Genomic DNA, 72,089 nt, shown 5'->3' with positions numbered 1-72,089 from the left:
TTTTGGAACATCAATTGGGCCGCCAGCTGGTCCGAATATTGGTTCACCAATAGGGCCGCCAGATGGACCGAATTTTGGAACATCAATTGGGCCGCCTGCAGGGTCATTGTTTGGTACATCAGTAGGGCCGCCATCCGGACAGAATTTTGAAAGACCAATTGGGCCGCAAGTTGGACCGAATATTGGTACATCAAATTGGACGCCTGTTGGACAAACTTTCGGTACAAGTGTTTGGCCGCCAAGTGGACCGAATTTTTCTACATCAGAGGAAACGCCTTTTGGGTTTTACTTCGGTACATCAGTAAGGCCGCCCAATGCCGTAGCGCCATGTTTTTCAGAAATAAATTACATGGAGCAAACTCATAGTACAAACTTAAGTAGTCATAATCTAACCACAAATGGTGAAAGTTTGGGTTCGAATTGGATACAAGACACATGGTTCAATGAAAGTGCATTTTCAGCTATCACGTTTTTAGAAACAATTTGTCCCGGTTCTTTGTTGTGTAATACGTCTGTCTCTCGGACTCTAGAAGGAGAAAATACTTGCTGCTCGGCATGCAGTTGCTCCATCGATTGTATCGAATCTGGAAATTGCTGTATGGATTTTGAAGGACCTTATGTAAACCGTTTAACTACTGGTTCATGTGTAAGCCCGGTGCTTCCTGAGCAAAGCTACTTGAATCTTGAACCCGCTGATCGAAAATCATATTTAATGATCGATGAGTGCCCAGCTGGTGTGAATTATCCTAATAAATCCAATGTACCTGTATTCAGCACTGCTACGAACAGAACGTATAAAGGCAAGGGAAACGCGTTGTGCAACGGCGAAAATATTTCTTCTCTTATTGACTGGACACAAAAAGTAACATGTCCTATAGCAATTTTCCAATTCGAAGTAGAAGATCTTTCGACATTTATTGAACGTGTTCACAATATACCTTACTGTTACATCACTTGGTTACCTCTTACTCTCCCAGTCAAGGAATGCCAAAATGATATCACCATGGAAACCGGTTGTGACAGATGCTCTGTATATGGACCTTGGTTGAACGATCTTTGTGAGTCTGGGCTGACAGCCCCCTACGGATTCAGGGACGGGTGGATGTTCAAAAACGTGTTTTGTTTTGGCTGTAGCTATCTCAGCAAATTTCTTACAATGGACACATGTGAAGTGGAGACAGAGGAGCGTATCCGCAGCAGGCAAGGGATGGCAGTCTTTTCTGGGACATTTGATCCCGCTGTTTTGGACGCCTATTTCAAGTACACGAGCAGTGACAAAAGGAATTTTGACTGTACCACTGGCTTTGAGCTAATTCCTGGTTTGGTTAGTACATTAGCAACTCTACATTTTGTTTTTAAAGCTACGACATTTATATTTATTGACATTTATAATATGTTAAATGGCATTTTATTGAGGCTACCATAGCACGAAAACATGAACTAAAAGTACCCCGCTTAAGAATATAAGTACAATCCACTCCTCTCGATAACAATGTTATACATTTATTTTCTATTTTACAAATATAACTTTTTTGGACCCCAATGATAACAATTAATATGAGTAACATTGTACTTTGTTATCATTTAAAATGTTATCATAAATTTGCTACCAGTAAATAATGTTGTTTAACTATACACATATATCGTAGGCCAGTTGTATACGGGAGGTGTGTGCACTTACTCAAGTGCGTATGCAGGGGAAATGCACGAGTATGTTCCGTACGGTCAGCGGCATAGACGTCGAATACAGAGTGGACTACCGGGTACCAGAATCGCACATTAACCCTTACAACCTCTCGCTGATATACAAAACACTGGAGAATATAAGCAACTGGTTAATAAAAGATGACAATATCAATATGAATATCATTATTGCATCAAGGACGGAAATCAATTCGAACATAATGGAAGAAGGATATGTGTATTTAACTCAGTCGACCAGGCGTCGAGTGGGTTTTCAAGAAAATATACAAGAGTCTTTTTACCGTTTTAAAGAAAGGGTTTTATCTGCCAAACTTATGGACATATATTCCCCTAAACTTTCTCAAAGATCAAGATTGCAAACATCATCGCCGATTTTTTATTTACTTTACAATGAACCAAACGCTTTCAACCAAATAGCAATGACTGATTTGCAGTTCTGTGACACTATTCAGGTACCATTTAACCAACAAGGCGTCAAGGACGATTTAAACGGTATTCTTGTTGGCCGATTACTTTTTTATCATGGTGAATATTACATAGCCAGAGTTGTTCTCAGGAGTTACAATCGACTTCGTTCCAACATAGATATTGAATGTGCGCACATTTGCAAGGCGTTGTTTGAGGTGCGTTTGTCTCATTGTAGAGATTGTAATGTTCCCATTTTAACATCATCTGAAACAGGTATTGTTGACGCGCTCACGACAAGGTCGAGCATCCAGACAGAGGTAAGCCTTGCAAACGCCATGAGGGCGCCGGCGAGTATTATTTTCTACCTGAGGATAATAACCCTTTATCTGACTAGAATTATTTAACGTTGCACTCTTACCCCCAAATACAATTCACCAAAGTTAATACAAATGTTTTAACATACCAAAATAGTATGAATAAATGTTGAAAATAAGGTTCGTTGGAAGGATACCGAGTTCAATTTGACATAAAGGTGCAAGAAACACGGTATTTCTACCTTGTGAGACGATAAAAGACCACAGTAAATCTTTTAACATTCACAAATCATTTAATATTTTTGCGTGTTCAGATATTAATTACACGGTTACAATCGTGTGATCAGTAATCAATATTTTCCTAAAATACATTATTTAGTAAGTAGTTAATCACTCAAAGTTTATTTTTGTTATACAAGTGTATGTATTGATTTTGAATAAGAGTGTCACTTAAATGAGCATGAACATTTCCTAGATTGTACATTTGGAAATTTGTTAATATTCTGACAATTCATTGTACCATTCATATTGTACTAAATTGTCTTTTGTGTTTTTGTTATTGTTAATAATTAAGTTTAGTTTTGTAATTCTTAAATTTTGACGATTGATTGAGGTATCATTGGTTCGAAAAAGAATTGCAGTACGGGATGACATTTATAATCAGTACTAAATAGATTATGATTGGGTCTTTACTGACGCCTTAATTTGGGATAAATGGTATATGCTTTTTCGATAAATTTCGAAAGTTTTAAAGTTCCTTTATTTCTTAACAATTTGGCCGTACTAACAAACATTTTCAATTTTACATTTCGATCAGTGGATGAATTGGCAACCTCAGCTGAAGATGTTCAGCTTTATATTGCTTTAATATTTATGCGAAAAGCTACAGAAACAAGCTCAATAGCAAAAAGTTCAAACATAAATCCGGGCAAACGCCAAAGACATAGAACATTAAAACAAAACTTCGCAAACAAGAAACAGGTAAGAACAGCATAGTGCATACATATTATATATATAAAACACTAAGAATACTTATCAAGGATGTTAGGTACCGCCTTGGAACGGTCAGTAAAATGTATACTTCAGTAACTTTCAAAAGCATAACATCGAAATATATCGATATGTTTAAACAAAATAGCTATTAATCAGATTGTCAGGTCTGATTTTGCTCTGTTTAATACTTTATTGCTTAATAATTCGCTAAAAAACTAGCACGCGTAAAAAAGCGGATGTCCAAAAATAACATTGAATTCTAACCCGTTGAACCAAAAATACCACCGCTGTCAATTCTAATACAAGTGTCAATTTAAGTTTGAATTCGAAAAAGAGTTCTGAAAATGGACGTTATATCAGGTGCTTTACGGCAGTGTTTTCGTTTAAACTTCGTTTTGACCACTGTCACACTGTTACGACATTTCTCTCGACATTATTGAACTTCTATATGATATTTTGTACAAAACCTTAACGACTTTGCACGAGTTTCCTTGTACGAACTGCTTCGATAGTTTTCGACGAGCGAGAATGTAGGAATGTGTTCGATACGGTCAAAGTTAGAACTAAATGTCGTATGTACGAGTCCATAAGAGCTATGTACTATTGTAATACACGGTGTACGATATGAAATGGTAAATAACGACCAATATGGGCTTTGTATATCCATGGATAAAAACAACGAAAATTATACTCACAATATACTAAATAGTATACGCTTCGATCATTGCTCTCGTTGAAAAGTAATTGCGTACCTAACGTTCGTAAGGAACTGGTACGTTTACTTAAGCGGATAGGTCGCATAATCCTTCATTCATATGATCGTACGAATTGGCAGGAATAATTCGGGCTTAGTCATGACAATATGATGAAGCGGGCCTTTGTGTACAGCGATTGTTGGACATGTGTATGGAAATCTTACGTTTTAACCACTCTATCATTTACTACTACACTTCTAATCACTGCATTTACTACACTACTTGCCACTGTAAAGCTAAACAATAGACCTTTTTAAGCCTAGAACGCATTCGGTTGAATAACTTAAATATCGGGCGAAACTAGTATCGTCCCTTCCTCGATTTCTTAAGAATAATAACAGCTATCTCAAATATGCTGTCTGCATCATCAGCCACTGACTCGTTGTCACAAACCTTAAAGTCTGAATTTATTATTGTCTCGCTATTTGACGAGTACATCATACCGTCGTTGCTTTATCTGTAATAGTCACTACCTTCCTGTTCAGTATCCAAACCAGAAGATAACAGATATGACCATTCGCCACCATAAAACTCACCATTTTCTCGTCTCAACCGACTTTTTGTTTACTATAATTCTCTTTGATAATTTTAACACCGGTACGCCATCTTCAGTAGAAGAGCCTGATATATCTTGTTTTCTTAACCTGGTGACAGTTTGTTATATTGACACGCTCGGTATTTTGCGACATGCCGCAAACCGTCATGAATATTTTCACACCTACGTCTCGATCTACAGTTCGACATAAAGAACATAGGAAATGTGTGAAATTTGACCACTGGGACTGAAAAACGAGGTCGACATAGCGAAAAGGTCGAGATAAAAAAGTCGACACAAACAGATTTATTTTATATAGAATAAGAAGGAATAAATTCGGGACCGGAAAAAATGCCGACATAACCGAAAAGTCGTCTTATCCGACGTCGACATAGCGAGGTTCAACTGTACACTCAATTCTGTATTGTTCATAAACTATTACACTATTTCGATAGAATTAGCTTTGTGTTGAATCCCCAAAGAGACAACGAATCGGATAATGGTGAAAAGAAGATTATTCAGATTAAATTGGCGATTTAGAATTGTGTTACTTTTATGTTCATTAAAATTTAACAGAAATACACTAGATAATTGATAAATATTTATATTTCCCTGATACCTGTAATAATGTCGGCCAGTGTTTAGTCAATATAGGTAGCACTAGTAAAGTACCCTCAGCTTAAAGTGGTACATGTATAAGCAAATATCATTGAGTTGCATTTATAAAGTACGCCCCCACTCACACACCCACACATAACGCAACAACAAACAATTAAAACATACGTTCTTATTTTCAAACATGCGTATATCTCATAGCATTTGACACAAACTCATCTTTAAAATTTAAGCATACTTTTCGCCATACGAATTGTGGCATACATTTAATTCAATCATGGCCTTAATGCATTTACACAATGGAAAATACAGGGATAAGCCCATTGGTCAAACATTTAACGGTATTCCTGTATAGAGGAAAAGGGTTTATGGCTTAATGGATTGTTAGTGTTTGTGTTCATTCTCTGCATGCTTGGTTCCAGTGCGTTGGAGTAAGATAATTCCTGTGCCCGCTTGTCTGTTGATACGCTGCTGAAGTAGAGGGGTGCTGTTCTTCTCTGTGACTCTTCCTATTTTCTCGATCCTACGGATCGGTCGATGGTTCCCTCACATGTTATACCCTCATACCAAATATTTCACAAAGGGACATTTGTGTTAACATTTTTAGTAGTAAAACGGTTGTCTCCTGCCGTCGAAACTAACTGAAATCAGGGAAGTAATTTTCATAGTTTCTCAGCTGTAATAACCAACATATATTTAGCAAACACGTTCCATAAAGAGGTATTGACAATACGACTGCCAATTTATCACTGATGAAAACAAGTAACAAGTAAAAGAAAAAAGCGATAGAACAAACAATGAATTACCAATGTGCAAATTACTGTAACAATATATTTTGAGACATTACCAAGTGGTATGCATATAGAGCGACAGGTGTCAATTGATAAACAATCCGATTTTGATTTTTAAAAGACATACAGAAATATTAAGCAAGGAGACTTAATATCAGAACAAAGGTAATGGAAATCAAATGATGACAAATATGGACCGACAAAATTATTTAAAAATGTCATGAAGTATTAAAGTTGTAATCGTCATCGGTAATACTGTGGCGACCTCGCTTTCTCACTGTCCAGAGTTTTCAGAAAAAAAAATGCGCTGATAGGTCAACCTCTAGTCATTTCCATCACTTCAGCTTCATCCCCTTTTCCAACTATCTTACCACCTTCTACAGTGTTGGGTCAAGGGCTTATATGTAGTTCTTGGACTGGCGCATACGTTCCTACACCTGTTTTATTGTCAATTTCCTGGGAGGCAAACTGATTATTTACGTTGATCCATCCCCGGTCCAAAATTTATTTTATGTCAACCTTGTAATCGTTTGCGTTTCGTAATTCTAAGTAATAGGTATCAAAATGTAGCAATCATGTTCAAAAATCAATGACTTGTATAACATTATAACTTTATAAATTGCCATAGCTTTCTGTGAAGTTTCCGCGGGCTACTTCATATGTTTGTGTAAATGGTGTCAATGATGGATGGTGTGAGTTTGGGGTTTGCTGTATGGCATCTTGATTTTGCAAAAGGTATAACAACGTAAAATACAAACGGTTATAAAATTGTGAAATGTAGAAAAGGAACATAAATCATCATTTTTATTCCAGTTATATTTTATATTTAGCGTAAGAGTAATGGGTATAAAAACTCACGTGGCACTCCAATCATATTATTTGAAATCACACGTCATGTAGAGCAACGAGTAAAAGTTCATTTGAAAATGAATTGCAAAATGGTTATCTAACACGACATGTATCACAACTATCCAATACACCTAAATCAAATATCTATTATGTCTATGGCATTTTAAAATATATATTCTTAATCAGCGACCAAACAAAAACGGCAACCAAACTTTTAAATTCTAACAACTGTTATAATTATAGGACTAACAGGGCATCGGGGTTGAACGTTATGGTCAATGGAACTAGAAAAGGCGAATAAACGTTTCAATAGTTCACAAAAAAGTAGATAGCACTGATTTCTTTTAAAAATGAAAAAGAGCAAAATTGGTAAAATCTATTATCAATCAAACTGACATTGTTTTTGTTTTGTTTTTTCATTTGGGGTGATTAGCATACTCCGTCAAAATCATAATTGCTTTGAATGAAGTTTGCGGTTTGTCATTGGATAATTGTATTGTTCTAAAGAATGGCAGTTTTTATTTGCTCACAAGATGACTCTGTTTTGTATAGACAAAGTTCATTCATACCACTACGAAACGATGAAAACTAACACTCGAGAGGAATTTCTTACAAACAACGATATGGTCGTCCGTACCTTTTGATAGGCTCATCAATAGTTCTGTATTTTATTATAATAATAATAATAATAATAATAATAATAATAATAATAATAATGCTGATAATAATAATAATAATAATAATAATAATAATAATAATAATAATAATAATAATAATAATAATAATAATAATGAATTTGATGGAAGAAAATTACATCAGGGAACAATGCACCTTTTTATTTTAACTTGATCAAAATAAAAGTGTACCTTTTTAATAAAACGCGATTGAACCTGTTGTGTTTTCAAGAAATATGATTACCAGATGAAGTAATGTTAAACGCAATGTTGTCTTTTAAGAAAACTTAACATTATCTAAAATAACCATGCGAAAATAAGCAACGTCGTGTGTGCTATTTCGTACAAAGTGAAAAACAAATGCGTACTCTGAGTAAATGTTTACACAAATGAAATATAAATCATGTCCGGTTAAAATATTTCAACCCTCGGGAACGCTGCGTTACATCAGGTCCTCTCATCCAATGGCCATAACTAAACTCTCCTAAACAATGGCTTAAACTGCACTCTCCCATCAATTGTCTAACACTGCACTCCCATACAATGGCTTAAACAGCACGCTCCCATCTATTGTCTTACACTACACTCTCAAATTCATTGTCTAAAACTGCACTCTTCCATCCATTGTCTAACACTGCACTCTCCCAAACAATGGCTTAAACTGCGCTCTCCCATCCATTGTCTAACACTGCACTCTCCCAAACAATGGCTTAAACTGCACTCTCACATCCATTATCTTACACTACACTCTCCAATTCATTGTCTTACACTGCACGCTCTCATCCATTGTCTTACACTGCACTCTCCCAATCATTGTCTTACACTGAACTCTTCCGTCCACTGTCTTACACTGCACTCTCCCGTCCATTGTCTTACACTGCACTCTCCCAATCATTGTCTTACACTGCACTCTCTCATCCATTGTCTAACACTGCACTCTCCCAATCATTGTCTTACACTGCACTCTCCCGTCCATTGTCTTACACTGCACTCTCCCATCCATTGTCTTACACTGCACTCTCCCAATCATTGTCTTACACTGCACTCTCTCGTCCATTATCTAACACTGCACCCTCCCATCTATTGTCTTGAACTGCACTCTCCAATCTATTGGCTTACACTGCACTCTCCAAATCATTGTCTTACACTGCACTCTCCAAATCATTGTCTTACACTGCACTCTCTCATCCATTGTCTAACACTGCACTCTCCCAGCAATTGTCTTACACTGCACTCTCCCGTCCATTGTCTTACACTGAACTCTCCCGTCCATTGTCTTACACTGCACTCTCCCGTCCATTGTCTAACACTGCTCTCTCCCATCCATTGTCTTACACTGCACTCTCCCAATCATTGTCTTACAGTGCACTCTCCAAATCATTGTCTTACACTGCACTCTCCCGTCCATTGTCTTACACTGCACTCTCCCATCCATTGTCTTACACTGCACTCTCCAAATCATTGTCTTACACTGCACTCTCCCAGCAATTGTCTTACACTGCACTCTCCAATTCATTGTCTTACAATGCACACTCCCATCCATAGTCTTACACTGCACTCTCCCATCCATTGTCTTACACTACACGCTCTCATCCATTGTCTTACACTGCACACTCCCATCTATTGTCTTACAATGCACTCTCCCGTCCATTGTCTTACACTGCACACTCCCATCTATTGTCTTACACTGCACTCTCCCAGCAATTATCTTACACTGCACTCTCCAATTCATTCAAATTGGTAAAATCTATTATCAATCAAACTGACATTGTTTTTGTTTTGTTTTTTCATTTGGGGTGATTAGCATACTCCGTCAAAATCATAATTGCTTTGAATGAAGTTTGCGGTTTGGAGTAGAAGACGTATGAATTGTTGAATCTACTGAAATTATGATTTTCATAAAAACGGTATCAAAATACAATATTTTGGTGGAAGCTGGGATGAATAGCTTCATAAAAAATATGAAATAAAAATGTACAAGACATAAAGTAAAAGACATAAAACAACAAATATTATACATGAGTTTTCTTTTGCTGTCAAAATGTAACTTTCTAACAAAACCTATTTTTCTTTAAATCGCCCGTGTCCTATGTTTGATAACCAAATAATGTAAAATGATCATTGATTGATTGTTATATAAAATATACAAATGTTAGATTACTTGGTCAGATTTAGATACAGTGATGCTTTTACAATTTAAAGATATATTACAGATTAAACCTGATGATAACAATACAAAATTCATAAATTTATGTAAATTGTTGCAGTTTGTTGTTGGTGAATATAGTTTGAGAAATGTTACGTCATATACTTCATTTGAACTTAATTATCGGGAAAAATAAACATTTAAAATGAATATATTTGCTGTATGTTATCTTGCTCTTTTTGTCATGTATTTGTGACTTGAGTGTAATCATATAAACCTGAAACTTAAAAGTTTTGGAATTTGGTAAGATAATTTGTTTAGACATAATTGTCTCCCTTGAATAACATAATCAATATAAACTGTATTTTATATGCTCATTATGATTTCATTATGATCTCACATTACCGTCACTGTACTAAATGATAGTGTGTCAAATATTATTCCATCTTTGTATATACACTGATTAATTATGTGCTGCCGTAAGTTCTTATGGTAATCCTTTCTATGGTATAAACAATTTCAATATTCAATATTAAATATTTAGTACTGCAGATATATTGAAAAATCTACACTCTTTGTCATTAAAAACAGGTTTGTATTATCGAAATAACGGCCATGACAAAAATAACAATGAAATGATTTATTGTATATGTTAATATGTAAATTATTTTGACACGGCACTATTCTGTTAAGTAACAATGGGAATCATTAAACAACAAGTCATTGGATAATTGTATTGTTCTAAAGAATGGCAGTTTTTATTTGCTCACAAGATGACTCTGTTTTGTATAGACAAAGTTCATTCATACCACTACGAAACGATGAAAACTAACACTCGAGAGGAATTTCTTACAAACAACGATATGGTCGTCCGTACCTTTTGATAGGCTCATCAATAGTTCTGTATTTTATTATAATAATAATAATAATAATAATAATAATAATAATAATAATAATAATAATAATAATAATAATAATAATAATAATAATAATGCTGATAATAATAATAATAATAATAATAATAATAATAATAATAATAATAATAATAATGAATTTGATGGAAGAAAATTACATCAGGGAACAATGCACCTTTTTATTTTAACTTGATCAAAATAAAAGTGTACCTTTTTAATAAAACGCGATTGAACCTGTTGTGTTTTCAAGAAATATGATTACCAGATGAAGTAATGTTAAACGCAATGTTGTCTTTTAAGAAAACTTAACATTATCTAAAATAACCATGCGAAAATAAGCAACGTCGTGTGTGCTATTTCGTACAAAGTGAAAAACAAATGCGTACTCTGAGTAAATGTTTACACAAATGAAATATAAATCATGTCCGGTTAAAATATTTCAACCCTCGGGAACGCTGCGTTACATCAGGTCCTCTCATCCAATGGCCATAACTAAACTCTCCTAAACAATGGCTTAAACTGCACTCTCCCATCAATTGTCTAACACTGCACTCCCATACAATGGCTTAAACAGCACGCTCCCATCTATTGTCTTACACTACACTCTCAAATTCATTGTCTAAAACTGCACTCTTCCATCCATTGTCTAACACTGCACTCTCCCAAACAATGGCTTAAACTGCGCTCTCCCATCCATTGTCTAACACTGCACTCTCCCAAACAATGGCTTAAACTGCACTCTCACATCCATTATCTTACACTACACTCTCCAATTCATTGTCTTACACTGCACGCTCTCATCCATTGTCTTACACTGCACTCTCCCAATCATTGTCTTACACTGAACTCTTCCGTCCACTGTCTTACACTGCACTCTCCCGTCCATTGTCTTACACTGCACTCTCCCAATCATTGTCTTACACTGCACTCTCTCATCCATTGTCTAACACTGCACTCTCCCAATCATTGTCTTACACTGCACTCTCCCGTCCATTGTCTTACACTGCACTCTCCCATCCATTGTCTTACACTGCACTCTCCCAATCATTGTCTTACACTGCACTCTCTCGTCCATTATCTAACACTGCACCCTCCCATCTATTGTCTTGAACTGCACTCTCCAATCTATTGGCTTACACTGCACTCTCCAAATCATTGTCTTACACTGCACTCTCCAAATCATTGTCTTACACTGCACTCTCTCATCCATTGTCTAACACTGCACTCTCCCAGCAATTGTCTTACACTGCACTCTCCCGTCCATTGTCTTACACTGAACTCTCCCGTCCATTGTCTTACACTGCACTCTCCCGTCCATTGTCTAACACTGCTCTCTCCCATCCATTGTCTTACACTGCACTCTCCCAATCATTGTCTTACACTGCACTCTCCAAATCATTGTCTTACACTGCACTCTCCCGTCCATTGTCTTACACTGCACTCTCCCATCCATTGTCTTACACTGCACTCTCCAAATCATTGTCTTACACTGCACTCTCCCAGCAATTGTCTTACACTGCACTCTCCAATTCATTGTCTTACAATGCACACTCCCATCCATAGTCTTACACTGCACTCTCCCATCCATTGTCTTACACTACACGCTCTCATCCATTGTCTTACACTGCACACTCCCATCTATTGTCTTACAATGCACTCTCCCGTCCATTGTCTTACACTGCACACTCCCATCTATTGTCTTACACTGCACTCTCCCAGCAATTGTCTTACACTGCACTCTCCAATTCATTGTCTTACACTGCACTCTCCCAATCATTGTCTTACACTGCACTCTCCCAATCATTGTCTAACACTGCACTCTCCCAATCATTTACTTACACTGCACTCTCCCAATCATTGTCAAACACTACACTCTCCCATCCATTGTCTTACACTGTACTCTCCAATCTATTGTCTTACACTGCACTCTCCCAATCATTGTCTAACACTGCACTCTCCCATTCATTGTCTTACACTGCACACTCCAATCTATTGTCTTACACTGCACTCTCCCAATCATTGTCTAACACTGCACTCTCTCATGCATTATCTAACACTGCACTCTCTCGTCCATTGTCTTACACTGCACTCTCCCAGCAATTGTCTTACACTGCACTCTCCAATTTATTGTCTTACACTACACGCTCTCATCCATTGTCTGACACTGCACACTCCCATCTATTGTCTTACAATGCACTCTCCCATCCATTGTCTTACACTGCACACTCCCATCTATTGTCTTACACTGCAATCTCCCAATCATTGTCTTACACTGCATTCTCCCAATCATTGTCTAACATTGCACTCTCCCAATCATTTACTTACACTGCACTCTCCCAATCATTGTCTAACACTGCACTCTCCCATCCATTGTCTTGCACTGCACTCTCCAATCTATTGTCTTACACTGCACTCTCCCAATCATTGTCTAACACTGCACTCTCCCATTCATTGTCTTACACTGCACACTCCAATCTATTGTCTTACACTGCACTCTCCCAATCATTGTCTAACACTGCACTCTCTCATGCATTATCTAACACTGCACTCTCTCGTCAATTGTCTTACACTGCACACTCCCATCCATTGTCTTACACTGCACTCTCCCATCCATTGTCTTACACTACACGCTCTCATCCATTGTCTTACACTGCACACTCCCATCTATTGTCTTACAATGCACTCTCCCATCCATTGTCTTACACTGCACACTCCCATCTATTGTCTTACACTACACTCTCCCATCCATTGTCTAACACTGCACTCTCTCATGCATTATCTAACACTGCACTCTCTCGTCCATTGTCTAATACTGCTCTCTCTCTCATCCATTGTCTAACACTGCTCTCTCCCAATCATTGTCTAACACTGCACTCCTTCGTCCATTGTCTAACACTGCTCTCTCTCATCCATTGTCTAACACTGCACTCTCCCAATCATTGTCTTACACTGCACTCTCCCAATCATTGTCTAACACTGCACTCTCTCATGCATTATCTAACACTGCACTCTCTCGTCCATTGTCTAATAGTGCTCTCTCTCTCTCATCCATTGTCTAACACTGCTCTCTCCCAATCATTGTCTAACACTGCACTCTCTCGTCCATTGTCTAACACTGCTCTCTCTCACCCATTGTCTAACACTGCACTCTCCCAATCATTGTCTAACACTGCACTCTCTCGTCGATTGTCTAACACTACTCTCTCTCATCCATTGTCTAACACTGCACTCTCCCAATCATTGTCTAACACTGCTCTCTTTCATCCATTGTCTAACACTTCACTCTCCCATCCATTGTCTAACACTGCACTCTCTCATCCATTGTCTAACAATGCAATCTCCCATCCATTGTCTTACACTGCACGATAATATTTCATGGTCCGATTCGATTCGATTATCGATAGCAAATGGAGTCCGATTTTTAAACACTAGTAGACACCCAATAACCAAGCTGGTCAAGTGGGTAGTCATTCAGGTACTTTGATTTACTATACAGAATAAGACCAAACCAGTGTGTGTATACCACGTGATTAATTGTGTCATAAATGCTACGCCGGAAGGCAATTTCATTTGAATAAAGACTTTAAACAAAGATAACTTCATTTTTTTCACCATTTTAAATGAAACATAGCGCAGTCTACGCCGCTTACGGAGCACCACCTTCGGTCTTTTACCAGTTACGAGATTAGATTTTTAAAACACTTCGACAAACATTTTCACAATAAGGCCGTCTGACGGAGCACTGTCAAAACATTATTTTGGAAACAGATTTATCGAAGTGTTTGATGAAACTAATGACCTCATCAAGTTTCGGAATTAAAACAAATGCGGGGCATAGACTGCCATTTGTTTCATTTAAAATGGTGTTGTAAATGAAAAGTTATCTTTGATTTAAGTCTTCATTTTAAGTATTTTTTTGCCTTGCGACGTAGCTGTATGACGTAATTTATCACGTGGTATACACACACTGCAAACTATCGGCCGTATATTTCATGCCATTTTCCGTATATACAAATGTAGTTGTGCTTCGCAATCGATTGAATATTTATATGACAAACTTGAGAAACAAAACACAGAAGTCGAAAGTTTAAATATAATCCCCGTCTAATGGCACAGGGTCAACGCCCAAGACATACAACACAAAAACACACACTCATAAACCAGAAACATGGAATAAAGGCGCAAGATTCCACAAACATACAGTACGTATTTCCTATATAAAAAACTAGGGGTGTTTATCCAGTACTTTGTTAGGTACCGCCCTGGAACGGTCAGTAAAATGTAAGCCCTTTAAATCGGATATTTTTCAGATGTTTATGAAAGCTTTTCAGTGCTCATCCACTGCTAAAGAATCAATACCAAGCGCTTATTTGTGTTTAAAACTACCGTTAGTAATGCAACATAACATTTGCACATATTGCTGCACATGAAATTTAAATCTAGATATCGTATTTAAATTGTAGTTCCCGACTCGTGTGCAGATCTGACATCGGTTCGCTCCAACACCCCTGCCAAGACGACGTACGCCAAGCAATCGGTGTCACAGACACTTGGCAACAAGTACACCACCCAGCGAGGTCCTCTGAAGCCTTGGATATAGGCATAAACATGGCATTTATGAATATTTTGCTACTGAGCTTGTTTCTGTAGCTTTTCGCATAAATATTGTACTTTGACTTTGATATTGACCTCGTGTTAATCTCACTGTGTTGCTTTTTTCTCTTTAAAATTACCTTTGTTATAAAATGATGATTTCAAGAAGGCATTTCCCATGCATAACTGTGGCCAGGTTAGAAATGAAAATTCTGTAACTTCTTTTCAATATCCTTGCAATATATCCTGAATGGTTAAAGACAATACTTACTCTTCGTAAGATCCTGCGCCAGACAACAATACATGTACATTTCAAATAAATGACATCGAACATGCTTATCTATTGTTAATATGGAAAGTGAATCCTCATGATAATAGACATTCACTACTTGTGTTAACTAAACAATGTTTTCGATTGATTTGTATTAATGCTGCACTGAAATGCACAAGCCATAACCAGTTAACCTGTTAGTAATGTATAGCTAAAAAGGGTAAAAGATGGCAGTTCTGGGAACTTTCACGCGTGTTTTATGTCGTCTGATATTTATCTTACCAAAAGGGTATCGCGAATGTTAACTACGTAGCTAGAGTAGATAAGTATAACGAAAAAAATGGTTAACACGAAACAATTCCAGAACGCTAACAGGTTATCTTGCAGCAGTAATATGCCAACATATTTTACAAATATAATAATCATGCATTTCCTTAGGATCCAGTTCAAAGCCAATTGATTTAAAGAAGATAAAAGGTATTTCGTGTTTCTCCTAAGAACATTTACTCACTTTGAAGCTCAGCATTTTTTCAATGATGGCATATTGTATCCGGCAGGAAGTAAGCGAAGTCTTTTCGGTCGATATACATTAACACATGTACATTCTAAATGATTGATTTCCGTAAATCTGTTACAGGATGTTCTTGCACAGTTATTCGCAAATGAGTTTGATGTATTGCATTTTTTGGAACATTTCAGATTGAGCAATTGATAGACCAAGTAAGGAATGTAGCTTCGCTGTGTTTTTTCTTCCTAATTGATTAAACTTAAAGTTCCTCAAGTCCCGTGTACATTTAGTTTCACTAAATATATTGTGAAGAGAAATAAAAGATGATACTTTTACCAAGCGGCAACAACTTTCCTGACTCCGACGTCTTTTCTATACAGAATAAAACTCCCTTTCAGATTTTTCCCTAGGGCTCCAGTTTCCAGAGCAAGCAACTATTCAAGGCTCTGGTGCGTTTGCGTAAGAAACTACTTAGTCCGCTTATTGCTCCTAGTTTCTGTGTACTAATATGCTGCTGAAGTAAAGGGTTGTTGTTCTATTCTGCCAGTCTTCCTACATCGTATTTGTGTCGCATTCCTGTAAGGCAAACGATTATAACGGTTTTTGACGGTATTTATCCATTAAGTGATGTCGAGCTCATGTGCCAGCTTTTGCAGAAGTTCAACACATTGCATTTCTTCCTAAAATGGCTTATATATATATATATATTATCTGAAGTTGTATGAGGTATTTCATAATTGACTCCGTTGACTGACGGTGTGAAATTCATTAATAAACAACTATTAATGAATAACATTGGGTGACGCTGGCATTGACAGCCTTTTGATATTGGCTTCTTAAATTCGTCCTATGGTAATGGGGTTTCTAATTGGTTGAAATTGATCGATCGATTACTTGTATTTCTTTAAAACTTTATAACTTTTCGTCACCAATCATTATGCTAGGAGATTGCTGCTTCACGTCAAGTTCCTGCGGGCAACTTCATACGTTTTTGTAAAAGGAGTCAATGATGGAACTTGTGATTTCAGTGTTTGCTATTTGGAATATTTATTTTGCAAACGGTAGGAACAAATACATCAGGATAAAGTGAAATATAGAAAAGTAAAAAGCTTCATTATTCATTACAGTCAAGTGAAATTTCTGTCTAGAGTAAGATAAGCTGGCGTTCAGTCCACTGCTGGCTTGCCTGGTAACCTCATTTTATAACTTGAACGCAATTCACTTTTAGAGAAATACTAAATTTCAAAGTTTATTCTTATCAGTTCAAGTGTTAACTGGATATTTAATACAATAAATGGCACAGAAACATCAAGTTACTCTTAATCAAATACATTCAACGTTAACGATCTTTTAAGTTATGTATTCTTAGTCAGCGACCAAAAAACAAACGACAACTCTATTAAACTATACCTAATGTAAAATAAAGGTGGCATCGGAATTAAACATTACGGTTCATTGAACTAGGAAAGGCGACACTGTACCCTGTTTTCAATATTTCTTATTTGTAGACCTTGTGGTGTATAAGCGTGCTCGTGAACACTCAATAAGTTACTGGCAGAATCTGTTCGATAAATGATCTTTAGATATCTGTATTGAAACGCTGTCCACGCCAAAAAGGCTATTCGCCTGTAAAATAACGATTTTGAACCTAAGGGTCGCTATTGTTATATAGCCCTGCATATAAATGAAAGCAGTTCTCAACCAAGTCGTCAGGCACAGTTCTGTTTCACTGATTTTGTTTTTAAAAATCAACAGAATGATATTAAAATGATATAGTTTATATCCAATGAAATCGCATTTTTTCTCAATAAGTGCGAATGGCCCAACAAGAATCAATGCAGACAGAATCCTAGAGGCGTTTAAGGTTACATGCGGGTTTGAAAAGCATGCCCGGGAGACGAACTGAAATTCAATGTGTTGAAATTTGATGTTCGTGTAAGGGCTATCAATATCAGAGTATTGTGGAACCTTGAACGATTATGATTTATACAGAGATATTACTCCAAGGTGGAATTAATAAAGGTTGCTGAGTTAGCGTTAAATATGTTCAGGTTTCGGGGTGACAACCGCCAAAGCAGTGAAATATACTTTTTAGTTCGGGTGTATACAAATATGGAACACAATAATAACATAGAATATCGCCACATAAGATAAGAAATTAATTATATTTTGTTTTCTCATTGAAAATTCTAACACAACGATTTTTCCAGACAGATGTTTTGTAAAGAGTATTTGATTTATTGGTATCCAAAACGTATCGGTAACTAGTCCATTCGGACGGATTTTAGTATTTTTTGAAGTGTTCAGCTAAATTTGATTGGACACATCTTTCTGCCTAGAATATGTACATATGCTTACTAGCTTTTTTAAACATAGACTGTTTTTGTATATGATTTCGCCATTTGCTCAGTATTTCGAGCTGTATAGTGTTATTCCTAAATATCACACAAGCGTCTTAACTTTTATTGTTAAAATCGTTCGTTTTTGTTTATGTTTGACCTTCGATACTTGGACTTTTTCTGCAGTTTTTTATATATAAAAAGTAATCCTAAACCCAGATGATGTCATAACTAATCCAGTAATAAAATGCGTCTTAATAGCAATAATTGTTTTTCCATCTCTGATTGGACTGTACCCGAGAAGAGAATATTTTAAGAAATATTGCGCTCAGGAAAAACAAAGACAAATGTAAAATATAAATTTTATTTGGCCGAAATAATGGGCTGCTAGATTGGAAATGAAATTAACATAGATATAAAGTTTTGTCAAAAGCAGCCAAAAATCCTCTATGCAAGGATACAACACATCAGAAAGCATAATAAAGTGAAAAACATAATATAAATTTCAATATCCTTAAATAATAGAAGGGAAGAAAAGGGGTAACTATGTAAGCAATGATAAAATTGAGAACTTGTCCGACAAAAAGTAATAAAAGAATCGGGCGGGAGGGAGGGAGAAAACACAAGTCCGAACCGGATTAAAACTAGAGAACAAGTGAGAAAGACGCCAAAATAAAGAAGGGCGGACAATTAAACATTCGGCGCTGAGAAAGAGTTCCCTCCCTTGATAATTATTAAATTTTCTCAAAATTAGTAAAATTATTGCGCTCAGGAAAAACAAAGACAAATGTAAAATATAAATTTAATTTGGCCGAAATAATGGGCTGCTAGATTGGAAATGAAATTAACATAGATATAAAGTTTTGTCAAAAGCAGCCAAAATTCCTCCCAAACAACGGCCAAAACCTGAACTTAAATACCAGAATCTAAGTTAGGAAGCAAAAGCGACAAGCCGAGCCGCGTCAGTCATGCTAGAAAATGAAAATCTAAGGTAGCTTAGGTAACAGTCAGATTTCCAGTTACCAAACAGTTGAATGAGTTCCCCCGGCACACCGCATTTAAAATAGAAGGAAGCTCCTGAAGGAGTGCATGGTGTATTCGTGAGCGTGAGCAATGGGAAGTTGCGTCATAATACGTCGAAACATACGATCAACACAGCTCGCGTCAAGTGGGATCACCTCCCCACCGGAAACAGTACTAAACAAAACACACGTCCGAACTGGATTAAAACTAGAGAACAAGTGAGAAAGACGCCAAAATAAAGAAGGGAGGACAATTAAACATTCGGCGCTGAGAAAGAGTTCCATTCCTTGATAATTATTAAATTTTCTCAAAATTAGTAACGTTATCCTGTTGCACTTGAAAAAAACGTGAAATTGATCAATAACCACAGACAATTCAGAATGGTAATTTGTATGTGAATCATTTATTTAGCTTTATAATTGATTACAAATGAGGTAGATACATAATATTATGCACGTTATGCATAAATGAAATTAAATATCCTGTTAACAATTTTGGACTTAAACAATCAACTATTGATGTTAATATGGGTAATGAATTTAATTTGATATGATATTGAGGTCGTTATAGGGGATACAAAGGCAGTTAGGTTGGTTAAGCTATGTTCGAACTCCACACACTTTAACAAGCTAAACTGCATTCATACGCCGCTAATGACATAAAATACCCATCTCATTTCTTAATTAGCTACAGTTACTTATACTTTACTTATTATACATATCCATTTTTTGTCTTTTCACATACATACCGAATCTAGACATTTTATTAATGTTAATCCAACTCCCTGGTTCTTATATCTTATATCTACATTAGATATAATATATAAGAACCAGAGAGTTGGACGAGTAGGTCGTAGCCGTAACTGCTAACTATAGAGGCACTTGCTTTTGACGAGATTTAGACCTTTAATGAAAGTTATGAACATTGTTCATGCTTATATCAGAATAAGTTAAGGAATGAATTGTAGGATTTAATTCAATCTCACTAATTAATACTTATATTTACACCAAGTTCATTACTTCATTCAAAATTGTTAAAAACATACTTCATCATTTATGATAATTTTATTGTAATTCTTTCTCACCAATTCTGATAATAGAACGACCCGACAGTAATCCGAGACAGTTTACCAAATTACGTCACAATAACGCGGGAAAAGATCAACCACTTGAAATCACTTTGTTGTTTTTCGGGGCCTTCTAACACAATACAAACAATAACATTATACATAATTTTCAATTTTCATGTTTATTGTTATGCGATAATTCGCGATCGGATCATATGCAAAAATGTTGGGTTCATAAGATGGTAATCGCAATTGGCGAAAGACAGTTCATTTAAGGAATGGCAGTTTAGGTGTAGATATTAAATATTTATGTCTTTTGTTTTAGGTTTATAAATATATAAGGGTATATAATATTGAGTATATTTCACAAGCTACTTTTTTGACGACAGTTGTTGTCATCATGCCGGAGACAAACAAGAATACTTCATCATACGTACTAACTAAACATGTTGTTTATTTATTCATTGGTCAACTTAAAAAATAAATGCAAGAGCTGAGCAATATGCTCGAAACAGAACGAACATATTTGTTGAGAGTTTTCACTATCATTAACATAATAGTGTTCATTATTTTAGATATAGGAATGATAAGTAGTTATTTATGACTTGTACATAGTACGTAATCAATATGTATCATCTAAATGATACAAACTATCAAGAGTTCATATAGCATCATATTAATTCTTTATCAAAACATTCACGTCTCATGAGATTTAACATGATATGAAAAAGTAAAAAAACACAACTTTTGCCTGAACACGAAAATAATGTTCTTTTATCGCAAGATTGAAGCATTACGTTAAATAAACATTTTTTTAAAACTGTCTAATATTTCTCATGAGAATATTGAAATAAACTCAATCAACATCAAGAGAATGGAAAGCTGCTTAAACCAGATCTCATGTAGGCCGTTTTTCGGTTAGACGTTAACTGACACTCCTTTTGGACAGCAGACGATTACTTAATTCATATGATATATACACTAAATTACGTTGACTGACAGAAAGTATTTTTTCTATTTAGATTTTGGATTAATTATGCAAATATGTTGTCCATATCAAAAATATAAACTAAAACAACAAGTATCCCACAATGTAGCAAATCAATGTAAATTTAGCATTCAATTACTTCTTTAAGAACTAAGATGATGGCGTATTTAATGGATTTGTCAAAATGTGATTTATATGTTAATATTTTGACATGACATTATTCAGTTCAGTAAACTCGGGAAGCATTTCACACAGAGTCTGGCGTTTTTCTACGACGAAACATTTAGGAAGTAATAATGTAAACAACGATACCAGGGTATGGTATCATTACTGATAATACTTATTATATTATTAATTCTAATCATAATAAAAAAAAATGCAAGAAGTAACTATGTTAAAGGTAAATGTGTTAAAGAGAAATTATCTGTTACACTCTATTACGTAAAATATAATAATTGAATGCTTTGTATACGCCATTTTTAATAAATGGAAAATCAAAGGTGTACAAGAAAAACATATAAATCATGTATTCCTGTCAGGTTAAAAAAAATCGACTCTCCGGCACGTTAAATGGCATCTGAAACTGGTGTTAATATTCCGATAATACGTCATTTCTCAACCTTTTTTAAAAGCACATTTATACATGTTTTACGCTTTTAAAAGGCTCATTCCCTTCCCTCATGTATTATGTTTATAAACATCCATTTATAAAAAAAATAATTAAATAAAATGTACTTGAGTCTGATAAGATTTACCATTTACGTTTTTAATTTATTCGAGATTGTTGGGATAGGAATGAGGTCGTACACACAAACTGGTTTAACCGCCAGTAAAATTACATTTTACTGACCGTTCCATGGCGGTACCTAACAATCCTTCATGAATACCTCTCGTTTTTTAATGTATATAGAATGATATATGTGTACTGTGTTGTTTGAGGAGTTTTGTGCTGTTGATCTATGTTTCTGGTTTTTGATTGTTTCTTTGTGTGTTCTATGTTTTGGCGTTAACCCTGTGCCATTTAACGGGGTTTATGTTTAGACTTTCGACTACTGAGCTTGTTTCTGTATTTTTTGAATATAAATATTAACTCAAAAATTGTTTATTTGACTCAGTTGTTTTATGCATATTTTATGGATTTATCAAGATATGGAACATTGACTTTAACTTAAGGGCACTGATACATATAAACACAGATTTGACCAGACAACCAGATGTATGTCCCTACTTTTTTCTGTTATTCAAGAATTAAATATTGTTAACGGTTGAGGCATGACATGATTATGTTCGTGGTATTGCGGCAAAGCCATTATTTACGTCTTTGTGAGAGATTATCGCATAATGGCTAGCAACAACCAATCACTAAACGTGATGCTTATTTCCAGTCCTCAATGATTAAAACTTTTCCCATCCATTGTTTATAACTGCACAAGCTCATCCAACAGCTGAACATGCATTCTTCAATCCAAAGTATCAAACCGCCTTCTCTCATACAATGACTTAAACTGAACTTTTCAAAAGAATGACGTAAACTGAAATTTTCCATCTTATGGCTTAAATAACATTCTCCAATCCTGTGTATTTTACTGCAATTTTCCATCCATTGCCTTACACTGCACTCTCCCATCTATTGCCTTACACTGCACTTTCCCATTCATTGTCTTACACTGCACTCTCCCATCCATTGTCTTACACTGCACTCTCCCATCTATTGCCTTACACTGCACTTTCCCATTCATTGTCTTACACTGCACTCTCCCATCTATTGCCTTATACTGCACTCACTCATCGATTTTCTTACACTGCACTCTCCAATCAATTGCCTTATACTGCACTCTCTCATCGATTGTCATACACTGCACTCTTCCATCCATTGCCTTATACTGCACTCTCTCATCGATTGTCTTACACTGCACTCTCCAATCCATTGTCTTAAACTGCACTCTCTCATCGATTGTCTTACACTGCAATCTTCCATCCATTGTCTTACACTGCACTCTCCCATCCATTGCCTTATACTGCACTCTCCCATCAATTGTCTTACACTGCACACTCCCATTCATTTCCTTATACTGCACTCTCCCATCCATTGCCTTATACTGCACTCTTCCATCCATTGTCTTACACTGCACTCTCCCATCCATTGCCTTACACTGCACTCTCCCATCCATTGCCTTATACTGCACTCTCCCATCCATTGCCTTATACTGCACTCTTCCATCCATTGTCTTACACTGTACTCTTCCATCCATTGTCTTACACTACACTCTTCCATCCATTGCCTTATACTACACTCTCCCCTCCATTGCCTTATACTGCACTCTTCCATCCATTTTCTTACACTGCAATCTTCCATCCATTGTCTTACACTACACTCTCTCATCAATTGTCTAACACTGCACTCTTCCATCCATTGTCTTACACTACACTCTCTCATCCATTGCCTTACACTGCACTTTCCCATCTATTGTCTTACACTGTACTCTCCCATCAATAGTCTTACACTGCACTCTCCCATCTATTGTCTTACACTGCACTCTCCCATCTATTGTCTTACACTGCACTCTTCCATCCATTGTCTTACACTGCACTCTCACATCCATTGTCTTACACTGCACTCTCCAATTCATGGTCTTACACTTCACTCTCCCATCCATTGCCTTACACTGCACTTTCCCATCTATTGTCAAGTACACTGCACCCTCCCATCCATTATCTTACACTGCACGCTCTCATCCATTGTCTTACACTGCACTCTCCCATCTATTGTCTTACACTACACTTTCCCATTCATGGTTTTACACTGCACTTTCATCCATTGTCTTACACTGCACTCTCCCATCCATTGTCTTAAACTGCACGCTCAGATTTATTGCCTTACACTGTACTCTCCCATTCATTGTCTTACACTGCACTCTCCAATCCATTGTCTTACACTGCACTCTCCCATTCATTGTCTTAAACTGCACGCTCTCATTTATTGTCTTACACTGTACTCTTCCATCCATTGTCTTACACTACACTCTCTCATCCATTGTCTAACACTGCACTCTTCCATCCATTGTCTTACACTACACTCTCTCATCCATTGTCTTACACTGCACTCTCCCATCCATTGCCTTACACTGCACTTTCCCATCTATTGTCAAGTACACAGCACTCTCTCATCTATTGCCTTACACTGCACCTTCCCATTCATTGTCTTACACTGCACTCTCCCATCTATTGCCTTATACTGCACTCTTCCATCCATTGTCTTACACTGTACTCTTCCATCCATTGTCTTACACTACACTCTCCCATCCATTGCCTTATACTGCACTCTCCCATCCATTGCCTTATACTGCACTCTTCCATCCATTGTCTTACACTGTACTCTTCCATCCATTGTCTTACACTACACTCTCCCATCCATTGCCTTATACTGCACTCTCCCCTCCATTGCCTTATACTGCACTCTTCCATCCATTTTCTTACACTGCACTCTTCCATCCATTGTCTTACACTACACTCTCTCATCCATTGTCTAACACTGCACTCTTCCATCCATTGTCTTACACTACACTCTCTCATCCATTGTCTTACACTGCACTCTCCCTTCCATTGCCTTACATTGCACTTTCCCATCTATTGTCAAGTACACAGCACTCTCCCATCTATTGCCTTACGCTGCACCTTCCCATTCATTGTCTTACACTGCACTCTCCCATCTATTGCCTTATACTGCACTCTCTCATCGATTGTCTTACACTGCACTCTCCCATCCATTGTCTTATAATGCACTCTCTCATCGATTGTCTTACACTGCACTCTTCCATCCATTGTCTTACACTGCACTCTCCCATTCATTGCCTTATACTGCATTCTCCCATCTATTGTCTTACACTGCACTCTCCCATCCATTGCCTTATACTGCACTCTCCCATCCATTGCCTTATACTGCACTCTTCCATCCATTGTCTTACACTGCACTCTCCCATCTATTGTCTTACACTGCACCCTCCAATCCATTGTCTTACACTGCACTCTTCAATCCATTGTCTTACACTGCACTCTCCCATCCATTGCCTTGTACAGCACTCTCCCATCCATTGCTTTATACTGCACTCTTCCATCTATTGTCTTACACTGCACTCTTCCATCCATTGTCTTACACTACACTCTCTCATCCATTTTCTTACCCTGCACTCTTCCACCCATTGTCTTTCACTGCACTTTTTCATCTATTGTCTTACACTGCACTCTCCCATCTATTGTCTTACACTGCACACTCCCATCTATTGTCTTACACTGTACTCTCCCATCTATTGTCTTACACTGCACTCTCCCATCTATTGTCTTACACTGCACTCTCCCATCTATTGTCTTACACTGCACTCTTCCATCCATTGTCTTACACTGCACTCTCACATCCATTGCCTTACACTGCACTCTCCAATTCATGGTCTTACACTGCACTCTCCCATCCATTGCCTTTCACTGCACTTTCCCATCTATTGTCAAGTACACTGCACCCTCCCATCCATTATCTTACACTGCACGCTCTCATCCATTGTCTTACACTGCACTCTCCCATCTATTGTCTTACACTACACTTTCCCATTCATGGTCTTACACTGCACTTTCATCCATTGTCTTACACTGCACTCTCCCATCCATTGTCTTAAACTGCACGCTCTCATTTATTGCCTTACAATGTACTCTCCTATTCATTGTCTTACACTGCACTCTCCAATCCATTGTCTTACACTGCACTCTCCCATTCATTGTCTTAAACTGCACGCTCTCATTTATTGTCTTACACTGTACTCTCCCATTCATTGTCTTAAACTGCACGCTCTCATTTATTGTCTTACACTCCACTCTCCAACCCCTTGTCTTACACTGCACTCTCCCATCCATTGTCTTACACTGCAGTCTCCCATCCATTATGTTACACGGCACTCTCCCATCCATTATCTCACGCTACACTCTCCCATCCATTGTCTTACACTGCACTTTCCCATCCATTATGTAACACTGCATTCTCCCATCCATTCTCTTACACTGCGCTCTGCCATCCATTGTCTTTCACTGCACTCTCTCATCTATTGTCTTACACTGCACTCTCCCATCTATTGTCTTACACTGCACCCTCCAATCCATTGTCTTTCACTGTACTCTTCCATCCATTGTCTTTCACTGCACTCTCCCATCTATTGTCTTTCACTACACTCTTCCATCCATTGTCTTACACTGTACTCTCCCATCTATTGTCTTTCACTACACTCTCCCATCTATTGTCTTACACTGCACTCTCCCATCCATTGTCTTTCACTGTACTATTCCATCCATTGTCTTACACTGTACTCTCCCATCTATTGTCTTTCACTACACTCTCCCATCTATTGTCTTACACTGCACTCTCCCATCTATTGTCTTACACTGCACTCTCCAATCCATTGTCTTACACTTCACTCTCCCATCTATTGTCTTACACTGCACTCTCCCATCTATTGTCTTTCACTGTACTCTCCCATCTATTGTCTTACACTGTACTCTCCCATTTATTGTCTTACACTGCACTCTCCCATCCATTGTCTTACACTGCACTCTCCCATCTATTGTCTTACACTGTACTCTCCCATTCATTGTCTTACACTACACTCTCCCATCCATTGTCTTACACTGCACTCTCCCATCTATTGTCTTACACTGCACTCTCCGATCTATTGTCTTACACTGCACTCTCCCATCTATTGTCTTACACTGTACTCTCCCATTCATTGTCTTACACTACACACTCCCATCTATTGTCTTACACTGCACTCTCCCATCTATTGTCTTACACTGTACTCTCCCATTCATTGTCTTAAACTGTTCATGTCCATCTATAGTCATAGACTTCACTTTTGCATCCACTGTCTTAAACTTCACTATCAAATATATTGGCTTCAACTGCATTCTTCAATATGTTGTCTTTCACTCCACTCGCCCATTGCCTTATTCTGCACTTTACCATCCATTGTTTTCAACAGCACTCTTCCATCGGCCCATCCAATGGCTTCAACTGCATTCTCCCTAATATGACCTACTCTGCATTCTCTCGTCATTTGATCACAGATGGGCAAAAGTGCTAGTTGACTTTTCCCTTGCATGAAAACTAAACCAGAACACTTTTACTGTTTATTTAGTTCAATTGTAACGAACGATAAAATGTCGTTTGAGTCCGTCTCCCATCCGCAATACAGTACTTGGGTCTATTTTGTAAGTACATGGGAGCTTAAGTGACGTAAAGGGGCTTAAAACCACCTACTACTAGTATTTGGTTCCAGATGAACCCCTAGACAAAATGTACCTCTACTGCTACTCAGCACTCTTCCAAGACACCAAAAACACACTTACCTCAAACGCAATAACAACGTCTGTGTTACATACTCCGTATATTTTTTAAGGTGAGGACTGTTGGGATGGAGTGAACAGCGCGGGCTACGCGGGGCGCGTGTCTACAACGTCATCAGGCATTACGTGCCAGGCATGGGCGTCGGATTTCCCGAACTCACACAGTCGACACGAAGATTACTACTTTCCCCACGACGGTACGGACGATGCGGCGTCCAACTACTGTAGGGACCCGGAGGGCAGCTATGGCGCCCCGTGGTGCTACACAACCAACGACGATAAGCGGAAAAGGACATGCAATATACCTATTTGCTCGAGTAAGTTTACTGATATAAAGGCGTTGTCTTGTGCAGCATTTTTTAGCTAATTGTATTACATGTAGAAATGCAGGCTATTTGAAATTTTTCGCCGTACATAAGAACAAATTAGCATCACGTTGTATTTACTTGACTACACAAGATGTAAACAAAAGATATAGCGTTAGATTTTTTACTAATTGCGCAGCCTGGCCGCCTTTAGCTAGAAGTGTCTTTAAGTTTTCCGTGGCTTTTACTATACATATGTTTTACAATGCAAAAAAGGTATTCAGTTTGGAACTACCAATCTTCAAAACAGAATTTTCACGTCAATAAAAATGACCTCAAAAATGTAACCAATTACTAAATGTACATGCATTTGTAATATAAGAGTAGTTTTATCTGTACCTTTTCTTTATGATATTTAGCATGCTGTTGTCATACATTCTAGATTGTTCTTTTGTTTTTAGTGAATGAAAGGTTAAGAATAAACAATAGTTTTATAGAATTTTAGAGAAATCTGTTGAGAATGTGTATAGAATGTGATGGAACATGTTCATTTTGTGTTTAAGTGCAAACTTCTCTTTGGTCTTGGGCGCTTCTTTAAAAAATAACACGTTCATGTATTTTTAAAAGTTTTACTAGTGCTACAGCAATTCTAACATCTGGGATCTAAAGGTTGTTTGATTCAATTAATGGCAATATGTTCCGTATTTCATGTGGATTCCTTTTTTTTGGAAATGTATAGGAATAAGGATCGTTGAAAATATTTTGTTAAATTTTGAATAGTATTCCATATTTAATGTTATTAAATTTCACATACATTTTGTTCGTTGAACTGTTAGTAAAAAATGTTCCTGTGTTTAAAATTCCATGCTGGTGTCTCTTTCTTGTTTGCGTTTGGTGGTCGTAACACAAACGAAGAGATACTCGATTTTATTAAATTCTTATTACCACTTAAGAAGCAAAAACTGCATATTACACCTAGAAGTGAAACGGGCTACAGAGCGAGATATTGAATGGATACGGACTCAAAGGCGAGTGATTGAGATGATACGGGGTGCAGAGCGACAGATTTATAGTGATACGGTCATCAGCGTTAGAGATTGAAGTGATACGAGCAGCAGAACGAGAGATTGAACTGATGCGGGCCGCAAAGCGAGAGATTGAAGTGATACAGGTTCTAGAGCGAGAGATTAAAGGTATACATTTTCCAGAGCGATCGATTACAGTGATGCGTGCTGCAGAGCAAGAGATAAAGGTAATACGGATTCAAGAGCTAGATATTAGAGTGATACAAACTCCAGAGCAAGAAATAAAAGTGATGCGGGCTGCAGAGCGAGAGATTAAAGTGATATGGGCTGCATTTCGAGAGATTAATTTAACAGTGATACAGGCTACAGAGCGAGAGATTAAAGAGATACGGGCTGCAGAGCGAGAGATTAAAGTGATGCGGACTGCAGAGCGAGAGATGAAAATGATACGGACTGCAGAGTGAGCGATTAAAGTGTTACGGATTGTAGAGCGAGATATTTAAGTAATATGGAATGCATAGCGAGACATTAAAGTGATACGGGCTGCAAATGGACGGATAAAAGTGATACGGGCTGCAAAATGTGTGATTAAAGTGATACGAGCTACAGCGCAAGCGATTAAAGTGATACGGAATGCAAAGTGAGCTATTAAAGTGCTACGGACTGCAGAGCTAGCGATTAAAGTGATACGGGCTGCAGAGCGAGTGATTAAAGTGATACGGGCTGCAAAGCAAGATATTAAAGTGATACGGACTGCAGCGCAAGCGATTAAAAGGATACGGACTGCAGAGTGAGCGATTAAAGTGATACGGAATATAGAGGGTGAGATAAAAGCGATACGGATTGCATATCGAGAGATTCAAGATATACGGACTGCAGAGGGAGATATTAAAGAGATACGGGCTGCATATCGAGAGATGAAAATGATACGAAGTTCAGAGGGAGAGATCAAAGTGATACGGACTGCAGAGCCAGCGATTTAGGTGATGCGGACTGCAGAGCGAGCGATTTAAGTGATACGGACTGCAGAGCGAGCGATTAGATTAATGCGGAGTGCAGAGCGAAAGATTAATGTGATACGGACTGCAGGGGGAGAGATTAAAGTGATTCAATTTCCAGAGCGAGAGATAAAAGTGTTACGGGGTGCATATCTAGAGATTAAAATGAAAGGGACTGCAGAGCAAGCGGTTAAAGTGATACGGACTGCATATCGAGAGATTAAATTGATACGGGCTGCATAGCGAGAGATTTAAGTGATGCGGACTGCAGAGCGAGATATTTTAGTAATATGGACTGCAGAGCGAGATATTAAAATGATACGGACTTCAGAGCGAGAGATTTAAGTGATGCGAACTGCATATCGAAAGATTAAAATGATACGAACTTCAGAGCGAGAGATTTAAGTGATGCGGACTGCATATCGAGAGATTAAAGTGATACGGGCTGAATAGCGAGCGATTAAAGTAATACGGACAGCTTATACAGCGATTAAAGTGATACGGGCTGCAGAGCGAGAGATTTAAATGATACGGACGGTATATCGAGAGATTAAAATGATACCGACTGCAGAGCGAGAGATTTAAGTGATGCGGACTGCATATCGAGAGATTAAAGTGATACGGTCTGCATATCGAGAGATTAAAATGATACGGACTGCAGAGCGAGAGATTAAAGTGATACGGACTGCATATTGAGATATTGAAATGATACGGACTGCAGAGCGAGCGATAAAAGTGATACGAGCTGCATTTCGAGATATTAACATGATACGGACTGCAAAGCGAGCGATTAAAGTGACACGGACTGCAGCAAGCGAATAAAGTGATACGGATCGAGAGCGAGCGATTAAAGTGATACGGAGTGCAGCGCAAGCGATTTAAGTGACACGGAATGCAGAGCGAGCGATTAAAGTGATACGGACAGCAGAGCGAGTGATTAAAGGGATACGGATTGCAGCACAAGCGATTAAAGTCATACGGACAACAGAGCGAGCGATATAATTGATACGGAATGCAGAGCGAGCGATTAAATTAATGCGGACTGCAGAGCGAGAGATAAATGTGATACGGAATGCAGAGCGAGCGATTTAAGTGATACGGACTGCAGAGCGAACGATAGAAGTGATTCGGAATTCAGAGCGAGCGATTAAATTGATGCGGACTGCAGAGCGAGAGATTAAAGTGATACGGACAACAGAGCGAACGATAGAAGTGATTCGGAATGCAGAGCGAGCGATTAAATTGATGCGGACTGCAGAGCGAGAGATTAATGTGATACGGAATGCAGAGCGAGCGATTTAAGTGATACGGAATGCAGAGTGAGCGATTTAAGTAATACGGACTGCATAGCGAGAGATTAAAGTGATACGGGCTGCAGAGGGAGGGATTAAAATGATACCGGATGCTTAGCGAGAAATTAAAGTGATACGGATTGCAGCGCAAGCGATTAAAGAGATACGGAATGCAGATCGAGCGATTAAAATGATAAGGATTGCAGAACGAGCGATTAAAGTGATACGGACGGCAGCGCAAGCGATTACAGTGATACGGAATGCAGAGCGAGCGATTAAAGTGATACGGACTGCAGAGCGAGTGATTAAAGTGATACGGATTGCAGAGATAGCGATTAAATTGATGCAGACTGCAGCACGAGGAATTAATGATATACAGAATGCAGGGCGGGCGATTAATGTGATACGGAATTAAGAGCGAGCGATTTAAGTGATACGGACTGTATAGCGAGAGATTAAAGTGGTACGGGCTGCAGAGGGAGGGATTAAAATGATACCGGCTGCATAGCGAGAGATTAAAGATACGGATTGCAGCGCAAGCGATTAAAGTGATACTGACAGCAGAGCGAGCGATAAAAGTGATACGGACTGCAGAGCGAGAGATTTAAGTGATACGGACTGCAAAGTGATAGATTTAAGTGATACGGATTGCAGCGCAAGCGATTAAAGTGAAACGGACTGCAGATCGAGCGATTTAAGCAATACAGACTGCCGAGCGAGCGGTTAAAGTGATATGGACTGCAGAGCGAGCGATTAAAGTGATTCGGACTGCAGAGCGAGAGATTAAAGTGAAACAGTATGCAGAACGAGATATTGAAGTGATTCGGGCCTAGAGCGCGAGATTAAATTGAAACGGACTTCAGAGCGTGATGTAGGCTGCAGAGCGAGATATTTTGATTGATACACGCCGCATATTGAGAGATTGAAGTGATACGGCCTCCGAAGCGAGAGATTAAAGTAATGCGGAATACAGAGCGAGACATTGAAGTGATACGGCCTTTAAAGCCAGTGATTCAAGTAATGCGGGCTCCACAGCGAGTGATTAAAGTAAATCGGGCTTCAGAGCGAGACATTGAAGTGATACGGGCTCCAGAGCCAGAGATTCAAGTAATGTGGGCTCCAGAGCGATATACAGAAGTGATACGGGCTCCAGAGCCAGAGATTCAAGTAATGTGGGCTCCAGAGCGATATACAGAAGTGATACGGGCTCCAAAGCCAGAGATTCAAACAATTTGGGCTAAAGAGCGAGATATTGAAGTGATAAGGCCTCCAAAGCCAGAGATTCAAACAATTTGGGCTAAAGAGCGAGATATTGAAGTGATAAGGCCTCCAAAGCCAGAGATTCAAGTAATGTGGGCTCCAGAGCGATATACAGAAGTGATACGGGCTCCAAAGCCAGAGATTCAAACAATTTGGGCTAAAGAGCGAGATATTGAAGTGATAAGGCCTCCAAAGCCAGAGATTCAAGTAATGTGGGCTCCAGAGCGATATACAGAAGTGATACGGGCTCCAAAGCCAGAGATTCAAGTAATGTGGGCTCCAGAGCGATATACAGAAGTGATACGGGCTCCAAAACCAGAGATTCAAACAATTTGGGCTAAAGAGCGAGATATTGAAGTGATAAGGCCTCCAAAGCCAGAGATTCAAGTAAATCGGGCTTCAGAGCGAGACATTGAAATGATACGGGCTCCAAAGCCAGAGATTCAAGTAATGTGGGCTCCAGAGCGATATACAGAAGTGATACGGCTCCAAAGCCAGAGATTCAAGTAATGTGGGCTCCAGAGCGATATACAGAAGTGATACGGGCTCCAAAGCCAGAGATTCAAACAATTTGGGCTAAAGAGCGAGATATTGAAGTGATAAGGCCTCCAAAGCCAGAGATTCAAGTAATGTGGGCTCCAGAGCGATATACAGAAGTGATACGGGCTCCAAAGCCAGAGATTCAAACAATTTGGGCTAAAGAGCGAGATATTGAAGTGATAAGGCCTCCAAAGCCAGAGATTCAAGTAATGTGGGCTCCAGAGCGATATACAGAAGTGATACGGGCTCCAAAGCCAGAGATTCAAGTAATGCGGGCTCCAGAGCGATATACAGAAGTGATACGGGCTCCAAAGCCAGAGATTCAAACAATTTGGGCTAAAGAGCGAGATATTGAAGTGATAAGGCCTCCAAAGCCAGGGATTCAAGTAATGTGGGCTCCAGAGCGATATACAGAAGTGATACGGGCTCCAAAGCCAGAGATTCAAGTAATGTGGGCTCCAGAGCGATATACAGAAGTGATACGGGCTCCAAAGCCAGAGATTCAAGTAATGTGGGCTCCAGAGCTATATACAGAAGTGATACGGGCTCCAAAGCCAGAGATTCAAACAATTTGGGCTAAAGAGCGAGATATTGAAGTGATAAGGCCTCCAAAGCCAGTGATTTAAGTAATGTGGGCTCCAGAGCGATATACAGAAGTGATACGGGCTCCAAAGCCAGAGATTCAAACAATTTGGGCTTAAGAGCGAGATATTGAAGTGATACGGCCTCCAAAGCCAGAGATTCAAACAATGCGGGCTCCAGAGTGAGACATTGAAGTGATACGGGCTCCAGATCGAAAGATTGATTTGATACGCGCTGCAGAGCGATCGATTAAAGTGATACGGACTCCAGAGCAAGAGATTGAAGTGAAACGGGCTCCAGAGCGAGGGATTGAAAAGAGACTGGCTCAAGAGAGAGAGAGAGAGAATGAAGTGGCACAGGCTCGGTTTAGCCCGCTCGTGTTTTTTTTTCTTGGTGAAAAAATGTATTCCTATTACACCCGCCCCCTTCAGTTTTTTTTATTTGACCAAAATCTGTTCAAACTTGATTTGGTGTGGCCTAATTATAACCGTCTCCGTGGCCTTGTGGTTAAGGCGTCCGCCTACGGAGCGGGAGGTCGAAGGTTTGAGTCTCACAAGGGGCTTGTTCTGACATGACCGGTTGCCGACCCAGCAGCTAGTTAAATCGAGGGGTACCGATTGCCTTCCTGCCAGGCGCCTGGCATTTGGGATAAGGAATCGGGGTAAAGATGTTCACGAATGTAGGTGTCTCATAAGCCTAACGGGCTGGCCCTTAACTAAGAGGGGTGGCACTATAATAAACAAACACTATAACGGAATATTGAATACTTAGCATAGTATAAGTCACAGTCAGGTGCGGGCATTGTGGAGGTTTTTCGTGGATTTTTGTTGGAATTTCAGCAGCAAGGGCCATCAACAATGCATTTCACATTTCTATGTTACTCCAGGTTTGCCATGTACGGGGGTTACAGCGATGGAAGTTGGACAGCCAGCTCCCGTTACCATCGGTACCACGCTACAGGACAATAACGGTAAGTGGGGAATAGAAAAACGGATGTTTGTCATACCAAACATTAACCCCTAGCGAACATTTGCCCCTGATAGCAAACTTGTTGTTTTTTGGACCTGGTAATATTGCAATTGAGAAAAAATGAATCTTATTTTTTCATTAAAACGTTTTTTTAATTTGCGTTGAAAAAGTACATATCACCAATAATTTAATAAAAGGGGTGTTGATGTAGGTTTAAATGACTTCGTTACTCATGAATTTCGTTACATTACACTAATTTACTTATTATGTACACAAACCTTTTATTGAACAGTAACATTTAAAGGGAAGTACTCAAGCTTTATATAAATGATATGGATGTATTGACCATTCCCGTGGCACTTCTTACCATGGATGTTTGTTGTGTGTTATATACTTTGTGAAAGTCGCTTTTTTACGAACAAAACAATTATTTTGACTAATTTTGTGAATTTGGTATTTGTTGACAATTCAAGATCTGTTACTCCAGAGCTAATATAACCTCTTGCTGTTGATTAAACATGATCGAGATGTTATGTACATAAGCCCTGTAACATATTTTGATAATGATTAAATAAGAAATGCTCCAGTTTGACAGTGAACTATGACAAATAAAGGGCCATAACTCCAGAGGTTATACTTCAATCTAACTGTTGATCGAATTCAGTCGAGATATAACGCCCATAAACGTTATAGGTAAGCTTGGTTAATATCGGATAAAATGGACTGGTTAAACAGCTGAAGTGAAAATGGTCAAATTTTTAGCATCCATTGACACTGGAGGTGCAATCTGGTAGTCAAGATCGGATGCCAATGAACATTGTGACCAATGTAAGCTAAGATTAGAAAACAAATTTTCGAGAGCTGGCATGAATGTGTGACCTCACGGACGAAGACAAAGACGACCGGACAACATGACCCCTCTGTGTCTGCCATGCTACGCATGCGACATAATTAAGTATGCTTCTAAATTATTAACTTTAAAGTATCTGCTCTAGATTTAACATTTAACACAATCCATTTCTCAAGGAATATCAAATAAGCAATCGTGAAACATAGCCGATTCAGACTTGAGCATGGTATTAAAACATCGATCCAGTTGTATAAACAACTTGCCGAGGAACTTTGACACCAGGTGTAATAGAAAACAATCCTATTATTGTGTTATAATGAGGAATATTTACATAGTGCGTATTTTCGTTTATATGCACATATTGCCCCTACACACCCCCCCCCCCACACACACACACCTCCGAAGGGGAATCACGTTATTTAAATGGAGTCGAAAACAAAGGTCTGCGGGATTTGGAGTTTTGAAATAACATGAATCCATGCATTTTTTTTCTTTCGGATGTACGTTGTTTCGTGCTGTTACGATCAATTAATAAAATCAACTATTTTAAACAATCAGTTAAAAGGTTTCGTATTTCAAGGGGCTTAAGCATTCAATACTGTAGTATGGGCTTGTATATTTCTTAATAATGACACCATTGCAGGAACCCATCAATTTCTTGCAATTATGTTACAGGCATTTTTTCCCCATTAAATTTGGTATGCACTTAAATTTAGGAAGTCTAGTGTTGATTCGCGCCAGAGACAGCCGAATGCCATGTTGTGGGACGGTGGGCGAGTGGCGCGTGTTTCCGAGGCGCGCTGGAAAAGTCGCCCTGCAGGTGTGGCGGGAGACGGTCGACTCGGATATTCTTGTGCTGGTGGGCGAAAACATCGTGGAAACACGAATTGGTAGGGGAAATTCAGACATTTCTTGATTGTGAAAGTGAAAATCAGCAAATTGGCAATGATATTAGAAAAATCCGACCTTTAATAGTGTTCTAATACGTGGTAGGATAGGGAACCCTTAATAGCGTATGACTCCCGACACCTACAGGAATATGACACACTTTGATGTTTTCAGTGATGAAAGTAAGCAAACGCTATGATTTCCAGTTTATCTTAACCTACTGTGTATTCCTCAACAAGTAACGAATTTGTGGGCCAAAATTTGTTGTTTTTGACAGACTTACCAATTTTTTTCTTATCGTTCTATTACAGGTGAGGAGGACATAGCGCAAGTGGTGGTATCGGTTGCCCTTGGAGACCGGATATCCGTGGATACGGGAGACTACATTGCCTGGTAACCTAGCGCCTCCATTTCGTCCTGCTGCACTTTCAGCATTATCCTCGTATTGTTCTCTCAATTACAAACATTTTCCTATACCGGCATTTGCAGTCGACACACAAAACATAATACTATAATCGTACATGTGTCGGTTATGTTTCATATTAAAGTTATTCAAAAGACCACAGTATATCGAGAAAAATCAAAACGTCCCAACGGCTTATTAAGTAATTTGCAAAGTTTCTTTATGACACAAATGTCACCCACAAACACAATACAACTATAATCCGCTACAGGTACAGTTCAGGCCAGGAGAGTGTCCCTTTCATAGTAACAGCGGTTCCCCACCCCGTCTGGAGGTTCACTCCTTCTACAGCACCTTCTGTTGGCGACATGCTCCAACTGACCGGATATGACATCACTGCCGACAGGGAGTTCTCCATAGGGGCAATATTAGCAGCCAGTATGTGTAAAAACGTCAATTAAATACGAAATGATTTCAATAATGGAATCATGTGATGTGGTCAAGTCAGTCCAGTTTTATATCAAACTTAATAAACTCTCATAAGATATTTCACAAAAACAATTAAATGCAACTTCCTACGACATAACCGAAACGTTGACATATATATACAGTTTCAGTTCCATATCTATATATGTATAGAGAGAGATACGATTCACATGACACATTGCATGTCGATATTGATGTAGCATTGTATACTAACGTCATTCAGGTGTGACCCCGTACTTCACGAACACCGTACATGAGGTGACGGTGTACGCTAACGCGACGGCCTCTAGCATAGTATACACCGTGCAGTACACTGACGACGACCCGGGCGACATCGCATCGTTGTCCGTTACCATGGGAATCAGCGAGTTGTTTGAGTTCCTTTCACCAGGTAGATTGACAAAGTTTAGATTCCAAGCATTTGAACCCTGTTGATAATTACCTGTATGAATTGTATTTCATTGAACGTATTCTGATCGTTTAAATGATGTGTTTTCATTCAAGTAGTATATTGTGGTCACGAGTATCCGAGTACAGAGCTTTTATACCACTTTGGAAAAAAGAACTGGTTTAAATAACATATCACTTAGTAGAAAAGTTCTTCTTCTGTGGCGGATGCTCCCGGTTTTATTCCCATACTTTGTCCTAGCAAAAAAGATTTATAAAAAATGGTACCAATATTTTCCTTGCCTTGCGCTCCGCGTTGAGAGTAGTACTGCATGTCCTCGAAAACTTTGAATATTCGCGGACACGTTAAGTAGCCAAGGGATCTATTAAAAAAAAAACAATAGAGCTAGGGTAATTCAACCGGAAACCTTTATATCCTAAACCGTCTCTTTCGCTCTGCTGTCTCTACAATACATGTACAAGCGCTCATTCATGGGCTATCCTAGATTTCCAGATATAAATAGCACACACACTATTGTGTCTGTTTTTCGATGAAAGATGCAAAGTGGTAAATGAGCGTTGGTGTCGTCGTCTGCAATGTCATTATGCAAACACCTTGGCCAAAACTCAAAAACCGTTTAAGATCACTCTGGCTTAAATAATGTTTGAGTTATGTCCCCTCATTGGACTAAACAAAAACAAAAGACAGACATTTGCGTTTGCTTCACAGCGCTCTTGTTTTATATTTCTATAACATATAGATGTTCGAGTTAGCGGCGAACTGGTGCTTGGAACATACGTGCTGACGTTCCAGGTGACTGATAGATGCGGGTCTGTGGACACGATGGACGTCGCCGTCATCGTTCAGCCGCCGGTACTGAATTACATCGTTATTTTTAGTATTGACAATAAGAAAACTCGCGTCTCCACTAAATGTTCAATACAGTTAAGTCACCAGTATTTGTGATTAATGAGTGATTATCAGGGCGATAATTAGAAAGCAGTAAAATCAGTCACGTTTAGGCATAAGCCTTCATTAATGCTTTTCAAAAAAACAAAACCGCGGCGTAACGTTTAAAGGTTTTCTGTTTCAAAAACAATAACTAAATGAGTATTACTATTATGTATTATGAAACAAATGGGTCCGTCCACGAGTGCATTTGTGTAAATGTTTGAGAGGTACATGAGCTTACGGTGCACCTCTCTCCAAAGAGGTTTTGAGTTCAAAAACATCCAGGTAAACGTTTCTCAAAATGGAAACTGGTAAAGGTTTTTAGCAAGGAAAAGGGCTTGAAAGTTATAAATTAATACTCATACTTATACCCAGCGTATAACTGTCTTTCTTATCATTTAAGCATAAACTTCAGATACTGTCCATAACCAAGCGAACATTAATACGTTTTCCAGCCAGTTGCCATCACCAGTCTACCTGAAGTGACGTCAGTTTCTGAGACGGCCTCAACGCAGACGCTCTTGCACGTGTTGGCTTTCTCCACAATCGGAAGTTACACGTGTTCCCTGGACTACAGCCCCGTACGACCGGAGGGAAACCCGTTTATGGTGCAAGATACGCCAGATCAGGGTTAGATTTGTCTTGTTTAAAGCATAAGCACTGCCCCTTGTTGTCATGTACACAACAGGTAAATCTTAATATCACGGAATAGTTCAATGTAGTTTGTTTCATTTTTTTTATTTCTCTTAAAGAAATAAGAAAATGCGTGATTTCTATGTTCAATGTAGTTTGTTTCAATTTTTTATTTCTCTTAAAGAAATAAGAAAATGCGTGATTTCTATGTGAGAACTTACTTTCATTGGAAGCTTCGGAAAGAATCAATGTCCAACCAATCACATGGGCCGGGCATTGGCGCTTAACACCAAATGTGGATTATCAGCAAAAAATGAAGGTATATTAGAGAGTCGGTAAAGAACAGGCTTTGTCAATGCGGCGTGCAGGGTAGTCATCATTTCTGTGAAAACTCTAGTTTGTAGTTGCAATAAGTGTTTCATAAAAATGCATGGAGTCAAAACTGGCCAACTATTCAAGTCTTAGATCTTTTGCAACCATGCTGTTTCGAGTATCTCTCTCGGTTTAAAGTGTCATTTCCTTTCCATGGTTTTCTTTTGACGTACTAACGCACACTCCCTTACGTTTCTAGAGTTAGGTATTTACCTACAAGACAACGCGAATATCCTGTTCAACGTGACTCCAGTCTACAACGTGACTGTGACGTGCACGGCGCTCACTTCCGCTACTGACACAGACTTCCTGTTGGTCAGCGTACAGCCCAACTCGGTGCCGATGTTTGTGAATTTTCAAGGTGGTTAGCACATAGACGTGAAATTGAGAAAATGTGTGTCATACTCATTCATCTTAAATATTTAATCTGCAAGCACTACGAGTACCGTCGGACTCAACACACTTTGACCACCCCAATTGCGTGCATACCCCGATAATGACATCAACCCTGCAATTCATTCCTTAAATATTTCAGCTAAAAGAGTCACAATTCAAGACGGACATTTGTCGATTTTTAATTGTCACGGTAACTTTCTTTAAACCGCTACCTTTCCTGTATCATTGTCACATTTTAACAGGTTTTTCATTTATGCCTCCAGTGTCAGCGGAAATCCCTGACACCATGACTGCCGGAAGTACCGTGTACGCGGTGACAGTCACGGACAGCCAGCCGATCTCCCTTAGGCTGCTCTGTGACCCCGAAGATGGCCCCTTCACTGTAGCAAGTGGTAAGGGGTCAAAAGCTTACGTAATAAACGAACTGATATGGCTAGAATATAGTTAACGGGTTGTTACTCGAGGCTACTCGAGGCTGACAGGAAAACTCGAGTTTCCCGGTGAATGGCTGAAATAAAACTCGGGGTAACTCAGTATTATTTATTATTGTTATACATGTTTATATGTCTAAACAAAAACTATTTAAGACAAAATATTCAACTTTATATCGATCAAGGTTTATGCGAATGATAACGAAAATACAATGCTAGCTATAAATATTTTGGTATCAATATTCATCTCAAAAATTGATTTATGTTGCACACAGACGGCACAGTAATTCTGACGTCACATGCGCCCTCTGCTGGATCAGCGTTTACGTGGATCTTCACAGCAGACGACAGTTTTGACTCTGTGACGTCACCTACCGTCACAGTCATCATAACAGGTGCTTCCGTCGGCTTACTTACAATTTAACTAATTAAGATAAGATTTGTGTTTCTTAACAGTCAATTGACAAAAAAGAATGTACGCAGTTTTCTTTGAAACGATTCCTCGCAAGAAGGCATTCCCATTCCTAGGCAGAAAGACAATCCAATTCCGCGACAAGTAGGCGATCCAGTTCCTCAGCATGTAGGCGTTCAAGTTTCTCGGCAGGTAGGCGATCTCATTCCTCGGCAAGTAGGCAATCCCATACCTCCGCAGGTAGACGATGCTCCTCGGCAGGAAGGCAATCCCATACCTCAGCAGGTAGGTGATCCGATTCCTCGGCAGGAAGGCAATCCCATACCTCCGCAGGTAGGTGATCCCATTCCTCGGCAGGTAGGCAATCCCATTTCTCGGCAGGTAGGCGTTCAAAGTTCTCGGCAGGAAGGCGATCCCAATCCTCGGCAAGTAGGCAATCCCATACCTCAGCAGGTAGACGATGCTCCTCGGCAGGAAGGCAATCCCATACCTCAGCAGGTAGACGATGCTCCTCGGCAGGAAGGCAATCCCATACCTCAGCAGGTAGACGATGCTCCTCGGCAGGAAGGCAATCCCATACCTCAGCAGGTAGACGATGCTTCTCGGCAGGAAGGCAATCCCATCCTCAGCAGGTAGACGATGCTCCTCGGCAGGAAGGCAACCCCATACCTCAGCAGGTAGACGATGCTCCTCGGCAGGAAGGCAATCCCATACCTCAGCAGGTAGACGATGCTCCTCGGCAGGAAGGCAATCCCATACCTTAGCAGGTAGACGATGCTCCTCGGCAGGAAGGCAATCCCATACCTCAGCAAGTAGACGATGCTCCTCGGCAGGAAGGCAACCCCATACCTCAGCAGGTAGACGATGCTCCTCGGCAGGAAGGCAACCCCATACCTCAGCAGGTAGGTGATCCCATTCCTCGGCAGGTAGGCAATTCCATACCTCCGCAGGTAGGTGATCCCATTCCTCGGCAGGTAGGCAATCCCATACGTCCGCAGGTAGGTGATCCCATTCCTCGGCAGGTAGGCAATCCCATTTCTCGGCAGGTAGGCGTTCAAATTTATCGGCAGGTAGGCGATCCTATTCGTCGGCAGGAAAGCAATCCCATACCTCCGCAGGTAGGCTATCCTATTCCTCGGCAGGAAGGCAGTCCCATTTCTCGGCAGGTAGGCAATCCCATTCCTCGGCAGGAAGGCAGTCCCATTTCTCGGCAGGAAGGCAATTCCATTCCTCGGCAGGTAGGCAATCCCATTTCTCGGCAGGTAGGCAATCCCATTCCTCGGCAGGTAGGCAAACCCATTTCTCGGCAGGTAGGCGATCCCATTCCTCGCCAGGTAGGCACTCCAATTTTTTGGCAGGTAGCCAATCCCATTTCTCGATAGTGAGCCTATTTATTATTTATTATTTATTATTCCTCGGCAGGTAGGCAATCCTTTTTCTCAGCAGGTACGCATTCAAGTTCCTCGGCAGGTAGGCGATCCCATTCCTCAGAAGGAAGGCGTTCAAAATCGTCGGCCGGTAAGCCATCCCATATATTTGTTATATAAGTTGTTATTGATTTATTAAATAAAATATCGTTTTATTTTCTGACTTTATTTCACAATAGATGCGAGTGTTCCTCCCCGGTTTCTTAGCGCTACATACAACGCTGATGTGCCGGATGGAGCGTCACTCGGTGCCACAGGGTTCCGCCTGCATTGGACGGCCGGAAGTGCAGACAGGAGCGTCTACAGTTACACCGCGATGTTCGAACCCCACACGTGCTCCCTAATGTTTGACGTCACAGGAGAGCTACTCACGAATAATTGTAAAGTTGATTTTAGGCGAAGACGCTTTACTGGTTACTTTACGTAAGCTTTGTCATCGAAAACGAAATGATGAAATATTCATCCTAGAGTTTTACTTTTATTATTTATTGTTAAAAGGCAATGTGTTTTTGTTTGTTTTAATGAAATTTAAATAGGTGTTTTTCCGAAGGTACAGGCTTGAATATTTGTTTTAGACTTAAGCCTTGACGTTATCAAGCTGATAGACTATGAGACTGACGTAACGTCCTGTAACGTCACACTGACTTTGGGAGACGATCAGGAGACGTCAGCACCTGTGACGTTGAGGGCGGACGTCGTGGACATTGACGAAGCGCCAGTGTGGTCACGGACAGCCTACTATGTGACCACGGAGGAAGTTCCGGTGATTGTAGTTCTGAGTAGACGTTTTAGTACTGCTTTTTAGTGTCAATTTACTGTTGTGTTTTTGTTGTTGTTTTTTGTTTTATTTAAGTATGTTACGTATAATCATTTTTCCTCTCATGTAATACTGGCCTAGGGTTACCAGGTATCGACGAATGACTTAGAGGGGGTAATACCTTAAAATCATTCGATGAACGCAACATCTTCGGATATGTTCCGATCGCAATTTATCGAATAACAATCTACATGGAAATTGTTGATCTTGTTATTGTTTGTATTTTGTCAGCAGTTCTCGTAAAATACAAATCAACATTTTAGAAAGTGTTAATTTATGATATGTTAAATGTATAGTTTCCATAATTGTTTCAAATTTACGTTTAAACATGATTTAAGGTGGTCGATCTTTTCCAGCGTTATTGTGACGTCATTTGATAAAATGTTTCCGGTTACAATAGGGTCGATCTATTTACAGAATGGGTAAATAAAGATTACTAGGAGGTTTTCTTAAATGAAATGAAGTATTTTTTAACAATTCTTGAATGATATAATGACCTATTGGTGTAAATATAAGTAATGAATTGCGGGATTGATGTCATTATCGGGGATATGAAAGCAATTGGGCTGGTCAAAGCAAGCGTGGGGTCCTCCACACACTTTGACCAGCCCAATTGCGTTCATACCCCGATAATGACATTAATCCCGCAATTCATTCCTTAAATGACTTAAAGACATCAAATATAGGGGTGTCCAAGAGCGCCCGATGTTTAAGGTTAATAATGTTTATATCTGACCTATTGTTTTTAGAACAACACGCCATTGACGGTGCCCGACCTCACCGCTGCTGACCCCGAGGGCACCGCGGTCACGTACGCCCTTGACTGCGGTGAACACTCCTTCAACCTCAATATTGACGCCACTTCTGGTCAGGTTACCATGGTGGCCGCCTTCGACCTTGACACCAGTTCTGTAGATACGTTCACACTTCAGTGCTCTGCAATTGCTTCTGACGTTACAAATCACGCGTCATCGGTGCCACTTTACGTCACCGTAACAGACGCCAACGACAAAGCGCCTATCTTCTCGGCACCTGTATTTTCGCTTTTCGTTTTAAACGGTACTTATTTTAAGAAAACCGCGTAATTTTTGCACCAGTCAATTGTAACCACGACCCACTAGGTCTGGGGATATACCGGGGATAGCCGGGAAAATGGGCCGTGCTTTTACTTTCCAGGTGGCCCCGCAGTGCCGGGTGACTGCGGTGTTTTTGTCTTCGCGCCAAATTAAGCGGAGAATGTGCCTTATCTAGAGTCTCGGGGTGCGGGGGGCATTTGGTGGGGATTTGCCATCAGTTCGTCCCCGCAGGGCGCGGATTTTAGCCGGGCTTGGCTGGACCGAAAGTCAAAGTCCCCGCTATTCCCCGAACCTGGGGCGTGGTTACAATTGACTGGTGGATTAGAGTGTATTTAGCAGCACAGAATGGTTTAATACATAATATTAAAGCATATTTTCTTTGCTAATCGGGTCGCCCCAAGTAAATTGACAACTCCATATACTTTCAAACCGTACTTGACATTGATTGTCAAAGAAATTCAATACACAACGCTTAAAGATAAAGCAAACCACCAAAAGCCTTTAAACTATTGTGTGCGTGTATTGTATTTGGCATTTTATGCGCAGAGTTTACATAACGACCAGTACCTAAAATATACCATGACAGGAAAGAAAAAAAAAGCACATTGTATCATTACCACAATGGCAACTGTAGTCATAATTTAATGGTCAATTTTAACTTTCAAGAAACATTGCGAGATATATCCCATTTGAAGCGAGTTGTAGCCACAGATGCCGACCGAACGTCACCAAATAATGACCTCACGTACTCGGATGATTCAGCAAACTTTGCTGTCAATGAGGAGGGCGTCATTTTCAATACAGTATGTTGAATAAAACGTTTATTCTTGGTTCGTTCCATTAGCTCGTCTATGTGGAAAACCTTTAGTATATAAGTATATAAAAACATGTACATTACTAGTGGTATATGTGTTGCAAGCGACAATACGCCCATTTATACAAAGGCGTATACCTCTGCTAGTATTTATTGTCGAGTTATGCTCCTTACTCCATTGAAAACAGACGCGGCACTCTTGCTGTAAATTGTATAGTTTATTTTTGATCATGCTTTATTTGGTGATTTTAGCGCAATAATAACAACAACAAATACATTTAAAACGGGTATCTTCTCCACACGTCGTAAAATTGTGTTCATCTTATTATAAGCATGTCATCCAAGCACGAGAATCTAATCACAGTACATGTTTATCATCTAAACACTCTACATGATCTTACTTTTTGGAATATTGTTTACTTTAGTCTTGTACCGTTTCCTTCAAAGGTGGTGATGGCGGACGTTCTTCCGGGCACAGTATTTCAATTCAACGTAACAGCGACGGACGGAGGCGTCCCTGGCCTGAGCAGCCAGGCTAAAGTCTTTATCTACGTTGTATCATCACTTCCGGAAATGCTCACTTCCACCACTCCTGCCTTACCACAGACTTCTCAGAGAACTGAAAGTAACACACAGTCCTTGGAGTCTGATTCCGGAAGTGGAGACGATGGGTCATTTTCAGCGGGGATTTTTGCCGTCGGCCTACTCATGTTGCTGACAGTGGTTGGGGGCCTCGGTATGGTGGTGTGGAGGTTTTTCTTCAGTGGACGTCCGCAAACAACACAAGGTGAGACCGGGGCCGCTATGTCCCGGACCCGCTATGTTCCAGGCCAAAGTTTTCCAGGCCAGATCTGTGCCGGTTCGCTATCTCCAGGGCTGCAATACTCAGGAGTCGCTATATCCCGGGGCCGCTATGACCTTGGGTCGCTATGTTCCATGCCATTATGTTCCAGGCCCGATATAAACCGGGTCTCTATGTCATTGTCCGCAATGCCCAGGAGTCGCTATGTCCCAGGCCGCAATGCCCAGGAGTCGCTATGTTCCGGGCCGCAATGCCCAGGAGTCGCTATGTCCCGGGCCACAATGCCCAGGAGTCGCTATGTCCCGAAGTTTCTATGCCCGCGTGTGTGTGTATCGTTTGAGATACAGGTTATCCGGTTAGTGCAGTGGTAAGCACATTCGGTTATCACCAAGGTGTCCCCGGTTTTAGTATCAGCCTTTAAGGCGAATATGAGTTTTATTAGTGATCACCAAGCCGGACAAGTGGATCATCCGTCAGGTACTTCGGTTTCCTCCACAACATAAGACCATACTATCTGCATTGCGATATTTCATGCCATTTTCCTTCGAAATCCATTTATCTTATGAAGCGCTTTAAATTTTCTGACTTCTAAATGTTCATGAATTGTTGTCAGTACACAGTATACCAGAAAGTATAAAAACCCGCGCTCATTTTTGTGTTTTAAGGATATCATTTATAATGCAACATCAAAAACAATATTGGCACGAACTCCCAAACATGGATACAGAGACATGTAATTTTAATTTAAATCTAGATATTGTATTTAAATTGTCATCTTAAACTATTGTGCAGATCTGGCGTCGGTCCGGTCCGACACCCCGGTCAAGACGACGTACGTCAAGCCATCGGCGTCACACACGCTCGCCAACAACTACTCCACCCAGCGAGGTCCCCTGAAGCCTTGGACATAGGCTGAACCATGGCATTTAGGAATCGTATGTGCTTTGACTTGGATACTGTCCTCGTGTTAAACTCACTGTGTTACATTTTCTTTTTTAAATAAAATACCTTCGTAATAAAATGATGATTTCAAGAAGGCATTGCCAAGCAAAACTCTGACCAAACGTTGAAAATGAAAATTCTATAACTTATTTTTAATATCCTTGCAATATATCCTGAATGGTTAAAGACAATACTTACTTTTCGGAAGATCATTGCTAGACAAATACATGTACATTTGAAATAATTGACATCAAATTGATCGATATTGTCTATTGTAAATAAGGAAAGTGAACGCTTATAAACAAACATACACATTAACTACATGTGTTAAAATTACAAAGTTTTCTACATGCGATCCAAAATTATTTTAGCTTAAATTTCAGCATGTTTGAGCTCACGGTTGTTGGGCTACTGATGATTGGAAAATAAGTAGATTCATAACGATACTGTCAAAGTTACTTTCGTATTGTGAACATGTAGTTTCTAAGGGTCAATTGATGTGCATTTTTTAAAGATAACGTTGTTAATATTAAAATGTGAAATATTATGTTATATGCTCATTTATTTTAATAAAACAAATTCTGCTGAAATATTTGTCTCAAATCTTGTTCGAAGTAATGCAGATCACGTGTGTAGATATTAAAGTTCGATAGCAGAAAATATTAAAACAATAACAATGACGGGAACAACGTTGTCTTGACAAATCTTGTTCGAGGTAATGCAGAATGATGATGGGAACAACGTTGTCTTGACAAATCTTGTTCGAGGTAATGCAGAATGATGACGGGAACAACGTTGTCTTGACAAATCTTGTTCGAGGTAATGCAGAATGATGACAGGAACAACGTTGCCTTGACAAATCTTGTTCGAGGTAATGCAGAATGATGACGGGAACAACGTTGTCTTGACAAATCTTGTTCGAGGTAATGCAGAATGATGACGGGAACAACGTTGTCTTGACAAATCTTGTTCGAGGTAATGCAGAATGATGACGGGAACAACGTTGTCTTGACAAATCTTGTTCGAGGTAATGCAGAATGATGACGGGAACAACGTTGCCTTGACAAATCTTGTTCGAGGTAATGCAGAATGATGACGGGAACAACGTTGCCTTGACATAACTTGTTCGAGGTAATGCAGAATGATGACGGGAACAACGTTGTCTTGACAAATCTTGTTCGAGGTAATGCAGAATGATGACGGGAACAACGTTGTCTTGACAAATCTTGTTCGAGGTAATGCAGAATGATGACGGGAACAACGTTGCCTTGACAAATCTTGTTCGAGGTAATGCAGAATGATGACGGGAACAACGTTGTCTTGACAAATCTTGTTCGAGGTAATGCAGAATGATGACGGGAACAACGTTGTCTTGACAAATCTTGTTCGAGGTAATGCAGAATGATGACGGGAACAACGTTGCCTTGACAAATCTTGTTCGAGGTAATGCAGAATGATGACGGGAACAACGTTGCCTTGACAAATCTTGTTCGAGGTAATGCAGAATGCTGACGGGAACAACGTTGTTGACCTTAAAAATGATCTCAACAGTCGACCCAATTTACTATCTTGAATGAAAGCTTTTATTAAACACCTCAAACATGTTATCCATGGCGTACCTACAATACAAGATGACGTGTCACATGTCCAAAACATACCCAGCCTAGTCTGAATGCTAGTGTTTATTTTTGATGAATTTTGATATGAAAATCCTACTTGGTACATGACAAGTAGCATATACTTACTAAAATTGAGACAAGAATGATCCTGTCATCAATAGATTTAGTGAAAAGAACTTTGTCAAACTCACGTACTGCCTACGAAGGAACACTTTAATAATGGGAATCTTGTCAACGATTGCGTTTACCATCTGCAGGTAAAAAAAATATTGTGAAGAGTAGTTATTTTGTATCACCTGTAGGCTCACTGTAGCGTGAATGCGAAAGTATATAAGGGGGGTGCCAACCCGCTCTTCTCCTTTCGTACGACGGATTCCGGGCCATTTTTTGCGGTATTCCGATTAACGAAGTAACGTATGCTTGATTAAACTAATAGGACAAACCAGAATCGGATAACCAAAAAAGATGTTTAATTTAGGACAAAGTATAATTGTACAGACTAACAGAGTAAACACATCTAAATTGAAGTGTTAATCTAAGTGGCCTATAACTGATAATACTTCCTGTTGTGGCAATTATTGAATGTTGTCTTGCCGGGTAACGAGATCGGCCAAATTCTGACAAACAACTAGACTGAGCCTGAAGTGCACATAAACCATCAAAAAACAAATCGCTAAAACTAAGAGTGTGATATGCACATCCGTTCGCATGCATTCCTGAGTTTTCTCACGCATTCTCCTGCACACGCATTTGCGTCAGGGCACACAGCTCGCGTATAGAAATACCCTACGAAGTACGAGTTAAGTTAACCAAAATCATTTACTGGAAGCGAATAAGAGATAACATTTTTTTTAATATGCACAATTCAGTGTGGCGGATAACTTTTACATTGGAGTCAGCAATAAAATTAATTATCTTTGTAATATGAAAATAAATGAATGACATGAAGTCATGGTGAGAAGTTGATCGTACTGGTATTTAAAAGTGAGGTAATCTTACAGCAAACATAGTACCAGGTAGACGTTATAAATTATAATATTCTTCCTTCATTAATACCAAAAGTCGTAGTTATAGAAAAGCACACTGTAAAATGACCAATTTATTTACCAAACCAGGTAAAGAATCAAAGCCAGTGATACAGTGAACATTCACCTTGTTACTGCTCGTGTACCTGAGATCTAATTCCCCAAGGAAGATTGCAATCCCGTGCTGAGTAAGGAGACGCTCCGCTGCCTCCCCTTCACATTTGTTCCTTGTAAAAGATTTGCTTAAACAGCTACACCCAATGTTTAAATTAAAAACTACAAAAAAATCGAAACACATTATTAACCTCAAACCGTTCCTGTATCCGAAGGTAGTCTGTCATTTCGCTCTCACAAAGGTCATTAATCCGATGTCCATATACACGGCATCTTTAACAGCTTGTTTCAAAGGAAATATCATGTTGGGATTCCTTGGATTGGAAGGTAAAAGGTGTCCAAGTGATATAACGGTTAGGTAAAATGAGAACGATGAAACATAAACTTGTTCATTTATTGATTTCCTGGGAGCCAACGGTGATTATAGGCCTTTTTTCAATTCCAGGCCCAATTTGCTATGATATCGACCTCATGACCTCACTCGCCGGCTTCTTATAAAGGTTAACCCCTTGCCATTTTCCTTTTATGTACTCATTAAAATTTGACGTTAGTCCATTGAAAACAATATATTAGTATTTCAGAATTGACCCCGCCTTTTGTCAGTGTCAAATTAGTAAATGAAATAAACGTATCAATGAATTTAATTGTGTGACCCTAGCATTGATAGCTTGTTGACATTGGCTACCTTAGTCATATTTTAAACGTTTTACATCATTATTATAAGTAATGGGTATCTAATTTGTTGAAAATCGATTACTTGTATTATATTAACTTTATAAATTTCCGTCATCAATTTTTATGCCACACTAGCTTCTGTGAAATTTCTGAGGGCTACTTCATATGTTTGTTTAAATGATGTTAATGATGGAATATGCGATTTTGGTGTTTGCTGTATGGACTCTTGATTTTGCAAAAGGTATGGAAAATAACGTAAACAACAAAAAAGACATACAATTTGGAAATATAGAAAATAGGAATAACTTTTTTGTTCCAATTATTTTTTTTATTATGTGTATAAAACATCACGTGTCATTCCATCCATATCAGATAAAAGCTTTACTCTTGTAGAGTAATTTATAGTGTAAAAGTGCAATTCACATGAATTGCAAACTGGATATCTACCACAATATGCAGCACAAATATCCAGTTCCACAAAATCAAATATCTGTTTTGTTTACGGCATTTCAAAATATGTAATCTTTATCTGCGACCTAAAATTTTAAATTATACCAAACGTTATGATGAAATTAAAACCAGGAAAGGCGAATAACGTTTGACTAGTTCTCAAAACATGTCAATAGCACTGATTTCCTTTTTAAAAATGAAAAGAACGAGAGTTAAAGTGATAAAATGTATAAACAATCAAATACACAAATATTCTCTATTTCTGGCGATTTGGCAATCAAGAATCAATGCCCAGAAAGACATAAATGCTTTAATGATAGTTTGTGGGTTTGAAATTTAGCAGTAGAACACGTATTGAAATTCAATGTATTGAATCAAAACGGAATCAAAATAAAAGACGTTGGATTAATCTGGGACGAACTGTTTCAGAATAAATAAATATGGAATAAATATGTTCATGTGGATGCCTTCACATAGTAAAATACATGAAACAGCATACATGAGTTTTCTTTAGCTGTCAAAATGTAACTTTCTAACAAAACCTATTTTTCTTTAAAACTGTCTGTGTCCAATGTTTGATAACCATACAATGCAAATGATCATTGGTTGATTGTTATATAAAAGATACACTTGTTAGATTACTTGGTCAGATTTTGATACGGTGGTGCTTTTAAAATTCAAAGATATATTACAGATTAAACCTCATGATAACAATACAAATTCATAAATTGATGTAAATTATTCATGTATGTCGTTGATAAATTTATTTTGAGAAATGTAACGTAATGTACTTCCCCATTTGAACTTAACAGTTGAGAAAATTTAGATATATAACATGTATATTTATTTATTTTTATGTTAATGTTTGAAATGCCTTAATATATATATCTATCGAGGGATGATTGCGAAAATGTTCAAATCGACATTAAATAAAGAAGAAGATAGAACCTTTTCGCTTTCACCTCTCAATATGTTCTCCTGCTCTTTTTCTCATGTATTTGTAACATGATTGAGACGAAAAAACCTAAAACTTAAAACTTTTGAATTTTGTAAGATTATTTGTTTGGGCATACCTGTCTCCTTTGAATACGTGCATCAGCTTACAAATATAATTAACATAAACTGTATTTTATATGCATATTTTGATTTAATTAAATACTCTCTAAATGCTCTTTATATGCATTTTTAACATAAAATATCGATATCCTCCAATTGTATTTTGTTGTCATAGCCTACATAAACATACATGGGTAACGGGGCGTACAAAAAGAATAAGTTTCCCAAGAAATAGCAAGTGCTTAAAACGTGCTTAAAACTCGAAATCATAAATAAAACCCGAAAGGCTAAGGGGGTTATACTGCATATACTTTGTACCTTTTCACTGGTTAAAGTCAGCCGAAATGTGAATGCACGTTATTGTTCAGAATGCTTGAAAAATGTTTCTTAATAGCTTTATTATTAAAAAAAGGTTCCACGACAGGAGGACACACCTTCCTCTTCAATCCAATATAAATACTATATATGTTCAAACCTCGCTCAAGTCAACGGTCCTATAGATCAAAAAGCTTTAGCTTCGACACTTCTTGTTCGTTGTGTTTTTTTTTTATATATAAATAAAGTTGAATGCCCTGTCAAAAGAAACGTCACTGTGCTAAATGATACAGTGTGAAACATTTCAAGTTTGTATATACACTGATTAATTATGTAATGGCGTAATTTCTCACGATAACTCTTCTATGGTATGAACGATTTCTGAAATCAATGAATATTTTAGAGCTGCAAATATGTTGGGAAAATGCATTCGGAACTCCTCGGCCATTTTTATAGAAAACAGCCTCGGATGTATGCCGGTACATCAGTAGAAGTAGATCGTAAAATTTTGAGTTATATCATTAATTAAATGTAGTAGAAAAGCTTATATTTGTTGATCAAAGTTTGAATTGATTGCCAGAGAAGTGTATTATTGCAAACACAATTAAGATTACCAAGAGTTAAGTCATTAACTTTAACTGCAAAATTGAATTACTACGCGGACTTAAACATACCGATTTCTGAGTATGTAAACTGTCCAAATACATCCGAAGTTGTTTTCGATAAAAATGGCCTAGGAGTTCCGAATGGGGGAAATGTACTCTTTGTCATTAAAAACAAGTTTCTATGATCAAAATAACGGTCTGTAGTTCATGAAAATGATTACATCGAAATACTTATACAATGTTTATGTTTATTGTTTAAGGTAAATTGAACATACTTTAGAACAAAGCTACCATTTTGTGTTCTGATCGGAGGAAAAAAAGAAGCATTAATCAAGAGTCCTAATAAAACCTGTTTTGTTTTGTTTTTCATTTCTTTATTCTTAAATTGAAATAAATAAATTGGCCAGAGCCCTGCATTGGTCATTAAACAACGCCAGCTTATTTGTCGGTAGCCTTTCGCTAGCATAAGCATAATAAAACTATTCTAATCAGTGTAGGGAATGATGCTTTGACCAGATAAAAATGTAGGCCGTTTTTCGGTTCAACGCCTTTATCTCACAATCCTTTTTTACTAGCAGACAAATACTTAATTTAAATAATATATATACTAAATAACGATCTCATATTACGTTTATTGACAGAAATCCTTTTCCAAATGAATGTTAGTTTGATTGAATAAAATTATACAAAATCTGTTTTCAGTATTAAGAAACAAACAAGCATCCCAATGTTTGAGTTTCTGAAATATGAACTGAAGCCAAACAATGTATATTAAGTATTCATAAACTTCATAAAGAATTTAAGTGATGGAATATTTTATGAATTTATCAACATATAATTAGTATGTTAACTTTAGTGACACGATATTATTATGTTAGGTAACAAAAAGAATCATTTAACCACGATTCTGTTGGGTGTTTGTCTACTTCTCAAGAATGGCAGTTTTTATTTGCTCACAAGATGACACTGTATTGTAAAGACTAAGGTCATACTTGTCAATTGTCCCCACTACGAAACGATGAAAACAAATGATCGAAAGAAATCTCTTGCAAACAACGATATGGTCTTCCACACCTGGTATAGGTTAATCAATACTTCTGCATTTTATAATGTATTATAATAATAATTATGATATTGACAGAAGTGGCCGTGAGGGAAATTTCCTTCATGGAATAATGCACCTTTTTATTTGATACATTGTTTAGTTTATCAAAATTAAATTGAACCTTTTCAAATAAAAGCGATTGAATATATTGTTTTGCAAGAAATATGATTGCAAGATGATTTAATGTTAATAATGCGATGTTGTTTTAAAGAAAACTCAACGTTATCTTACATAACCATGCGAAAGTAAACAATGTCGCACGCGCTATTGAGAAGAAAGTGATACAAAATATGCGTTCTCTGCGTCAATTTTATACAAATGAAAAATTGAAGGTGTGAAAGAAACAAATATCAATCATGTCCGGTAAGAATATTTCAACCCTTGGGCACGCTGCGTTACATCAGGTCCTCCTATACAATGGTTTTAACTGCACTCTGCCATAAAATGGCGTAAACTGTCCTCTCCCATACAATGGTTTAAACTGCACTCTCCCATACAATGGCTTAAACTGTCCTCTCCCATGCAATGGCTTAAACTGTCCTCTCACATATAATGGCTTAAACTGTCCTCTCCCATGCAATGGCTTAAACTGTCTTCTCACATATAATGGCTTAAACTGTCCTCTCCCATGCAATAGCTTAAACTTCACTCTTCCATCCATTGTCTTAGACTGCATTCTCCCATATAATTGCTTAAACTGTCCCCTCCCATACAAAGGCTTAATCTGCACTCTCCTATACAATGGCCTGAACTGCACTCTGCCATCCATTGTCTTAAACTACACTTTCCCTTACAATGGCTTAAACTGCACTCTGCCATCCATTGTCTTAAACTACAATACTCTCCTATACAATGGCTTAAACTGCACTCTGCCATCCATTGTCTTAAACTACACTCTCCCATACAATGGCTTAAACTGCACTCTGCCATCCATTGTCTTAAACTACAACACTCTCCTATACAATGGCTTAAACTGCACTCTGCCATCAATTGTCTTTAACTGCATTCTTACATAGCATGGCTTAAACTGTCCTCTCCCATACAAAGGCTTAATCTGCACTCTCCTATACAATGGCCTGATCTGCACTCTGCCATCCATTGTCTTAAACTACACTTTCCCTTACAATGGCTTAAACTGCACTCTGCCATCCATTGTCTTAAACTACACTTTCCCTTACAATGGCTTAAACTGCACTCTCCAATACAATGGCTTAAACTGCACTCTCCAATCCATTGTCTTAAACTGCACTCTCCCATAGAATGGCTTAAACTGCACACTCTCAAACAATGGCTTAAACTGCACTCTCCCATACAATGGCTTAAACTGCACTCTCCCATAGAATGGCTTAAACTGCACTCTCCCATAGAATGGCTTAAACTGCACACTCCCATACAATGGCTTAAACTGCACTCTCCCATACAATGGCTTAAATTGCACTCTCCCATACAACGGCTTAAATTGCACTCTCCCATACAATGGCTTAAATTGCACTCTCCCATACAACGGCTTAAATTGCACTCTCCCATACAACGGCTTAAATTGCACTCTCCCATACAACGGCTTAAATTGCACTCTCCCATACAACGGCTTAAATTGCACTCTCCCATACAACGGCTTAAATTGCACTCTCCCATACAACGGCTTAAATTGCACTCTCCCATACAATGGCTTAAATTGCACTCTCCCATACAATGGCTTAAATTGCACTCTCCCATACAATGGCTTATTATTATAATAAACAAATCACAATGATAAAAAAATTACAGTTATATAACATATATGCTTTAATCCATTTTAAATGCATGGTCACCATTATCATATCCAAGTTGTGAAGCAACTTTGTTAAATCATATTAACATAACTCATTTATAGAAGGGTTAAACTAGGCATATTAACTGCATTTTTCCATTCAGTGGCTTTAACTGCACTCTCCCATACAATGGCTTAAACTGCACTTTTCCATGCAATGTCTTAAACTGTACTCTCCCATTTAATCGTTTAAACTGTATCCTCTTATCCGATGGCTGGAATTGCACCTTCCCGACCAATGGCTTTAACTGCGATCTCCCATCCAATGTTCACGGACGGACAAAAGTGACAGCAGATCTGTTCACTTGCACTAAAACTAAACTGTGTATTCAATATTTAATTTTCATAGCTTAAAAACGCTCGCATTAGTCCATATCCAGCAGGAAAACCAGTATTGATGTTCATTTCTGAAGTCCATTATAAATTGAAGGGTTGGAAGCCACCTTATCTGAGGTTAGATGAGAACTCCTTAACCTTCACCCTCGCCGCCAAATAAACGTGCTAAGTAAACGCACAAACGACATCTGAGTAACGCATCCCTTTCCTTTGTATTTGTTTAAGGTGATGATTGTTGGGATGGAGTGAACAGCGCAGGCTATGCGGGGCGCATGTCTACAACGTCATCAGGGATTACGTGTCAGGCATGGGCGTCGGATTTCCCGAACTCGCACAGTCGACACGAAGATTACTACTTTCCCCACGACGGTACGGACGACGCGGCGTCTAACTTCTGTAGGGATCCGGAGGGCAGCAATGGTGCTCCGTGGTGCTACACAACCAACGAAGATGAGCGGAAAGGGGAATGTGATGTACCCATTTGCTCGAGTACGTTTACTGATATAAAGGCGAAAAAGGCTTTGTCTTGTGCAGCATAGGCATTTAAAATTTACAATCGCCCTACAAAATACATAATTGGGTGCTCGCTGTCTTTGACTTGACTAATACAAGCCGTTTACACACGGATATAGCGTTAATAAGATACGTACTTAGGATGGCAATGTCTGACTAACATGCTGACATGTTCATTTTTCGTCCAGTCCTCCCGGCTGACCGCCTTAAGCTGGTAGTACCAGGTTCGAACAGTTAACACGTAAGGCCTTACGGAATTGATGATTTGTTCATATAATTTACCATAAATATTGCAAAAATGAAAAAAAAAGAGTGTAGTATATTGATATAGATATTTACAAGTGACATAAAATTGATACTAATTTCACTGTTCCGAAAAAAGAAATTATCAATTTGATGTTTTTCTCTGTTTTTGTAATTTGAGCCGCCCTCCAAATTAAACGTCACCACGCACAGGGCTAGGATACAATTTCAATGACGTCTTTTCTAAATGACGTTTCGTTCGCATACCATTCGGTGCGCCTTTCTAAAAAACTACAATTATTTACTGTCATTTTTTTATATATTTTTATGCATATAATAAAAATAAAGAGAGTTTGTTTTAGTGTAAGATCGCAATATATTTCACATTGTGAACACCAAAAGTATATATTTCGCTCCTGACTATGCCACTCGTGGAAAATATGTATTGGTGCTTACTCTGTGAAGCACGTGTGTATACAATTTGCGACAACCGCTTACCGCGACAACCGAGAGGTTGAAGTAATACTGGCTCTAGAGTGAGAGATTGAAGTGATACGGGCTCCAGAGCAAGAGATTGAAGTGATACGGGCTTCAGAGCGAGAGATTGAAGTGATACGGGCTTCAGAGCGAGAGACTGAAGTAAAACGGGCTCCAGAGGGAGAGACTGAAGTGATACGGGCTCCAGAACGAGAGATTAAAGTATTACCGGCTCCAGAGCGAGAGATTGAAGAGATACGGATCCCAGAGCGAGAGATTGAAGTAATACGGACTCCAGAGCGAGAGACTGAAGTAAAACGGACTCCAGAGCGAGTGGTTGAAGAGATACGGACCCCAGAGCGAGAGATTGAAGAGATATGGACCCCAGAGCGAGAGATTGAAGAGATACGGACTCCAAAGCGAGAGATTGTAGTGATACGGGCTCCAGAGCGAGAGACTGAAGTAAAACGGACTCCAGAGCGAGAGGTTGAAGTAAAACGCACTCCAGAGCGATAGGTTAAAGTGATACGGTCTCCAGAGCGAGAGATTGAAGTGATACGGACTCCAAAGCGAGAGATTGTAGTGATACGGGCTCCAGAGCGAGAGATTAAAGTGATACGGACTCCAAAGCGAGATATTGAAGTGATACGGACTCCAGAGCGAGATATTGTAGTGATACGGACTCCAGAGCGAGATATTGTAGTGATACGGACTCCAAAGCGAGAGATTGAAGTGATACGGACTCCAGAGCGAGATATTGAAGTGATACGGACTCCAGAGCGAGATATTGTAGTGATACGGACTCCAGAGCGAGATATTGTAGTGATACGGACTCCAAAGCGAGATATTGAAGTGATACGGACTCCAGAGCGAGATATTGAAGTGATACGGACTCCAGAGCGAGAGATTAAAGTGATACGAACTCCAGAGCGAGAGGTTGAAGTAAAACGGATTCCAGAGCGATAGGTTGAAGTAATACGGTCTTCAGAGCGAGATTTTGAAGTGAGACGGACTCCAGAGTGAGAGATTGAAGTGATACGGGCTCCAGAGCGAGAGAATGTCGAATACTAGTTCTATTAGTGAAGTCACAATCAGGTGCGGGCTTTGTAGAGGTTAACTGTCGAGACGTATTGTTAGCCGGGGCTCATCAGCAATGCATTGTACATTTCTATGTTACTTCAGATCTGCCATGTACTGGGGTTACGGCGATGGAAGTTGGACAGCCAGTTCCCGTCACCATCGGTACCACGCTACAGGACAATTATGGTACGTGGGGAATAGACATACCAATGCATTGTCATACCAAACATTTGCCCTTTGCGTCAATTTGCCCCCGAGAGCAATCTTGTCCCTTTGAGGTTTTCTTGGACATGTTAGTATGGCATTTGAGAAAAATTTAATATTTCCAATAGAAAGTTTATATATACTGTGAAATCATTAATGTTCGTGGGGCATTAATGTTCGTGGTTTTCGTGGGTTGGGTGATCCACGAATTCAAGATCCCACGAAATATTAACCCTTTATTCACTTTTTTAATTGCCTTGTTACGTACATACTCTAGTATATTATTTACAGAGGTCGCAGTATACAGTGTTAAAACCTGTCTCACTGTATAACTTACGATCATCATTCTGTTAATATATTATAACTGCCTTTAACAAATAATGAACCAAATCAATTAAATGTGTTTTATGCAGCAAATGACAGTTATAAGCACGTGTTTAAACGTGTGCTGTTAATGAAAATCTCCAAGTTTACAAGATGTGCGTGATGAGTGTCTGTACTCGATTTTTTTATTTAATGAAATAATTAATCGATTACTAGTATATTGAAGGTTACTAAGCACCGAACGTGACAATATACGCACCTTTTCGGTGTTTTCACAGTTTGCAAAATTCTTAATTGGCATTCAATGGCTTCCCCTATCTGTATTTATGATCAGGGTACATCTTCTTTTATTACCTTTATTCCCAATTAAATCGATAAGTGACATGGGTATATGCACAAATTGCATGTCGTACCACATTAGCGAGTGTCATAAACCGAGTGAGGTAGAAGACGGAAATCACGGGCCAGCGTGTGGATATTATGCAGACGATCTAGGACGATCGCATCTTCGATTTTTTTTTCAAAAATGAAAATCCACGAATTCACGTACCCACGAAATTGTTTTTTTTCGGCAAACCACGAAATTTCATGCCCACGAACATTAATGATTTCACAGTAGTTTGCGATGAAAAAATACATATTACCAAAAGTGATGCAAATGCAGATTTAAATGCCTTCGTTACTCTTAAAATCAAACCAATCGGAAAAATTGCAGAAATTGACTTATTATGTATACAAACCTGTATTGAACATTTATATTAAAAAGGAAATAAACATGTTTGATAAAAATCATATGGTTGTATTGACCCATTCCCGTGTCACTACGTATCATGTATTTATGTTGTATGCTATGTGTTTTGGGACGGCGGCCTTTTATAACTAACTAAATAATATTTATTTGATTAATAAGAGAGCGGTCATAGTGAATTTGGTCAAAATTTGACAATTCACGGGCTAGTACTCCAGAGTTATTATAACATATGGAAAGTCGAGATGGTATGCCCATTAGCCTTGTAACTTAGTTCGGTAATGATTGAATAAGAAATGCTCAAGTTAGATAGTGTTTTTGGCAAATACATGGCTATAACTCCAGAGGTTATACTGCAATCGGACTGGTTATCGAATTCGGTCGATATATTACGACCATGAACATTGTAGATAAGCTTGGTTAAATAGCTGACAAAGTGAAATTGGTAAAAAAATGCCATTCATTGACCATAACACTGGAGGTGCAATCTGGTAAGTCAAGATCGTATGCTAAGAAACATTGTAACCAATATAAGTGGACAACAAATGCTTAGAGAGCGGACATGATTGTGTGACGTCGCAGACGACGACAAAGACGATTGAACAACATGATCCCTCTATGTCTGTTATGCTACACAAACGACATGATTAATTATGTTTTAAATTAATAACTTCAGTAAGCATCTGCTATAGATTTTACATTATTGCATATTGAAAATAAGAAACTCCATTTCTCAAGGAAAACAAATAAGCAAACGTGAAACATAGCAAAATCAGGCTTAAGCATGGTATTAAAACATCGATCTAATTGTATGAACAACTTGCCGAGGAAATTTGATACCAATATTAAAAGATTATTTTTTTTTATTATTTTTTTTTATCGTGATGAATAATTACATAGTGGGTATTTGCTTTCATATGGACATATTGACCGACCCCTCCCCCATTCCCCAACGCCCCGATGGTTATTCTCGTTAAAATGGAGCCTAAAACAAAGGTCTGTGGGATCTGGAGTTTTGATTATGTTCTGAAATAACCTGATTCAAGTTATCCCTTTAAGGATAGCTTTCGTTATTGGTATCTTGGTAATACATCTAATTAATAGTGCTCTATAACCATATCGCCAGCAATCGCATGACGTAACTTAGTACACTGTACTGATTGGCCGCAGTGCGCGCCCACTTCAAAGCACATGGTTATTGAGGCCTCTTTTGCTCTGACTATCGTAAGAGAAAGGTCAGTTATTTTGATTAAATGATTTTTTTTTATTTTTTTTTTGTTGTTGTTGTTCTCTAACTTCTGTTAAAACATTATTTAGTTTTATAGTGGCACGTTTAGTTTATATTCACCGAAATTAAATATTTGTTACGAATTATTATTTTTACATTTAGTTGTTTTGGATGTACGCTTTTTCGTCCTGTTACGATCAATCAATAAAATCAACTATTTTCACCAATCAGTAAAAAGGTTTCCTATTTCAAGGGTCTTTAGCATTCAATACTGTTGTATTGGTTTGTGTATATCTTAATAATAACAACATTGCAGGAACCCCTCAATTTCTTGCAATCAGGTTACAGGCATTTATTTGCAGCAAAATGGATATTTTTCATTAACATCAGCATGCACTAACATTTAGGGAGTCTGATGTTGATTCGCGCAGCAGACAGTCGGATGCCGTGTTGTGGGACGGTGGGTGAGTGGCGAGTGTTTCCGAGGAGCGCCGGAAAAGTCGCCCTGCAGGTGTGGCGGGAGACGGCCGACCCGGATATTCTCGTGCTGGTGGGCGAAAACATCGTGGATATACGATCTGGTAAGACGATTCAGACATTTCTTGATTCACATATTGAATGTGAACGTTGATCAGCAAATTGGCAATGATTTTAGAAAACTCGGACCTAAAATATTGTTCTAATATGTGGCATGATAGGGAGCCCTAAACAGCGTATGACTCCCAACACCTACATAAATATTACACACTTTGATGTTTCAGTGATGAACGAAAGCGATCACTATGATTTCCAGTTTGTCTTAACCAACTGTGCATTTCTCCACAAGTAACGAAGTTGTGGGCGCAAAATGTTGTTTTTGTCAGACTAACACATACTTTTATTCTTCGTTCTGTTACAGGTGAGGAGGACATAGCGCAAGTGGTGGTATCGATTGCCCTTGGAGACCGGATATCCGTGGATACGGGAGACTACATCGCCTGGTAACCTAGCGCCTCCATTTCGTTCTGCTGCACTTTCAGCATTATCCTCGCATTTGTATCTCAAGTACAAGCTGTTTCCTGTACCGGTATTTGCAGTCGACACACGAAACATAATACTAGTACATGTGTCGGTAATGTTTCATATTAGACTTATTCAAAAGACAACAGTTTATCAAAAAATAAAAACGTTCCGACAGCATATTAAGTAATTTGCAACATAGCGTTCATGACACAAATGTCTAGTAACCCACAAACACAGTAAAACTATTTCCCGCTACAGGTACAGCTCAGGCCAGGAGAGTATCCCTTTCGTAGGAACAGCGGCTTCTCACCCCGTCTGGAGGTTCACCCCTTCTACAGCGCTTTCTGTTGGCAGCATGCTCCAACTGACCGGATATGACATCACTGCCGACAGGGAGTTCTCTATAGGGGCAATATTAGCGGCCAGTATGTGTAAAAACGTCAATTGAATACGAAATGATTTCAAGTAATGGAACCATCAGGCAGTGTCAGTCCAATCTTATTAAACTCTTATTAGATATTTCACAAATGTGTTTAAATACAACTTTCTGCAGCGTATTTAAACCGAAACGTTGACATATCTATACAGGTTGCCTATATTTAAGCACACTCAACAGTTTCGTATATATATATAGATACACATTACAAATTACATGTCAATATTGATATAGCACTGTATCCCGACGTCATTCAGGTGTGACCCCGTACTTTACGAACACCGTACATGAGGTGACGGTGTACGCTAACGCGACGGTCTCTAGCATAGTATACACAGTACAGTACACTGACGACGACCCGGGCGACATCGCATCGTTGTCCGTTACCATGGAAATCAGCGAGTTGTTTGCGTTTCTTTCACCAGGTAGATTGACGAAGTTTAGATTCCCAACATTTCAACTCTGTTGATAATATGTGTTTGAATTGTATTTCATTTAACGTACTTTGATCGTCTAAATGTTTATTCGCCATTCAAGTAGCATATCGTGGTCACGAGTATTCGAAAAAAAATCGTTTAAATAACATATCACTGAGTAAAGTTCTCCTTCTGTGGCGGATGGATTCAAACCCCTATTTTGTCCAGGCAAAAAAACGATTTATTAAAATGGTAACAGTGACTTCCTTGTCTGGCGATTCGCGTTGAGTGTGGTACTGCATGTCCTCGCAAACTGACTACTCAGGGATACGTTAGATAACCAAGGGCTTTATTTGAAAAAATAGAGCTAGGGTTATTCGCCCGGACACCTTTATATCTTAAACCGTCTCTTCCGCTCTGCTGTCTATACAATACAAGTATAAGCGCCCAATTGAAACAGATGCATCGCTCATTTATGGGCTATCCTAGAACTCCAGATCTCAATAGCCCACGCATTATGTTGTCTGTTTTTCGATGAAAATTGCAAACGGGGATAAAAGAGCGTTGGTGTCGTCGTCTGCAGCGTCGTTATGCAAACACCTTGGCCAAAACTCAAAAACCGTTCAAGATATTCAAACGAAACTTGGTACACGTATACAGACGCATAACAATATTCATCACTCTGGCTTAAATATTGTTTGAGTTATGTCCCCTTTTTGGGCTGAACAAAAAAAGACGAGCGTTTGCGTTTGCTTCGCAGCGCTCTTGTTTTATATTTCCATAACGTATAGATGTACGAGTGAGCGGCGAACTAGTGCTTGGAACACACGTGCTGACGTTCCAGGTGACTGACAGATGCGGGTCTGTGGACACGATGGACGTCACCGTCATCGTTCAGCCGCCGGTACTGAATTACATCGTTATTTTTAGTATTGACAATAAGAAAACTCGCGTCTCCACTTACTGTTCAATGCAGTTAAGTCACCAGTATGTGTGATTAATGAGTGATTATCAGGATGATAATTAGAAAACAGAAAATCAGTCACATTTAGGCATAATTCTTCATTAATGCTTTTTAAAAAAAACAAAGCCGCGGGGTAACGTTTAAAGGTTTTCTGTTTCCAAAACAATAACTAAATCAGTATTATTTTATGACACAAATGGGTCCGTCTACGTGTGCATGAGTGTATATGTTTGAAGGTACATGAGTGTACGTGTGCACCTCTCTCCAAAGAGGTTTTGAGTTCAAAAACAACCAGGGAAACGTTCCAATGACTTCTCAAAATTGAAACCAGTACAGGTTTTTATCGAGGAAAAGGGCTTGGAAGTGATAAACTCATACTCAGCGTATAACTGCCTGTGTAATCATGTTAAAATGACTAAGCATAAACTTCAAATACTGATCATAACCAAGCGAACATCAAACGTTTTCCAGCCAGTTGCCATCACCAGTCTACCGGAAGTGACGTCAGTCTCTGAGACGGCCTCAACGCAGACGCTCTTGCATGTGTTGGCTTTCTCCCCAATCGGAAGTTATACGTGTTCCCTGGACTACAGCCCCGTACGGTCGGAGGGAAACCCGTTTATGGTGCAAGATACGCCGAATCAGGGTTAGATTGGTCTTGTTTTAAACACAAACACATATTCTTGCTGTCATAGTTATGTGATGTACAATTGGTACAGGTACAACAGGTAATTGCATTCTTAATATCACGGAAGAGTTTAGGTGTAATATGTTTCAATTTTTATTTCTCTCGAAGAAATAACAAAATGCGTGAGTTCTGTGTGAGAGCATTACTTTCATTGGAAGCTTTGGAAAGAATCAAGGTCTAACCAATCAAATGGGCCATGCATTGGCGCTTAGCACAAAATGGGGTTGTTTTTCAGCAAAAACAATTGCATGTATATTGGAGAGTAGGTTGGTCGGTTTTTGGAGTGAATTTATCCCACTCATTAAGAGTTACGTGTCGTTGAAAGTGATTGTTACACTTTTGGCTATATTGGAGTTTGTGGGGCCAACTACTTCCACAGTTTCAGGAGATATTACTCTGTAACTTAGTATTCATTACCAGCGCGATGGCTGGTACTGCCTGGCATAAGTTTAGTGACCCATGGTCTTAGAATAGTTAAATGGACATCATTATGATTTTTACACTTTTGCATATTGGAATTTGTGATGCTAACTATTCCATTGAACATGCCCTTCCATATTTTTCGAGTATTCATCCCAGGTTATGGTGCCTGGCTTATTGTTAGTGAAGCCCTTCTCGTCTTTTTAGTTGTGTTTTGCATTGACCTTGTGACAAATAAATATTATTTCTTAAAACAATAATAAAACATGATATGTATTCTTGCCTAATCAATCGATCAATACATTCTGTGTCAAGGCGGCGTGCGGGGGTAGTCATCACGTACGTGATAGTTCTAGTTTGTCGTTAAAATGAGTGTTTCATAAAAATGTATTGAGTCAAAACTGGCCAACTTCTGGCTCATATCTTTTATCTTTGTAACCATTCTGGTTTGAGTATCTTTCTCGGTTCATCATTTTCCTTTTCATGGTTTTCTTTTGACGTACTACCGCACACACCCGTTACATTTCTAGGGTTATGTATATACCTACAAGACAACGCGAATATCCTGTTCAACGTGACTCCAGTCTACAACGTGACTGTGACGTGCACGGCGCTCACTTCCGCTACTGACACAGACTTCCTGTTGGTCAGCGTACAGCCAAATTCGGTGCCCGTGTTTGTGAATTTTGAAGGTGGATAGCCCATATATTTGATATTGAGAAATGGTGTCATATTTATTCATCGTAAATAATTAATCTACTAAATGAGTCACAATTCAAGAAGCACACATAATTATGTAGATTTTAAATTGTCATTGTATCTTTTTTTAAACCGCTACCTTTCCAGTATTCATTTTCACGTCTAAACATGTTTTTTTTTATTTATTCCCCCAGCGTCAGCGCTAATCCCGGACACCATGACTGCCGGAAGAACCGTGTACGCGGTGACAGTCACGGATAGCCAGCCACTCTCCCTAACGCTGCTCTGTGACCCCGCAGACGGTCCCTTCACTGTAGCAAGTGGTAAGGGGTCAGAAGCTTACGTAATAAACGTCCTGATATGTTTTGAATACAGTTAACGGGTAGTTACCCGAGGATACTCGAGACGGACAGGAATACTCGAGTTTCTCGGTGAATGGCTGAAATCAGACCCGGGGCAACTCCAAACGTCGGGTACCTCGAGTTTTTAGTCTTTATTATACATGTTGATATGTCTAAACACAAAATATTTAAGACAAAATATTCAACTTTATATCGATGAAGGTTTATGCGATTGGTAACGAAACTACCATGCTAAGCTATAAATATGTATGCTATCATTATTCATCTCAATAACCAAACTTTATTTACGTTGCACACAGACGGCACCGTAATTCTGACGACACATGCCCCCTCTGCTGGATCAGCGTTTACGTGGATCTTCACGGCAGACGACAGTTTTGACTCTGTGACGTCACCTGCCGTCACAGTCATTATAACAGGTGCTTCTGTTGGTTAATTTACAAGTCAACTTATAAAGATTAAATGTGTCTCTAAACAGTTAATTGACAAAAAAGAATGTACGCAGTTTTCATTAGAACGAGTCCTCGGCAGATAGGCAATATCATTCCTCGGTAGGTAAGCGATCCCATTCCTCGGCAGGAATGCAATCCCATTTATTAGCAGGTAGGCATTCCCATTTCTCAGCAGGTAGGGGTTCAAGTTCCTCGGCAGGTAGGAGTTCAAAGTTCATCGGCAGGTAGGCCATCTAATTCCTCAGCAGGTATGGGTTCATGTTTCCCGGCAGGTAGGCGTCCCATTCCTCGGTAGGTCCGATATCCCATTCCTCGGAAGGTAGGACATCTCATTCCTCGGCAGGTAGGCGTTCAAGTTCCTCGGCAGGTAGGCGATCCGATTCCTCAGCAGGTAGGACATCACATTCCTCGGCAGGTAGGCGTTCAAGTTCCGCGGCAAGTAGGCGATCCGATTCCTCAGCAGCTAGGACATCCAATTCCTCAGCAGGTAGGACATCCCATTCCTCGGCAGGTCCGATATCTCATTCCTCGGAAGGTAGGACATCTCATTCCTCGGCAGGTAGGCGTTCAAGCTCCTCAGCGGGTAGGCGATCCAAATCCTCGGAAGGTAGGCGTTCAAAATCGTCGGCCGGTAAGCCATCCCATATGTTTGTTATAAGTTGTTATTTATTAAGGTAATAAAATATAATTTTTATTTTCTGACTTAATTTCACAACAGACGCGAGTGTTCCTCCCCGGTTTCTAAGCGCCACATACAACGCTGATGTGCCGGAAGGAGCGTCACTCGGCGCCACAGGGTTCCGCCTGCATTGGACGGCCGGAAGTGCAGACAGGAGCGTCTACAGTTACACCGCGGTGTTCGAACCCCACACGTGCTCCCTAATGTTTGACGTCACAGGAGAGCTACTCACGAATAATTGTAAAGTTAATTTTAGGCGAAGACGCTTTACTGGTAACTTTATGTAAGCTTTGTCATCGAAAACGAAATGATGAAATAATCATTCGAGAGTTTAAGTTTTATTATTTATTGTTGAAAAGCAATGCGTTTTTGTTCGTTTTTAATGAAACTTTTAAAAAGGCGTTTTTCGAAGGTAAACTGTACAGGCTTCAATGTTTGTTTTAGACATAAGCCTTGACGTTATCAAACTGATAGACTATGAGACTGACGTTACGTCCTGTAACGTCACACTGACGTTGGGAGACGACCAGGAGGCGTCAGCACCAGTGACGTTGATGGTGGACGTCGTCGACGTTGACGAAGCGCCGGTGTGGTCACGGACAGCCTACTATGTGACCACGGAGGAAGTTCCGGTGAATGTAGTTCTGAGTAGACGTTTTAGTACTGCTTTTTAGTGGTAATCATGGTCTATATTATATAGTCATCACCATTCTTTCAGGAAAATTATACGACAATTACCAATGTTACAAATACAAGTCCAAAACAGATAGGTTCTAACAGAAGTATGTTGCCTGCGTAGAATGACGACATATAGGAATCACGTTGTCAGGCGTCGTCGTCGTCTTCCTCCGCTTTCGCAATGTCCGTGTCTGTACACTCTCATGTCCGCTCTCTTACTTATGTCTGTGTTATCCAATCTTTTTCAAAATTGTTTATTCGCAACATAAACATTTAAGCATACTTCTATAGTGTCCAAACGCTGATGTGAAACCAATAAACAATAAACTAATTAGAAATGAAGTTAAAAGATGATCACCAGAATGTCCAACACAAAAATGTAAACAAACTTGCTAACCCTAACCCTAACCCTAACTCTAATTCTGTAAAACAAAGATATATCTAAACTATCTATCTAACTATACCTAAAGAGTATCATCTGGTTTGCCACATCATGCGAAGATTCTAAAATTCGATTCTCTACAACCCCTCCCCCCATTTATGTGTACATCAGTGCATCCTACGTTACAAAAAGTGGCCCAGAGCCCTTGGATGTTTAATCACTACAATTCAAATGCCAGCATGTGGCGAACGTAAGACAAGTTTTGTAAGATAAGACTCTACAGTCGTTGAACAGATCAGCGTTTTTTTTTACTGTAATTGTCCCTTAAAAATATTTGCATTCGTTATGGCGCATAATGTAAAACTACTTAATTTGGTTAGAAAATAACGGGTGTTCACGACAGGCGACGCTTTCAATTTACTGTTGTGTTGTTGTTTTTTGTTTTATTTTAGTATGTTACGTATAATTATTTTTCTTTTCATGTAAAACTGGCCTAGAATTACTTAAATAGAGGGTTTAATACCTTTAAATGACTTAAAGACATCAAATATATGGGGTTACAAGAGCGCCCGATGTTTAAGGTTAATCATGTTTATATCTTGACCTATCTTTTAGAACAACACGCCATTGACGGTGCCCGACCTCACCGCTGCTGACCCCGAGGGCACTGCGGTCACGTACGCCCTTGACTGCGGTGAACACTCCGTCAACCTCAATATTGACGCCACTTCCGGTCAGGTTACCATGGTGGCCGCCTTCGACCTTGACACGACTTCTGTGGATACGTACACACTTCAGTGTTCTGCAATTGCTTCTGACGTTACAAATCACGCGTCATCGGTGCCACTTTACGTCACCATAACAGACGCCAACGACAAAGCGCCTATCTTCTCGGCGCCTATATTATCGATTTTCGTATTAAACGGTATTTATTTTAAGAAATCCACGTAGTTAAGCGTGTATTTGACAGCACAAAATGGTTTATTACATAATGTAAGCATATTTTCTTTGCTAATCGGGTCGCCCCAAGTAAATTGACAACTCCATATACTTTCAAACCTTACTTGACATTGATTGTCAAAGTTATTCAATACACAACGCTTAAAAGATAAACCAAACCATTAAAAGCCTTTAAACTATTGTGTGCGTGTATTGTATTTGGTATTTTATGCTCAGAGTTTACATTGTCATAACGACCAGTACCTAAAATATGCCGTGACAGAAAAGAAAAATATACACAAGGTTTGAACACCCCATTTGAAACTGTATTCATATTCAAATGGTCATTTTTCACTTTCAAGAAACATTGCGAGATATATCCCAGTTAGAGCGAGTTTCAGCCATAGACGCCGACCGGACATCGCCAAACAATGACGTCACGTACTCTGGTAATTCAGCAAACTTTGCTGTCAATGAGGAAGGCGTCATTTTCAATACAGTATGTTGAATAAAACGTTCATTCTTGGTTCGTTTTATAAGCAAGTTTATGTCGAAGTATTGTAAAAGCTTATATACATGTATAATATATAACTAGTGGTAAATGTGTTGTCAAAGACAATACGCTCATTTAAAGAAAGGCAAATAGCTTTGCCATAATTTATTGTCGAGTTATGCTCCATAATCCACTGAAAACAGACGCGGTTGTAAAATGAAATGTTTATTTTTGATCCTGCTTTATTTTGTGATTTTAGCGACCATAATAACAACGTCCAATACATTTAAAACTTAAAACTGTGTTCATCTTATTATAAATATGTCGTCCAAGCACGAGAATCTAATTACATTACATGTATATCATCTAAACACTCTACATGATCTTACTTTTTGGAATATTGTTTACTTTAGTCTTGTACCGTTTCCTTCAAAGGTGGTGATGGCGGACGTTCTTCCGGGCACAGTATTTCAATTCAACGTAACAGCGACGGACGGAGGCGACCCAGGCCTGAGCAACCAGGCTAATGTCTTCATCTACGTTGTATCATCACTTCCGGAAATGCTCACTACCACCACGCCTGCCTTACCACAGACTTCTCAGAGTACTGAAAGTGACACACACTCCCTGGGGTCTGATTCCGGAAGTGGAGACGACGGGCCATTTTCAGCGGGGATTTTTGCCGTCGGCCTACTCCTGTTGCTGACAGTGGTTGGAGGCCTTGGTCTGGTGGTGTGGAAGCTGTGCTTCAGTGGACGTCCGCAAATAACACCAGGTGAGACCGGGGCCGCTATGTCCTTGGGTCGCTATGTTTCATGCCATTATGTTCCAGGTCTGATATAAACCGGGTCCCTATGTCAAGGTCAGTAATGCCCAGGAGTCGCTATGTCCCGGGCCGCAATGATCAGGAGTCGCTTTGTCCCGAAGTTTCTATGCCCGCGTGTGTGTGTATCGTTTGAGATACAGGTTATCCGGTTAGTGCAGTGGCAAGCACACTCGGTTATCCTCAAAGTGTCCCCGGTTTGAGTATCAGCCTTTAAGGCGAATAGGATTTTTATCAGTGGTCACCAAGCCGGACAAGTAGGTAATCCTTCAGGTACTTTGGTTTCCTCCACAGCATAAGATCATACTATCGGCAGCGTTACTAGGATATTTCATGCCATTTTCCATGCCATGCTTAGAAATCCATTAATTTCATGAAGCGCTTTACATCTTGTGACTTCCAAATGTTCATGAATTGTTGTCAGTACACGGTATAGCAGCTGGAAGTATAAAAACCCGCGCTCATTTGTGTGTTTTAAAGATAGCTTTAATAATCAAACATAACAAACACTATTTGCTCGAACTCCCTCATATGGATACATAAACATGCACTTTTAATCTAAATCTAGATATTGTATTTAAATTGTCATTCTTGACTATTGTGCAGATCTGGCGTCGGTCCGGTCTGACACCCCGGCCAAGACGACGTACGTCCAGCCATCGGCGTCACACACGCTCGCCAACAATTTTTCCACCCAGCCAGGTCCCGTGAAGCCAGCTGCATAGACAGAAACCGCCACTGACATTTGTGCTGTCTTCGTGTTAAACTCATGGTTTCACCATTTCTCTTAAAAAAAGTACTTTCGAAATAAAATGTTATTTTCGAGGGAGCATTTTCATGCAAAACCGAATGTTGAAAATAAAAATTCTATAATAAACATGCTGAAACTAATTGTCAGTCTCCTTGAAATATACCCTGAATGTTTCAAGGCAAAATAGCATCGAATTAAAATAGTTTGTGTCCTCTTAAAAGTACTTACTTTTCGAGAAAACCTGTGCACGACAAACGATATGTACATCTGGAATAAAGGACTATGCAATCCAAAACTTCAAACTCTGGGTATTTTTACCTGAAATCGCATCATGTTTCAGCTACATTGTTGAGCTACTGGTGATTGAAACATAGGCAGATTCATTACGTTACTGTCCAAGCTCCTTGAGACTTTTGAACAGTCTTGCGTTCAGTAAAGGCACTTGCGGCGAACGTTGTTGCTGTTTGGTTCCCCGCTTGCACTGTTTGCAATGCGTTGCAACAGGGATACAATAACATTACAGTTTTTTTAGGTTTTATAAACGCTCGCACTACTGAACGCATTGCTGGGTCGATTGCTCAGAACTATGTTTAAGTTAACAAAGTGATATAAACGAGATAGTTGTTGCCTTTTAAATAAACGTGAAATATTTGATTATGTTCTTATAATTAAATAAACAAGTACTGCTTAAATAGTAACAGTTCTCAAATCTTGTAAGAAGTACTGCAGATCACAAGTGTTCCATGGCGTATCTTAACTACAAGATAATTGTGTCGCATGCCTGCGGCCTGATCTACATGGTATTAGTAGTGTTTAATTTTTATGGATGTTCATATGGAAATCCGACTTTAAGGACAAATAGCATCTAGTCACTAAACGAAGGAACACTATACTGATGTGGCTGTTGTCGAAGATTTGTTTACGTGGAGCTGTATACAGATGAAGATCTGTTGTTTAGTTGAGTTTATCAATGTCTGCCTGCGCCTATTTGTTTCATTATGGCTTGACCCCGCCTTGTCGCTATCGCGACTTAAATTATGTTTAAATGCCAT

The 72,089-nt window shown here is 39.1% G+C and overlaps 3 protein-coding genes across 3 annotated transcripts; all 3 read left to right on the top strand.

Moving 5' to 3' along the window:
• The first annotated feature begins 33,256 nt into the window (after positions 1 to 33,256).
• Positions 33,257 to 33,913, top strand: LOC128242902 (leucine-rich repeat and coiled-coil domain-containing protein PF3D7_0703800-like). The gene has a single exon (XM_052960325.1). It carries the CDS (start codon positions 33,257 to 33,259, stop codon positions 33,911 to 33,913), a length of 657 nt encoding a protein of 218 aa, XP_052816285.1.
• Positions 33,914 to 34,781: 868 nt separating this feature from the next.
• On the top strand, positions 34,782 to 41,060 carry LOC128242900 (uncharacterized). Its single transcript, XM_052960322.1, has 10 exons — positions 34,782 to 34,839; positions 36,405 to 36,578; positions 36,888 to 36,969; positions 37,251 to 37,417; positions 37,689 to 37,856; positions 38,614 to 38,726; positions 39,260 to 39,434; positions 40,009 to 40,173; positions 40,469 to 40,597; positions 40,912 to 41,060. The coding sequence occupies exons 1-10, from the start codon at positions 34,782 to 34,784 to the stop codon at positions 41,058 to 41,060; spliced, it is 1,380 nt and encodes a 459-aa protein (XP_052816282.1).
• A 17,417-nt stretch (positions 41,061 to 58,477) lies between these two features.
• Positions 58,478 to 71,011, top strand: LOC128242898 (uncharacterized). The gene is made up of 15 exons (XM_052960320.1): positions 58,478 to 58,535; positions 61,261 to 61,434; positions 61,752 to 61,833; positions 62,114 to 62,280; positions 62,549 to 62,716; positions 63,499 to 63,611; positions 64,143 to 64,317; positions 65,310 to 65,471; positions 65,673 to 65,801; positions 66,140 to 66,259; positions 67,011 to 67,211; positions 67,416 to 67,603; positions 68,647 to 68,816; positions 69,877 to 70,238; positions 70,893 to 71,011. Exons 1-15 carry the CDS (start codon positions 58,478 to 58,480, stop codon positions 71,009 to 71,011), a joined length of 2,388 nt encoding a protein of 795 aa, XP_052816280.1.
• The last annotated feature ends 1,078 nt before the right edge of the window (positions 71,012 to 72,089 follow it).

This window comes from Mya arenaria, chromosome 8, assembly GCF_026914265.1.
Source record: "Mya arenaria isolate MELC-2E11 chromosome 8, ASM2691426v1".
Classification (NCBI taxonomy): domain Eukaryota; kingdom Metazoa; phylum Mollusca; class Bivalvia; order Myida; family Myidae; genus Mya; species Mya arenaria.
The sequence above is the reverse complement of the archived record's forward strand: the minus strand, read 5'-3'. Positions and strand labels throughout refer to the sequence as shown.

Coding starts and splice junctions, on each gene's coding strand:
- LOC128242902 (XM_052960325.1), top strand. CDS start 33,257: ATGTGGGCTCCAGAGCGATATACAGAAGTGATACGGGCTCCAAAGCCA.
- LOC128242900 (XM_052960322.1), top strand. CDS start 34,782: ATGGAAGTTGGACAGCCAGCTCCCGTTACCATCGGTACCACGCTACAG. Junction 34,840..36,404: donor CACGCTACAGGACAATAACG/GTAAGTGGGGAA, acceptor ACTTAAATTTAG/GAAGTCTAGTGTTGATTCGC. Junction 37,418..37,688: donor AGGGGCAATATTAGCAGCCA/GTATGTGTAAAA, acceptor AACGTCATTCAG/GTGTGACCCCGTACTTCACG.
- LOC128242898 (XM_052960320.1), top strand. CDS start 58,478: ATGGAAGTTGGACAGCCAGTTCCCGTCACCATCGGTACCACGCTACAG. Junction 61,834..62,113: donor ACGGGAGACTACATCGCCTG/GTAACCTAGCGC, acceptor TTCCCGCTACAG/GTACAGCTCAGGCCAGGAGA. Junction 63,612..64,142: donor CCGTCATCGTTCAGCCGCCG/GTACTGAATTAC, acceptor AACGTTTTCCAG/CCAGTTGCCATCACCAGTCT.